General features: G+C 42.3%; 1 pseudogene; it reads left to right on the plus strand.

Moving 5' to 3' along the window:
* The first annotated feature begins 31,840 nt into the window (after positions 1–31,840).
* Positions 31,841–55,357, plus strand: LOC134349212 (uncharacterized; annotated as a pseudogene).
* The last annotated feature ends 5,591 nt before the right edge of the window (positions 55,358–60,948 follow it).

Consider the following 60,948-nt stretch of genomic DNA (forward strand, 5'->3'; position numbering starts at 1 on the left):
GTTGAAATTGTACAAGGCATTGGTAAGGCCAAATTTGGAGTATTGTGTACAGTTCTGTTCACCGAATTATAGGAAAGATGTCAATAAAATTGAAAGAGTACAGAGGAGGTTTACTAAAATGTTGCCTGGGTTTCATCTCCTAAGTTACAGAGAAATGTTGAACAAGTTGGGTCTTTATTATTTGGAGTGTAGAAGGTTGAGAGGGGACTTGATAGAGCTGTTTAAAATTATGAGGGGGTTTGATAGAGTTGACGTGGATAGGCTTTTTCCATTGAGAGTGGGGGAGATTCAAACAAGAGGACATGAGTTGAGAGTTAAAAGGCAAAAGTTTAGGGGTAACATGAGGGGGAACTTCTTTACTCAGAGAGTGGTGGCTGTGTGGAACGAGCTTCCAGCAGAAGTGGTTGAGGCAGGTTCGATGTTGTTGTTTAAAGTTAATTTGGATAGATATATGGACAGGAAGGGAATGGAGGGTTATGGACCAAGTGCAGGTCAGTGGGATTAGGTGAGAGTAGGACTTCGGCATGGACTAGAAGGGCCGAGATGGCCTGTTTCCGTGCTGTAATTGTTATATGGTTATATGAAGGAAAGTTAGGATCATATTAGATCCAAAGAAGAACTATATAAAATTGCCAGCAAAGGCAACAAGCCTCAGGATTGGGAGCAATTTGGAATTAGGTAAAGAAAGACCAAAAGATTGGTTCGGGGGGGAAGATAAGGCATAAGTCTGAAAGTAAACTTGCAGGGAGCATTAAAATGTATGAACATGTGATTGAAAAAATGTTAAATGAAGATAAGTGTAGGTCTCATATAGTCAGAGGAAAAATTGTAATCAAAAAGAAATGGCAGAGTAACTAATCACGTACTTTAGTTCTGTCTTCACAAAAAATAACACAAATATTCACCCAGATGTCATGGAAACAAGGGTCTAGAGTGAGAGAAACTGAAGGGAATTTATACTAATTAAGGAATAGTGCAAGGACATTAGTGTAGTAGAGACCTTTGGGACAGAAACAGGTCTTTCAGCCCACCATGTCAGTGGCAACCATCAAAAATTAATCTAAACTGAACCTTCTTCAGAATCGGAATCAGGTTTAATATCACTGGCATATATTGTGGAATTTGTTGGCTTTGGAGCAGCAGTACACGGCAATACATAATAATAGAAAAACACAAATTACAGTAAACACACACACACACACACACACACACACACACACACACACACACACACACATATGTATATAGTAGTGAGCTTCAATGAGTTCAATGAGCATTTAGAAATCAGATGGCAGAGGGCAAGGAGCTGTTCCTGAATCATTGACTATATGCCTCAGGCTTCTGTGCCTCCTTCCTGATGGTAGCAATGAGAACAAGGCAAGACCTGGGTGATAAGGGTCTTTAATTATAGATGCCCACCTTTCTGAGGCATCGCTCCTTGAGATGTCCTTGATTCTATGAAGGCTATTGCCCATGATGGACTTGACTGAGTTTACAACTCTCTGCAGCTTATTTACATACTTACCAGCACTTGGTTCATAGCTTTCTATGCCTGGTGATTCAAGCACTCCTCCAGATACTTTATAAATGTTGTGAGAGTACTTTCCTTCACCACCTAATTAGGCATTGCATTCTAAATTGAAGCTACCCTCTGGATGAAAAAAGAATTTCCTCAGATCCCCTTTAAACATTATTCTACTACCCAGTGCCTTCTCATACATTCTTTTCAATGCAGAATTCTGATATTATCTGATCATTCTCTTCAGTACAATCACGTCCTTCTGTAGCTGCGATGACCAGAACAACACAGAATACTCCAGCTATGGCTTAAATAAAGGTTAATAAAGTTGTACCATGATCTTCTTGTTCTTATATTCTATGTTATGGCTTTTAATAAGGTCATACAATAGACAATAGACAATAGATGCAGGAGTAGGCCATTCAGCCCTTTGAGCCAGCACCACCATTCACTGTGATCATGGCTGATCATGCACAATCAGTACCCTTTTCCTGCCTTCTCCCATATCCCTTCACTCCGCTGTCTTTAAGAGCTCTATCTAACTCTTTTTTGAAAGAATCCAGAGAATTGGCCTCCACTGCCTTCTGAGGCAGAGCATTCCACAGATCCATAACCCTCTGTGTGAAAAAGTTTTTCCTCAACTCCGTTCTAAATTGTCTACCCCTTATTCTTAAACTGTGGCCTCTGGTTCTGGACTCCCCCAACATCGGGAACATGTTTCCTGCCTCTAGCATGTCCAATCCCTTAATAATCTTATATGTTTCAATCAGATCCCCTCTCATCTTTCTAAATTCCAGTGTATACAACTCCAGTCGCTTCAATCTTTCAACATATGACAGTCCCGCCATCCCGGGAATTAACCTCGTGAACCTACGCTGCACTCCCTCAATAGCTAGAATGTCCTTCCTCAAATTTGGAGACCAAAACTGTACGCAATACTCCAGGTGTGGTCTCACCAGGGCCCTGTACAACTGCAGAAGGAAGTTAGCATGCAGAATTAAAGCAAATGGGACTGGGGGTAATGAATTGAGAATAGGTTGACAGACAGAAACAGAAATTGAAAATAAAGAAGTCATTTTCTGGGTGGCAGGCAGGACAATGCAGTGCTGCTGGATTAGTGAGTCTTTAGGCCCCAGCCAGACACAATATTTATAAATGCATCGGAAGAGGGAACTTAACATCATAATTTCAAATTTGCAAACAACAACAAGCTGGAATAGGGTGGGGGATACATGCAATGAGGAGGATTCAAAGAAACTCCAGTGTGACTTAGTAAAGTTGGTTGAGTGGACAAATGCATGTGTGGAGAAATGTAATGTTGTCTGCTTTGGTTCTAAAAACAATGAGAGGTTATTTCTGAATGGTGACAGATTTGGAATTTGAAGTGAAACATGGGGCCCAAGCACCAGCATCTGTAGTCCAGCTTATCTCAGACCTCTGCTTTTTACCACACACATCAGGGAAGTTGACACATAATGAGGTATTGATGGCTGAAAGCCTGCAGTTGACCTGATAGCTGCTGGCTATCAGACAACAGAAATTATGACAAGAATCAGCAAAAGAATCAAAGGCAACATGAGAAAACCTGTTCTTAGACAGTGAGTTGTTGTGATTTGGAGTACTCTGCCTGCAGGTCTGGTGGAGTTCGATTTAATATAACTTACATAGGGGAATTGGATATGAACTTGAATGGAAAATATTTATAGAGCTGTGGGCAAAGAGTCTGAAGTGATCTACCTAAGAGGCAGCATTGACATGCGGGGTCAGATATTTCCTTTGGTGATTTGGTCGTCTAGAAATTCTATCACATGGAGCTTTGTGAACAAATTTAATCAGAACACAGTTCTAAATATAATTGGTCATTTAATACAGAATTCCAAATTTTGCAATCGCAAATGGACATCCCTCTTTCTGACTTCATATTTGAAGGAAAGATTTAATGAATCAAATTAAGCTGGTTGAATCTAAGTCACTCCCCTAAAAAATTCCTGCAGCTTTGTACTAGAGCCACAAGTATGTATTTCCTTTGAGTCTTTTATGACTCTCTTCATTCAGTCTTTTCTCTTTGATCCACATTGACTTAGGTTCAACCTTCTTTGCTCTACTGTGAATGACTGCAAGGAAACAAATCTCAGGGTAGTAAATGATGACAGATACAGTACGTACTTTGATAATAAATTTACTTTGAACTTTGGGCATCCTTAATCAAATGCTGTTTTGATATCAGGGACATCCAGTCATATACAGTAAAATGCCCAGAAGAAACTACTTACTCTCCACACTCCATAACTGAGCATGTCTTTCTGGCCCTCACCACCCACAGGCTGTCTCCGCTGCAACACCCTCCTCATAAATTTTCTTGTAACCTGCAACCTCCCTGCATTCCTCCTCCAGCTCCTTTACTGCAGTGCCACAAATGAAAGGCCTGGTGTATAGCTGAAATTTGCAGGGTACCTACACTAAGATATCCACATCTCTCAACTTTAACAGTGCCTTTGAGGAACAGAACAATTTCCAGGATCATGATTTTACTTAATCCTACATCACCTGGATTCTCAAAAAAAAATTAGTCAGCCAGGCCATTTTCACCCCAAAACACAGCACAATATGGAAAGGAGCAATAGACTGTTAGACAGAACTATGGTGACACCTCTAACAGTAAATCTGTTCAATGTGTCCTCTTGAAATCCATAATATAACCATGCATGTAGGCTAATACAATGTTTGCTGAATTGCTGTAGACTTTAAATCAGGTTATTGTTTGGAGATTCAAAATTGAGCTATGTTATTAAATCCCTGTACATTATAGAATGTAGCCGACCAGGGTGTTGTAGCATCAGCACTGATCTTCGAGGCGATTAGTCCCGGATTTGAATCCAGCTGGCCCCTTGCACGCTTTCCATCCGTGCTGCTTTGAGCATTGAGCTAGCAACTCGGCCACATTAAAACAGACGAATGCTAAGGAAACACCAAAAGTGCTGCCTAATGTGCCACAAGCCGTGAAAAGGAACAGCAAAAGCAAATATTATAGAATGAGCTCAAATACATCAGAAAATGCAGTTAACAGAGATCATTCATATTTCTGTCTCTACAGTTTATATCAATCGACAGTTTTTGAGGAGACCGATTTAGAAGATGGAGACATTTATCACTTCAGTCTTTGTTGAAGATATAGTGGCCAATCTTGATGTGATGGCATGCTGCTGCTTGCAGTCCTCCATTAACTTGTCATATTATTTTGCACTAATTTCCAGAAATGGATACGGTGATGGATGTGACCTTTAAATGGTTAGATTGAAATTGCAGGAAAATGACTTGTATAATGGTATAAAAGAACCAGTTCTAACCAGACTTACTTTTGAGTAAACTAGACAGGGTTGGCAATGTTTTGGCAATAATTACATTCTTCTAATCTGACAGGACCTTGTTTCTTAACCAAGTACCTTAAATTTATTTTTAATCTTTTGTGTTACATAAAAAGACCTAAATTCAGTTGACTGCATTTACAACAGAGCAAACTGAATAGATTAAACATGTTCTTTACTCTATATATGAGTAGCATGAGCTAATGAAGAATGAAATACTTTGGTTACGCTCTCTGGCTTGAGTCCCAGTGGTGTTAAATAACTCTGCAATAAATCTGTCTTTGCCCTTACACTGACTATCAAGTTTCTAACATCTGCTCTTCTTAGGAGAAATCTGTCCAAACATTTCTAAGCTGCCCATGACCCACATGTGACCCATCTTCTTTCCCACTGGGGTTAGCTTACTTTTGTAAGCATTGCTGAAAATCTACAAATGATTTCTCTAGTGATCCAGCTGGTCAAGTTTGTGTTTAACTTTCTAAGTGGCAGCATGTCCCAACATCTTTGAGTTAGAAAGTAGTTCATTCATGTTTTCTTATATTCCTTGGTCAGCTCCAACTTGGGTACCAGTCTCCATAGTATCCAAGACATCTCCAAGGAGTTGTGCCTTAGAAAGGCGGCGTCCAGCATTAAAGATTCCCACCACCCAGGTCATGCCCTCTTCTCTTTGTTACCATCAAGAAGGAGGTATAGAAGCCTGAAAGTACACACTCAATGATTCAGGAACAGCTTCTTTCCCTCTGCCATCCAATTTCTAAATGGACATTGAACGCATGAACACTACCTCACTACTTTTTATTTGTTTTTTTTGTACTACTCATTTTAACTTAACTATTTAATAGACATGCTGTAATTCAGTTTATTTCTCTATATTTATTTATCGTAGATTTCATTGTACTGTTGCCATTAAGTTAACGATTCCACAACAAATGCCAGTTATATTAAACCTATTTCTGATTCTGAATCCTTCCCACATTCCTTCCTTTCTCTTTGTCTTAACTTTTTATTATCCTTCTCCTCTTTCTCACTCCATTCTCTTTTTCTTCCCCTCTCTCTATGCAATAGACTAAAGGCAACCAATAGATTAGCCAAAACTTTAGAAATGATCATGACACCTTTGCACCAAGAAAGGGACAAGTCAATTGGAGATGCTATTTATAACTGTTAATCAACATAACTCCTGGAAAGTATCATCCACATCGTCCAGTGGGGCACGATAAGGTTCTGAAATGATGACCTCAAAACGAAAACTCTCCCAAAACATCATGCTGGACAGGCAAATGGGAGAAATTTTCATTTCTGGCACTTACGTATAGATTTTTAGATTAGATTCAACTTCATTGTCATTGTGCCAAGTACAGATGCAAAGCCAATGAAACGCAGTTAGCATCTAACCAGAAATGCAAAGAATAGTGTTATTTACAAAATAACTGCAAATAAAAAGTAAGTGCTACAGCGTACAAATATAAAAGTACTGACACAGTACAATATGGGTGCAATACTGCTTAGCGCTGTGATGTGAGGTTCAGCAGGGTCACAGCCTCAGGGAAGAAGCTCTTCCTATGCCTGCTGGTGCGGGAGCAGAGGCTCCTGTAGCGCCTACGGGACGGGAGGAGAGTAAAAAGTCCATGGTTAGGGTGAGATGCATCCTTGATAATGCTTTTCACCCTGACCTGCAGTAAAAATGACAGGAATGAGAAAAGAATGCCAGTGGAACAGAGGCTAGTTGGTTATAGGTGACACCATTTGGGGAGGGACAATTAGATGAAACTAGGTGGGGAGAAGGCAAAGGAGAGGGAGGTGGAGGATTTGGAAAGATGAACATAGAGAGGAGAACACTGGTTGGACAGGTGATTGCATGTGGGAGAAAAACCCCGAGGGCATGGGTTACCTGAAAAGTTCAATGTTCATACTATCGAGTTGTAAGCTATCCAAGTGGAATATAAGATGTTGTTCTTTCAATTTGTGTTTGGTCTCTCCATAGCAATGGAGGTAGCTGAGAACAGACAGGTCACTGTGGGAGGGGTAAAGGGTGTTAAAATGACAGACAAGTGGAATCTCAAGATGGCCATCATGGGCAGAGCACAGGTGCTCTGCAAAACAGTTACCTAGTTTACGTTTGGTTGTACCACTACAGATGGATCTACCCTGTGTGCACTGAGTGCAGTAAACCAGGCTGAAAAATGTTCAGGTGAATCTCTGCCTCACTTAAAAGGGCTGTTTATGTCCCTTGATGGTGATGAGGAAGGGTGAGGGGTTGTGCTTCCTATGGCTGCAAGTGAAATTGCCAGAGCACAGAGAGGGGAGGATGGGGAGGGGGTAGTGCCATTCTCTTTCTGGAACTGTGACCACTAGCTCTTTTCTTTACAAATAATTTGTGAAGCATCTGCACTCTGTCAACAACAGCCATGTCCATTGCTATGGAAAGGTCACATGCAGATTGGAAGAACATCTCATGTTTCTTTTGGATAGCTTACAAAAGAATGGTATGAATATTGAACTTCGCAGTTTCAGGAAACCCACTCTCCTGGTGTTTTCCTCCGACATGCACTAGCTTGCTCTATCATCTATCACCTACCAGCCTCTGTCCCATCCTTCTCTCATACTGCTATCTACTGGCAGCCTCTCTGTTGGCCATGAGCAATTTAAAATATGGAAGAAAAAAGCAAACTCAAATGAGTCAAGGGCAGTGAAAGTAGACAACCCAACTGACTTTGTTCTTGCCATGTGGTTGAAGGGATGGAAGCTACCCTTTTGTGAAGCTGCTCTGTAACCTCTATTTCACTCAGGGTCAAAGTGCATTAAAGTGGGCAGAATGATGCTCCTGATAATCTGCTGAACTAGAGATCATTATCAAATAAGAAGTTATTTGTGAGTTGTCCTTTGGTACGAAAGAACATGGAGCTTTATGAAAGGTGGAGACTGTGTCTGACCTGAGTAACTCAAGCCTAGTAGCTGGCTGATTGAGAACAAAGAAACATTAATGACAAGTTGCCACTTGCAAGAAAGGCAATAAATTGATGCTGGCTTAGATCAGAGCCAATGGGAAGCTGACGCACCAGAAAAACCAGAGCCACTGAGATTAGGACACAACATTTGAACTGATGAGGTGCATAGAAGTGAGAGGCTTCAGATGAGAAGTAGTGAGAACTCCAGAGACTAACTATCACAAGGTAGATTCCCATGATAGGGGCTGGCAGAGGAAGGATCCATTGTTTGGCCAATAGGAGATCCCCTATATAAATTGGAGAAGTCGTCTAAGTGAGTATCGGTACAGAGGGAACAGTAGAGTTCATGCAACACACATAAAAAATGCTGGTGAACGCAGCAGGCCAGGCAGCATCTCTAGGAAGAGGTACAGTCGACATTTCAGGCTGAGACCCTTCATCAGGACTAACTGAAGGAAGAGCTGGTAAGAGATTTGAAAGTGGGAGGGGGAGGGGGAGATCCAAAATGATAGGAGAAGACAGGAGGGGGAGGGATGGAGCCAAGAGCTGGACAGTTGATTGGCAAAAGGGATATGAGAGGATCATGGGATGGGAGGCCTGGGGAGAAAGAAAGGGGGAGGGGGGAAGCCCAGAGGATGGGCACTAATGGATAGGGTACGAGGGGGAGGTGGGGCATTAACGGAAGTTAGAGAAGTCAATGAAGGCCACATCGGGAGCACCGGGTGCAGTATATCATCCCAGCCGACTTCCAGGTGAAGAGTCATGTTTTAAGCTGTTGGCCTGGAATCAACATACACTCATTAAGTTAATGTTTGTGCAGAGACAATATAGTACAAGTTTTGATTAATTAAGAGTTGTGTAGTGAATTGCCTAACCTCGAACAGTTGATAATAGTCAACATCATCTATTCCCTCCCAGTTCCGATAGCAGGTCTCAACCTGAAACATTTACTTATCCTTTTTCCTCTACTGACTATACTTGACCTAATTTGAAGAAGTGGCTGCAAATGTTTTGCATTTATGGTCAAAGATGTCTAACAGTCAGTGACCTGGGTGCTACATAATAGTTAAGCAAAAATTTAATTCCAGAATAATCATTCTTAGTGATTAGTAATCTTTTAACAAATGTGCAGCTCTTGATGGAGGGCTTTCACCCTGAAACCCTAATTCCCCATTAGACTGCACAGGTATTGCCAGATTTGCAGTGTTTCCAGCAATTCCTGTTTTTATTTCATGTTTTCACAATCAACAATTATTTTGATTGTTCAGGAATCTAGTTCATTCATCTGAATTTTCACGTCAATTATTTGATGTGGTCTGTTTAATTTTTATTCAGCAAGTTTGTTAATGGGAGTTTCGTAATGATTATGTCACACCACATTTACCTTGAAAATTACAATATCAAGAAAATTATAGTTGAGAAAGTTTTTTTGTTCATTTAATTCACCCATCCAACAGGTTTTGATATCCTTCAGTAATACCCAATAACTTATTGAAAGATTTAAGATTTTTTTTATTTCAATGTGGCTGCATCAATGAATCAGTTTAAAACAAAGATGCTTTCTCTGTAATGTCAATCAAGGTGAAGACAACAGTTTATACTTTGAACAGATACCTTTAATACCACAATGCTTAAATTCCACTGGTCTTTCTTTAGAACATAGAACATAGAATAGTACAGCACAATTCAGGCCCTTCGGCCCACAATGTTGTGCCGGCCCTCAAAACCTGCCTCCCATATAAGCCCCCACCTTAAATTCCTCCATATACCTGTCTAGTAGTCTCTTAAACTTCACCAGTGTATCTGCCTCCATCACTGACTCAGGCAGTGCATTCCACGCACCAACCACTCTCTGAGTAAAAAACCTTCCTCTAATATCCCCCTTGAACTTCCCACCCCTTACCTTAAAGCCATGTCCTCTTGTATTGAGCAGTGGTGCCCTGGGGAAGAGGCACTGGCTATCCATTCTATCTATTCCTCTTATTATCTTGTACACCTCTATCATGTCTCCTCTCATCCTTCTTCTCTCCAAAGAGTAAAGCCCTAGCTCCCTTAACCTCTGATCATAATGCATACTGTCTAAACCAGGCAGCATCCTGGTAAGTCTCCTCTGTACCCTTTCCAATGCTTCCACATCCTTCCAATAGTGAGGTGACCAGAATTGGACACAGTACCCCAAGTGTGGCCTAACTAGAGTTTTATAGAGCTGCATTATTACATCGCGACTCTTAAACTCTATCCCTCGACTTATGAAAGCTAACACCTCATAAGCTTTCTTAACTACCCTATCTACCTGTGAGGCAACTTTCAGGGATCTGTGGACATGTACCCTGAGATCCCTCTGCTCCTCCACACTACCAAGTATCCTGCCATTTACTTTGTACTCTGCCTTGGAGTTTGTCCTTCCAAAGTGTACCACCTCACACTTCTCTGGGTTGAACTCCATCTGCCACTTCTCAGCCCACTTCTGCATCCTATCAATGTCTCTCTGCAATCTTCAACAATCCTCTACACTATCTACAATACCACCAACCTTTGTGTCATCTGCAAACTTGCCAACCCACCCTTCTACCCCCACATCCAGATTGTTAATAAAAATCACGAAAAGTAGAGGTCCCAGAACAGATCCTTGTGGGACACCACTAGTCACAATCCTCCGATCTGAATGTACTCCCTCCACCACGACCCTCTGCCTTCTGCAGGCAAGCCAATTCTGAATCCACCTGGCAAAACTTCCCTGGATCCCATGCCTTCTAACTTTCTGAATAAGCCTACTGTGTGGAACCTTGTCAAATGCCTTACTAAAATCCATATAGATCACATCCACTGCACTACCCTCATCTATATACCTGGTCACCTCCTCAAAGAACTCCAAGCAGAAATTACACAACAATGAAAGCATTGTCTGTCCAATCTTATATACAGTTCGACCACTGTTACTCTGAACTATATTTTACCATTCTGCCTATACATTTCAATATTGTGTTAGACTTGTTGCTTGTTGTTTCTTTCCTTTGGTTAGTTACCTTGAGTAGCAGTTCTACTTGAATCCTGTATTTTTCACTTTCAACCACAGTTATTTCAACACCATGGAGAAAGCTTTAAGTATTCCTTCTTTATGCATTACACTGTACCTGTCTGCATCAGATATTATCTACTATTTTTCTTAATGGCAAAATATCTTATACAAATCATTTAGTAATTTCAGAGTTGCTGTTCCTGTTCCATACCTCTTACATATTTTCATTTTTTTTCTGAGTTCCATCTATCTTGAGTTTACTGGCCTTTACTGTAAAATTCCCCCAAAGGCAATCATCAGGATTTATTATTTGTTCTAAGAGGTCATGGTATTTAGAATTGTTTAGGTTGCAAAATGTTCTTGAAAAAACTCTTTTCGGATATTGTGTTGTGGTTGATTTGTTGAAATTGGTTAGCTATTCTGTCAGTCTTTGCAGTTTCTCACTGGTGAAGCTATTAACATGGTTTTGTTGGTTATCTGTCTCTCTCACGGTGCTGGGGGAGTATAAGTATAGTTTCTTACAAAATTATGGGAGAGATACATAGGATAGATAGTCATATATGTGATAGATCAGGGGTTTCCAACCTTTTTAATGCCAAAGACCAAAACCATTAAGCGAAGAGCCCCTGGACCCTAGGTTGGAACCCTTGCGATAGATAGACTTTCAAGGTAGAAATGTCAAATGTGAGAGAGTATTGCTTTGTGATGAGAGGCGAAGACTTTAAAGGAGATTTACAGTGCAATATTTTTACACAGAGATGGTAAAGGTCTGTTCCACCGAGAAACACAATGGAAGCAGAAACAATAGTAATATTTAAGAATCATTTAGGGACATGGACAGGCAGGGAATAGAAGGGCCTTGTGTGCAGACAGCCGAGATGAGTTTGAATTGGCACAGACACTGTGGGCCAAAGCGCCTGTTCCTATTCTGAACAGTTTCACGTTCTGTGTTTACAAAAACCATGGAGTCACTAGGGGGAGCTTTGACTGCTTGTGGAAAAGCACTCTCTGGTCATAGGCTTAGATGGAGAGATATCACACGTTGGTCTGATTCATTAGTGAAACTCCACTATTTTTGCTTTCTTTTCCAACATTTACTGCCTCCATTATTCATGGCAAACAACTTCATTGACAACCACATTAAAGGTTCTTGACAGAAAAGTAGGAAGAAAATAAACTGCTGAGAGGAATTTTAACAGACCCTTTCTTGTCAGTGGAGTTCAAAAACAGTTTTGTCTAATGGCTTCAGTCAAAACAATATTTGAGATACTTTTGTATTCAGTCTAACTTTTGTATTCATCTGCTTCTTGATTAAACAAAATATGAAGGTATCACACTCTTTGTCCTACTTTGGTTTTATACATCATTTTTATGTTATTTGAATTGATTAGCACCTAACATGTAAACATGTTCTCTGCCATCAGTCTTTCTTTGAGGATTTTTTGAACAGGTGCTACTCTTTTATCTGATTAATGAATTCTTGATCTAGACAAACAACATGTCATAGGTTTACCAAAGAAAGCAAGACAAGTAAGGCTCTTAGCATCAGCAAATCAATTTATTTTTTAGCTAATCGGTCATTTTTTGTAGATATTTGTACTATTACTAAAAATACATAACAACATAATAATTACCCTGCAAATATACAGCTCCTGAACTGGCAAAGATAACTTCAATCACCACTACTCTGAACTGATTCTATGACCTCCAGGCTCACTTTCTTGGATTCTTTACAACTCATGTTCTCAGTATTACTTTTTATTTGCACAGTATGTCTTTTTTTGTGCATTCATTTTTGTCAAACTTTGTCTGTTTATGTATAATTTTTTTTGTTTTTCTGTAAATGCCCACAAGAAAATGTATCTCAAGGTAATAAATGGTAACATATATGAGGGCTGATTGATAAGTTCGTGGCCTAAGGTAGAAGGAGATGAGTTATACAGCTCTCGTTACATGCACGTGTCGTTCAACTCTATGAGTGATTATGCAGAAAGTTTGAAGTTAATAACTTTTGCGGCATTTCTGTTTCAGATAATTGAAAATTGCAAGTCAGCACTGTCTGAGAAAATGGACAACATTGGCCATGGTGCAGTCATCCGCTACCTTGGTCTCAAGGGCTTATCACCCAAGGAGATCCACGAGGACATGGTAGCAACACTAGGGGATGGTGAAAAATAAACGTGCTAGGTTTTCTAAAATTGACTCCTTCTACCTTTGGCCATGAACTTATCAATCACCCCTCATATGTACTTTGATAATAAATTTACTTTGAACTTTGAACCTCTTTATATCCCAAACTATTTCTCTACAGCCAGTTACAGTGCTTAGTAAAAGATCTTGACTATCTCAGGAACAGTAACTATTCTGCTGTACCCAACTCAAGAGAACATCTGTAGATGCTGGAAATCAAAGAGTAACATGCTGTAAGGTTTCACTGCTAATGTAATGGTTTCTCTGTAGCAGCAATGTTTAGGTTATGACTAGAGATAACGGGGTTTTGGAATGCGAGGACTACCCAATGAGAGAAATGTTGTTCTTTCTTGTGAGTCTGGAAGAGAGATCTTCACGGTCTTTTGCCAGGGAGAGATGAGGAGAGAAGACACGAACGGAGAGAGTTGGTAGACCGCCGGACGGAGTGGACTTGAAGCGAGAGTCCAAAGGTCAGTGACGATCGGAGGAGGTCAATGGTGGACGACTGGCTTATCAGTGAGCTCCAACATTGTGCAATAGACTGTTTCATAAGAATGGGCCCTTTCTCTTTTTTTTGTTTTCTTTTCTAACTATATAGTCAAGGTAAGAATTATAAAGCTCAATCATTTAATCACATATTGTGTACTGTTTGTTATTTCGGGGTACTGATTTATAATACGGGACACATCACGCAACATCCACCCAAACGAGATTTCTTAAGTTTGTCCAGGCCGGGGGCTATCGCCTCCTATTTTAAGCCGCTAGCCAAAGCCAGAGTTACAAAAGTAATGCATACAAAATGCTGGAGGAACTCAGAAGTCTTTTAATCTCTTTTTTTCCAGTCCTAAAGAAGAGTCTTGCCCTGAAACATCCACTGTTTACTCTTTTCCATTGATGCTGTCTGGCCTGCCAAGTTCCTCCAACATCTGTATGTATCGCTCTACTCAACCGTTGACTAACTCTGTCCATACATACCCTTCTAATCTGAAATAGGAACACAGCCTAAACCTTTTTGAAGGAGTTAAATTGCATAATATTACCAGGCTCTGAATATCTACCTGTCACAGTCTGGTCCATGGACTCCACATTCCAGTTCACAGTCCGGTCCGTGGATTCCACATTCCGGTTGTTTCTGTTTTCCTGTGTTCCGTTGGGTGCCTTGATTGAGGCACCTGATTCTTGTTTTGGGCTTTCAACATAAATAGCTCCGGGGTTTAGCTATTCCTTCGTTGGACCGTCCCGTCAAAAACCTGTCAGAAACTCTCTCCAAGAAGCTCAGCATCAGAAACTCACACCAAGAAGCCCAGCTTTGTGTCCAAGAAGGAGTCCAGCTCTGTGCCCAAGTCAAGTCCAAGTTCCAAGTCAAGTCAAGCCAAGTTTGAGTCCCAGGTCATGCCTAGTCCAAGTTCTAAGTCAAGAGCCAAGTCAAGACCCAGGTACCGAGCCCCTGCCAAGACCTAAGTTCCAAGTCATGACCCGAGTTCCCAGTCAAGTCGAAGTCCCAAGTTCTAGTCCTGGTTTTCCGGTTTGTTATTCTACATTTACGTCCATGATGCCATTTTATCCTCGCTCCTTGGCCCCCCAGTAATTCTTAATAAACATAGTCCTGTTTATACTACTTCAGTGTCTGTGTCCTGCATTTGGGTCCACTCCCCAAGACCTCCTTGCAACACTATTAGTTACTATTCAGTTACTATTCTGTGGACAAAACATTGCTCACATTTAAATCTAGATATCATCCTGTAATCTCTGTCGTCTGTTTGTTTCTACATCAGCCATTTTAGTAACCATTCAAAGATCTACTTGCTTACAAATTTAAAAGAAATTAAATTCAGTGAGTTTCGCTTTGTAACTGAAATATTTAAATCCCAACTGTATGACATATTGAATTCCAACAATAGCTTTTAAAGGTAAAGTTTCCAAAATTCTACCCAATGTAATCTCACTCAAAGCATCACCGAGTTAAAAATGTAGACAAGATTATATTAAATTCAGATGAAGTTCCTTATGTAATTCACAGTCTGTTCGTGGTCATTATCAATATATACAGTGAAAAGAATGCTTATTGCAATAGCAGATAAAGGGAACTTAGTTTAATGGACTAACTCATCAATTACTGAATTTTTACCCCAAGCTTTTCTCTGTGATTTCGGCAAACTGAGACATGAATTAAAATGGACAGAAATGCCAAATGGATCCAATGTTAAATCCCTTGCTGGATCAGGAAGTTTATCCAGTGAGTAACTAAACTCTATAAATAAAAACATTTTTGATGCAATCATTTATCTGTGCTGTATAAATTAAGCTCCCCTGGAATAGTTATTGGAAGACAATTTATGCTAGTCCATGTTGTGAGGAGGAGAATAGGCTTGCATTCCTTCATTTAAATACTATCAGTGGCAGTCAATAGAAATTCATTCATATGAGTCATCTTGGCAAGATACCATTTTTAGCAGTAAGCGTCGATAAATTATCATACTCAAAGATTGATGAAAATATATTTTTTTCATTAATAACAGAAAGTCTTTAATAAATGGACAAGCTTTTTAAAACGAGCAGATGTATCAAATATGTTATATTTGTGTTTTTTTTTCCTGATACAATGTAAAATAACTGCCAAATGAACAGGATGATTTAAAGAAGGTGAGATTTATATTATTGGTTTGACAATATTTTAGTTTTATATTTTTTCAATTAATTCCTAATAGTCAACTGTCAGTAATAAATTGTCTGCCCCACAGTCCTAATATTCAGCAGTCTTTGAAAATTTAGTAGACAAAATTTATTAAAAAGTCATTTTCCAAGCCCACATATGAGTAAGGACAAGTTTCGGTTCAGCAGTGATGTCTTAAAACAACATGTCTACATCTAGTCAGAAGATACTGTACTTGACTGAGGTAATGGAGACTGACTACTGCACATGGAACAACAGCCCTAGCAAAACTACAATGTTGTTGGGAAAGGTAAAGAATGATGAAGTTTATGAACAATGAAGTAGATTTGAAATAGTCTGAATTACATAACTATTCAAAGATTCGAAGTATATTTGTTATCAAAGAATGTCTAAATTATACAGCCAGGAGATTTGTTGGCTTACAGGTAGCCACTAAACAAGAAACCCAAAAGAACCCAATTAAAGAAAAAAAATAAGAGACTAACACCCAATGCGCAAGAGAAAGAGGGATAAAGCACAAATCATAAATTAAAAGCGAACAACAGCATTCCGAATCAAAATTGAGTCCTCAGATTCAAACCTCGGAGCAGCGCAGAGTAGGCCCAAAGCCTCGCTTATCAGTTCATCATATTCGTGGGCAATCAGCTGGGGCAGTCTTCTTAGCCTCAGTGTCATGGAAAGGGGAGTGACTATCACCGAGAGCGAGCAAAATTGGCTCTTGCCTCCAATCTGGGCTGGCTTCTAAATTGTCTAAACAGCGGATCGTGCCTTGTACTAGGACCCAGCTGCTGTGAAGGGCTTGGGGCCTTGACCATGTTGCCCAGTGTCTCACTCCTGTCCCAGATTTTGCCACCCAGGCTGAAGCAGCTCTCATGCTCTTCAGATCAACTCAGTGCCCAGAGCAATCCAACCTCGCACCAGGGCCAGTTGAATGGGCATCCAACTCCACTGCCCCATCTTCTCTTCTCCAAATGGCTCATTCCATCTGCATCGATTCTGCAACACACTATCCTGGCTCATCCCCTGAACTCGCCTTGCCATCGCTCGACCCCTCACTGTTTGCAGTGATAAGTTAACACAACTTACCTCAGAAAAAAAAAGTGTTTTTAGTGACATTTCTATTTTAGTCAAATTTCCTGCCTTTTGAACTACCAGTGAGCTGTCACACACATTCACTAGTGCCATCTCAACCAGAAGTATTCAAAAATATATATCAACATTAATCTCAATTACCTCCTTGTGTATGCACTTAATCAGGAGTTTACATTTTGTTTATTGTATGAGACGAAACAAGGAAAACAACTAAATACTTTGTTAATCACTTTCTTTCTGACAAATGACCATCACAGGTAATAGTTCGTAACTTCCCTTTGGACTTGAAAGCAATTCGATGAGGCATAACTGAGGCAAGGCGAGGCAACAGGCCCATCACTGAGAGCAAGGAAGGACCGAGGTTCTGAAGATTTAAGCTTCAAGCCAAATTGGAAAGGTTGGTTGCAGGCCGAATCGAGGAGGTGAGGTTCAGGCACCAGAGCGGATTGGAGTGACTGAACTCAATGGTTGGATGGAGGCTTAAGTGCAGGGCCGAATCGGAAAGGACGGGTACAGGCCGAGTTGAGGCGGTGGGGTCCTGGCCCTACAGCGTATGGACATGATTGAACCCAATGTTTGGACGTTGATTTAGGCACTGAGCCAAATTGATAAGTTCAGTTCCAGGGCCAGAGGCAAGGGATGGGCTGGTTCAGATCACTGCTTCACAACAGCTCTGCACTGAACTGTAGGACACATTTTGTGGACTTCAGCTCAGAGTGCTATTTGCTTGCAGCTACTGTTTTCAAGATGTCTTTTTTTTTCGAACATTGGGTGTTCAACAGTCTTTTTTTATGAGTTCTTTTATTAGCTTATGGGTTCTTTTTTCATAGGCATGATGCGTTTTTATTCTCTGCACATTGGGCATTCAACAATCTTTTTTTATATGAGTTCTTTTGGGTTTCTTTGTTTTGTGGCTGCCTGTAAGGACATGAATTGCAAGGTTGTATAATGTATACATATTTTGATAATAAATGTACATTGAACTTTGAACAGAAGTTTTGCATTCAAATAGGACTGAGACTATAATCATAAACCAGGTAAGAAATCTAACAATTATGCCTTAGTTTCTTTCATCATTTGTTTGGTAATCATGCTCTTAACACAACTGGGTGTGTGAATTTTAAACAAAAACAGCAAGAACTCTTAACAACAGTAATTAAATATCTGTGCAATTTAATTATAGTTATAATTTCAGTTTTATACATGATCCCCAATTCAATGGTTTTCATCATTGTGCCCTATAATGGCAAAATTATTTCATATTTCTCAAATGAGACAATTCCCTTTTTTCTTCAATCTCTAATTCTTCAGATCACAAAGTTGATCATATCCCCCTATTTTCTAGACAGTTTGCTTGCATTTCCTAAGCTCAAAATGTACAATCTTATAAACTCTTCTTTATTCTTGGATCCTCATTCTGTCGAACATAAAACTCCATTGAATAATGAATACATTCTTTCTCTCTTCTAGTGCTTTCACTTTATGTACATCCTTTCTTCCTCTTTCTTTCTTATTACCAAGCTGGTATAAACTGGTCATTATCTATGAACATCTTTCCCTTTTCCACCCATACTTCCACCATTAATATAAGACCATAAGACCATAAGACCATAAAGCATAGGAGCAGAATTAGGCCATTTGGCCCATCAAGTCTGCTCCACCACTCAATCACGGCTGATCCTTTTTTACCCTCCTCAGCCCTACTCCCTGGTCTTCTCCCTGTAATCTTTGATGCCATATCCAATCAAGAATCTATCTAGTTCTGCCTTAAATACACCCAACGACCCGTGATAATAAATTCCACAAATTCACCACTCTCTAGCTAAAGAAATTTCTCTGCATTTCTGTTTTAAATGGACACCTCTCTATCCTGAGGCTGTGTCCTCTTGTCCTAGACTCCCCTACCATGGGAAACGTCGTATGCACATCTGCTCTGTCTAGGCCTTTCAACATTTGAAAGAGTTCAATGAGATTCCCCCCTCATACTTCTAATTTCCATCAAGTTCAGACCCAGAGCTAGCAAATATTCCTCGTATGATAACCCTTACAATCCTGGAATCATCCTTGTGAACCTACTCTGGACCCTCTCCAATGCCAGCACATCTTTTCTTAGATGAGGAGCCCAAAACTGTTCACAACACTCAAGGTGAGGCCTCACCGGTGCCTTATAAAGCCTCAGCATCACATCCCTACTCTTGTATTCTAGATCTCTTGAAATGAATGCTAACATTACATTTGCCTTCCTCACCACCAACTCAACCTGAAAATTAACCTTTAGGGTGTTCTGCACAAGGACTCCCAAGTCCCTTTGCATCTCAGATTTTTGGATTTTCTCCCCATTTAGAAAATAGTTTGCACATTTATTTCTACTATGAAAGTGCATGACCATGCATTTTCCAATATTGTATTTCATTTGCCACTTTCTTGCCCATTCTTCTAATCTGTCTCAGTCATTCTGCATCCTACCTGTTTCCTCAACACTACCTGCTCCTTCACAAATCATCATATTATCTGCAAACCTGGCAACAAAGCCATCTATTCCATCATCTAAATCATTGATATACAGCATAAAAAGAAGTGGTCCCAACACCGACCCCTGCGGAACACCACTAGTCACTGGCAGCCAACCAGAAAAGGATCCTTTTATTCTCTCCTGCTGCCTCATACCAATCAGCCAATGCTCTTACCATGTTAGTATCTTCTTGTAATACCATGGATAAGCAGCCTCATGTGTGGCACCTTGTCAAAGGCCTTCCAAATACACAACATCCACTATATCCCCTTTATCTATCCTACTTCTAATCTCCTCAAAGAATTCCAACAGGTCATCGGGCAGGATTTTCCCTTAAGGAAACCATACTGACTTTGTCCTATCTTGTCCTGTGTCATCCTTAACAATTGACTCTAACATCTTCCTAACCACTGAGGTCAGGCTAACTGGTCTATAATTTCCTTTCTGCTGCCTTCCTCCTTTTGTAAAGAGTGGAGTGACATTTGCAATTTTCCAGTCCTCTGGCACCATGCCCAAGTCCGATGACTTTTAAAAGATCATTACTAATGTCTCCACAATCTCTATCGCTACCTCTTTCAGAACCCTAGGGTGTAGTTCATCTGGTCCGGCTGACTTATGTATGTTTAGGTTTTTCAACTTTTTGAGTAACTTCTCCCTTGTAATAGTAACTGCACTCACTTCTCTCTCCTCACACCCTTCTACATCTGGCACACTGCTAGTGTGTTCCACAGTGAAGTAAATCTTGTCAGTATTCAGTCGGTCGGCCATCATTGACCCCAGTCACTTGGAATCAGTTGAAATTCTATGGCTACAAGAACAAGTTATCCTGTGGTGAAGGACTCATCTTTTGACATCTACAAGGAACAAGGCAGGGCTGTGATGAAATCATCTTCCCTTACCTGGATGAGTTCAGCCAAAACAGCACTCAGGAAGCTCAAAACTATTTAGAACAAAGCAACTTGGTTGATGGGCACCCCATGAAGCACTCAAAATATTCATTCCCTCCACTTACAAATTCCTGTAGCTGCAGATTATACAGTAATATCTGCAGAAGTCCTATGGTTACTCTCCTTGGCCTCTCTAAGAGCGCTTCTCAAATCAGTGACCTCTTTCATCATGGAAAGGACAAGAGCATCAGAAGCATGAGAACATCATGTGTACTGAACGTTGTGCTTCACACTGTCCTGACTTGCCATGTGTGGGCACGTGGCCAAGTGGTTAAGGCATTGGACTAGCAACCTGAAGGTCGTGAGTTCAAGCCCCAGCCGAGGCAGCGTGTTGTGTCCTTGAGCAAGGCATTTAAACACATATTGCTCTGCAACGACACTGGTGCCAAGCTGTATGGGTCCTAATGCCCTTCCCTTGGACAACATTGGTGTCGTGGAGAGGGGAGACTTGCAGCATGGGCAACTGCTGGTCTTCTATACAACCTTGCTCAGGCCTACGCCCTGGAGAGTGAAGACTTTCCAGGTGCAGATCCATGGTCTCACAAGACTAACGGATGCCTTTTATTTTATCTTTACCATCTTGGAATCTAAATTCTGGAACTCCCAACCATTGGCATTGTGGGAGTAGCTTTATGGGAAGGACTATAGATTCAAGAAGGTGACCTATCAGCACTTTCTCAGGAGCCATGAAGAATAGACAATAAGTATTGGCCCGCAGTGACACTGTGAGAAATATTCTCAGCCCAAGCCATCCAACCATACTGTAAGTATTACCAGCAGTTCTCAACATTTACTCTAATGTGGGTTAGATTTAAGTGCCTTTTTCAATGGACTTCTGAATCATGAAACTTGCTCTCAGGTACGACTGTATTTCTGACTGTGTGTAGGCAAGACCCTAATCCAAATCACTGCCGAGACAACTTCAAGACCTGGAACAGTTTGGAGAGGAACATTGCCAACTATAAAAGCTGTAGTTAATTTAACTATTTCACAAGTATCTTACATTCAGAGACATTTAAAAACAAATCAATGGTTAAATTAGAAAATAAAATGACATAAAATAATTATTTTTAAAAAATGAAGTATTAAAGTAGAAAAGTATACTTTTAAGAGGTAACAGCTTCTCCTTTGCCTTCTAAATCATTCTCAGCTATGTGGAGTCCAATGATGGAGCAAATTAATTGACTTGGCCTTCTACATCTGTTAATAACTTCCAGACTTCATGTCAGTCCCTGCATGCACATAAGCCCATGACTGCAGTTTCAACAGCTCAACAACAGCATGAGCAAGCAAGATCCAGCCCATAATATTCTTAATATGGCACCGAATGGAGTCCAGTATTCTGCAGATAACAACATCTTCAGAGATTCACTAAGTTTGCCCAAGCATACCTCATTCCGGATTGAGTGGAAACTTTCATCCCATCTATCTGGGTGTACAAATAACAGAAAGCTGATTAAGTCATTTTCTTTATATTTGTTTTCTGATTTGTTGATTCATTTAAGTATCTTATTTCTTTCAACAGTTTTTGCAGCTAACAGCTGATATTTGCCTCAGTTTACAAATCATCTTTCATTTGAATTATCCATTTCACAAATATATATTTAACATAATTGCTTTTTTCTTGTAAACAGAAAGAAATACATTTTCTGGAATTATCATATCAGGAATCAAGATGTCATTATGCTTTTAATACCAAAATGTAAATTAGGAAGCATAAGTTATGGAATCCATTAACCACCCAGAGAATGAGGCCCAGCAGGCATTATTCAATAAGCATTTGGAAATGTGATCTATTTTCCATCCATTGGTCTAAAGAATAAAGCACAATATTGTTAAAGTGAGTTTGCATTTAATCTCACTTGATGATTATAAATATTATTTCCAATACTTCCTCGACATTCAGAGTTTATCAGTCTTATGCATCTACGTTAAACAAAAGCACAGCAGCCAATTCTCATTTCTTAACTCCTCTACTCCTTACTCAAATTGTCAGTGTTGAAACTCTTTTTTTTCTGATTATTCCCACTTTCACTCAGTATCAGTAGCAGGGCGGGTACAGTATGAGGTAGGTGGAGGCACAAAGCTCTCTTAACATAAACTCAGCAAAGTATTAGTGTTTGGAGAAATAGATAGAAATGATCTTCTATGATATAACCCTCTGAGAGAGAGAGAGAGAGAGAGAGAGAGTACAACACAGAAACAGGCCCTTCACCCTACCTAGTCCTTGCTGAAACCATTTAACAATTTAATCTGCCTACTCCCATTGGCCTGCACTGGGACCATATTCCTCCATGCCCCTGCTATCCATATACCTGTCTGAACTTCTCTTAAACGTTGAAATCGAGCCTGCATGCACCAGTTGTGCTCTCACAACTCCCTGAGTGAAGAAGTTTCCCCTCATGTTCCCCTTAAACTTTTCCCCTTTCACCCTTAACCCATGACCTCTGGCTGTAGTTCCATGTTGTTCTTGTCCAGGATGTATTGTGGAAAATTATCTCTGCTTCCCCACAGGGCAAAGGGAAATTTAGGACAGAAAGAAGATCCTGAAGAGAGCACTGAAAGAGATATCAAATCATCATGTATACAATCATTTACAACTAATCCTAGGAAAAACACCTGGATCTTATTTGAGGAAACTAGAATATCAAACTCAGAAATCCTCTGTGTATTTATGGTAACATTGACTAAATACTACAATTTGAAAATACCATATACCAAAACCAAGATCATTATGCAAAATACCATTTTGAAAATCCATTCTCCCCATGCATTACTGTCTTCATATTTCGCTCTCTTCGGCTGAACATGACTATTCATTCCCAGGACACTCAGGACACAATAAACATGCTGCAAATACACATGCTCAGAAAGTCGTGTCTGACTAAAAGCTACCCCAATTCTCAGAGGCGCATTTTCTAGGAACAGAATGAAAGTAGAAGATATCAAAGTCTGGTATATTCACGACTAATATCCATTGAACACACATTAGACAGGACAATGTCATCTCTTTTTGCCCTCTGTTCAGCACTAATAGAATCAGGCTGCACTGATATCTCTCAGTACCAGTGGGCAAAGTTGTTACACAGGGCCTACCAGACATTACCCTCGTGAGGAGAGAGTATCTGACTATAATGTCTTTAGAAAAGCTTTAAGGTATACTATTGTAACCAGGTGACTGTCGGATCTTATTCAGTATCGTTAAAAGTGTACTTAGGCAGCCATCCGGGTAATGCTAGAATAGTTGTCTCTGCCTTTAAGGGAGACGGTGATGTCATTACGCACGCGCGGGATAGTGGGGAGACCATTTTGCTTTCGGCTGAAGACGTGGTAAGGTGTTGAAATTGGGCCTCTCCCAGAGTGTGCTGGGCATGGTGAGGAAAGGTGAGCATTAATTGACGCTATCCATGTGAATTCATTTATGCTTGTTGGCGGATCAAGAATATCGGTAATTTGACATGTTTTACATGTGGATGCTTTAGATTTTCTGGAGTAAGCGATTCAACGCTGGGTTGTGTGATTTGGGCAGAGTTCCTCACCAGCCAAGTAGGTCAGTCTTCCTGTAATTTAACTACCAGGCAATACCTTGTAAAAGTCGTGCCAAAGTGTACCTTTTGTCTAACTTTATTGTATCAGGACTGATTGTGCATGTAACCGCGTAGCGTGAATGTTTAGTCTCTGTTCGGAAGTTCAGCACGTGTACGTCTTGGATGAGATGTATTCACTTACGTTTTTCGCTGTTATGTATAAGATGCAGGGTGGGTGGTATTGTTTGTATTGTGTTCCTTCAGGATTGCCACTACCGTATTTGTTCCATATTTGTACAGTGTTTGTACTGTATTAGTTCTGGTATTTTTATACTGCATACGCAATTCTGTCCATACACAAGGGTGTGAATCGGAAGTTAAACTGAGATTGTAACGGCAAGAACTGGTTGTAAATTAGTTTGTTTTGTTTCGTGACCCTCTACTGGCACTTAAACATCGAAAACCGATAAAGGAATTAAAACCCGAAAAAGTCTTTGTTGTCCTGAGTGTGTACTTTTCCCCAGGCTACTCTATTTATGAGGCAGTAATTTATTTATAAAACAGAGCATTTTATATGTACTGTCCTCAGTCTCCTGATACACTAACATTATTGCATTATTACAGTACGTACATGTCACAAGTCAAAAGGAAGCAGTATGTCCACACACATAGACATACAAACTACAAAATATACATGCATTCTGAAGCACAGCAACGCCAATTGGCAATGATTAATATGGTGAAGCCTGAATAGATTGCAAGTGGGATTCAGCAGATGCAACTTTCTCGATGAAGTCACATAGCCTCTACACAATCAACTACAGGAGCTCCCTGGGTTATAAATGACTTCACTTACGGAAATCCGACTTTGCACTAATTCTCCTATACATTTTAAAGCACTTTTCAAGATAGTGATAATAATTATAGTAGTGGTAGTAATAATTAAATGTTTTGTAAGGTATTCAGTAATCTCTGGATGCAATATATGTTCCGTTACTTTAATCAATGTTAGGGTGATTATTCAATGAAATGAATGTATGTGTAGAGTGATGCAATATGGGTTACTATAAATACTGGACAATTCTGACCTATGGAAAAAATGGTTTGTGGGCATTTACCAGGAATAGAACCCTTATGCGACCCGGCAACTGCCTGTAGTGTGTATGCCAGCGGAATCAAACAATCAGTCCTCCCTAGAGATGCATTGCGGTACTATGATATACTCTGAAAGATTCAGTTTCTCCGGTATTAGTTCTATTAATATTGGGTGAGGGTCCAATCAAATCAGGATGAAAAGGATGTAAATGTCTTAAACATAATTTAAAGGAGAAATTGCAAACTCGACTGCTTTCACTTTAAGACCTGGGTGTGACCTCCTAAACAGGAGTGAATAATTTGATGCGTTAGCAGTAAATAACAAGAAATTTTTACAATGGCTTCATCCACCCATCCACACTCTGGTGAAGATTAATAAGATTAATTTCAAGGTCACTATAAAGAATTTGTTCTCTACAGGAGCTCTTAGATTTGACTCCAAATAAACTTACCGAAGAAAACGGAGTACAAGGAACTTACGGATCTATTACTTTGTACCTCTTATTCACAATTTATTTCTATATTTTCTTATATCATCTTTCTTACCAAATCATAGTATTCACATTTTCCCCAATACACCTCCCTTGTCTCATCCCAAACAGTGTGCCGTTTATTAGCTTTTCACCATGAAAATAAATAAGATAGCTTTGCCAGTAGCATTCCCTGACCTTTGTTGTAACCACAGGGACAGCAAAATGATAAAGAAGGAGAAACCGTCATAGCAGATAAAGTTAAAGGTAGCCAAATTACACTGGCCATGTAAAGAGAATGTTTGAGGAGGAGAGTTTGGTTCTAGTGGAGTGTACATATTGATAAGTTGGAAAAGAAATAAATTGCCGTCGCACAAGGGGGACAGAGAGATACTGTAGATGTTGATTCTTCAGAATGAACAGGACGAGCATTCTCAGAAAAGGTATGTATTACATTCATACAATGAGACATTAAGCAGTGGAAGACATCTGGGCTGGCTCAATGTGCCGTGGCAGATTCACTTTGACAAGAAACTTGCAGTCAGGACTTGCAGTATAGTTATTGGCATTACTTTGCTATTTGGCAAAGAGAAGTTGTAACTTATTGCAGAGGCTCAATAAATGTCAGTGTTGCAGCAGCTGAACTTTACTCTTCAAATGTAGGGCCATAAAAATAATGGAAACTAGACAAACAGATGCAGCTGAACAATATTAGTTACTGAAATCAGCAAATAAACTGGGGACAGTAGGGCAGTATTTGAATCTTGTACAAAGATTAATGCCAACACTAACAAAGCAAACTGCTATTTTGGAGTCATCTGGTTACTCACTTCTATGGCCTAAATATTCAAATCAGGAAGGTACTGGCTCATTTACCCTGCTCTAATATAACAGCGACATCTTTCCAATAATCAGCACCGAGATCCATGCACTTCTCATATTCACCCATTAGTTAGCCACTGAACATGTCAGAAAATTAAGCTGGTGCATCAGGTCAAAATGAATATTTAACAAAGTCATATAATATTTCCTGCCTTCTTTGCATGGAAAATTGGAGAATATGTGATAGGAAGGCTGTCAGAGTTTGCAGCGGGAATTGGACCAACTTCAAGAACAGTCTGAAAAATGGCAGATTGAATTTAAAGCAGACAAATGTGAAGTGATGTCCTTTGGAAGGACAACCCAGGGAGGACTTACACAGTGAACAGCAGGACACAGAAGAATGCAGTAAACAGAGGAATCTGAGAACTCAGATCCATAATTCATTGAAAGAGGCAACACAGAGAGATAGGGTTGTAAAGAGAGCTTTTGCCACATTAGTCTTAATAAATCAACGTACTAAGTGCAGGAATTGAAATATTATGTTGAAGTTGTACAAGGTGTAATGCCGAGGCTTATAAGGCATTGGTCGGACTGCATTTGCAGTATTGTGAGTGGTTTTCAGCCCCTTGTCTAACAAAGAATGTGCTGGCACTGGAGAGGGTCCAGAAAATGCTCACGAGAATGATCCTGGGAATGAAAGAGTTAAAATATGATAGAATTTGATGGCTCTGGGTCTATACTCACTGGAACTCAGAAAAATGAGGGTTGTTCTCATACAAAACCTATCGAATATTGAAAGGCCTAGATAGAGTGGACATCGAGAGGATGTTTCCTATAGTGGGGGAATCTAGGATCTGAGGGCACAGACTCAGATCAGAACGGCAGACCTTTAGAAGAGAGATGAGGAGGAATTTTGTTAGTAGAGTGGTGAATATGTGGAATTCATTGTCATAGATGGCTATGGAGGTCAAGATATTAGGCATATTTAAAGCAGAAGTTGATAGCTTCTAGGGTAGTAAGGTTATCAAAGGTTACGGGGAGAAGGCAGGAGAATGGGGTTGAGAGGACTTGATAGCCCAAATGGCCTAGTTATGCTGTGAGTCTTATGGTCTACGATGTTGGTAAGGCCAAATTTAGAGTATTATGTACAGTTTTGGTCACCTACATGTAGGAAGGATATCAATATCAAAAAGATTGAAAGAGATTTACCAAAATTATGAGCAGTATAGATAAGGTTAATGCAGCAGGTTTTTTTCCTCTGAGGTTCTGTGAGACTAGAACAAGAGATCATAGGTTAAGGGTGAAAGGTGAAATACTGTAAGGGAACCTGAGGGGAACTTCTTCACTCAGAGGGTGGCGTGAGTGCGGAACGAGCTGTCAGCGGAGGCGCTGGATATGAGTTCGATAGCAGCATTCAAGAGAAGTTTGGATAGGCACTTAGATGGGAGAAGTATGGAGAGCTAAGGTCCAGATGGGAGTCGATGGGACTAAGCAACAGGGACGTGATGGGCCAAAAGGCCTGCTTCTGTGCTATAGTGCTTTATGACTCTATGACTGTAATGGAAATCCATCACTCATGTCACACCTCCCCAGGTCCCACAGACTTAGTCAATGGGAATAGGCAGAAATATAGTTCGGCATGGGCCTGTTTCTAGGCTGTACCACTCTATGACCCCATAATGTAATAATTCTTATTCTTTCAGAATATATTAATTGTTAGAGTCCTGGAATTAATTAAATATTCTGATTTATACTTCATGGTATTGACTCTGAGGGGTAGAAGTTCCTCCACAGTTGAATGCCCTAAATGTACTATATGACAACGGGCTGTTTATTCAGTTTCATTTCCTTGAAGACAATAGGTGGCTGGAAAGGCAGGGTGCATTCCTACACCACCTGCGATAAAATGCAAGGTCATCTGAAACCTCAGAAGAAAAAATGTGCAGAGGAATCAATGGGCAACAGAGTATAGGTGGCAGCAAAGAGTATTTAGAGACACAGAGCTGAACGGGCCTTTCTGGACCAATGAGTCATGCCACCCAACAACCCGCCTATTTAACACTAGCTTAATCACAGGACAATTTACGTACTAACCGGTACATTTTTGTACCAAGGGAGGAAACTGGAACACCCGGATGAAACTCATGTGATCAAGGGGAAAATGTACAAATTCCTTACAGACAGCACCAAAATTGAATACCAAACTCCAACACCCCAAGCTGTAGTAGTCTAGTGTTGCCCTAACCACTACACTACCATGGCACCCTGGGAGAGGACATTTATTTTAAAATAAAACTGAATACAAATATTATTCAATATCTTTGGTCAAAAATACAGCTGGAGTGAAAGGATAGAAGACCATTAAGTTTCTTGAGTTCAGTTGATCGTGGATCTGTTTTCATGTATGACAGAGTCACAAATGCTGTATATATTTGGAATGCTCCAGACAACATGTCAAATCTTAAAGATAGAGTTTATAGAAACTACTCTATACCTCTGTGTGGACATATTCACCCATTCTAGTTCTGAAAAGCAAGTCATCTTTTAACCCTGCTTTACTAAAGGTGTCAAAGCCTGTCAACCTTTCCTAGCCGATGGAACGTGGTAGAATTCTAGTCTTCAGCTCCTAAGGGAGCCATAGATAGACCCTCATGAAGATAGATAATCTTTGTCTAGGAACTTCCTGGGGCCTTGCCAAATTTCAACCTTCATATGAAAAGATTTTCAGTGAAGGTTTACAGGAAATATTATGGATAGTCCTGGACCTCACTCAGATAATCCATCCACACTGAGAGAACAGAAGACTGTATTCATCCATCTTTCTCTGTTAAAGTTAGAAGAAATAGGATCTGAAGCAGGTTGGACTTGTGTTTCAAAACATTTCCATTTTATCACCAAGACTGTCAACCTGGTAATTCAAATGTAACTCTAAGATTGTGTGGGGGTGTTTATTGTTATTGGCTAAGGTTTGTCTTGACTGGCCAGGAAGGAATGTTCTCAGCATCTCCTAACACACTCTGCCAACATACCCAAATATCAACTTATCTTGGAGGTTGTAGTTGCAAAATTCCAGTTGTTGTATTTCTCAACTGATCCTAGGGTTATGACTACTCATGAAGTTGATTCCATTCAGGGCCACCAGCTCAGTTCTCAATCTGGAAAATTAGAAAGGAAAAACGTGTCTCATCAAATTCAGATCAAAACAATCAAGCTCCTACATAAATACCAAGTGTGTTGTGCAGTATCGGATTGTTAGCAGTGCTGCTCCCCCTTCTAGGTCACTATCTTTCTCCTATCACCCTTCCTCACCTATTCCCCTTCTCCTGTCTTTCCTTATTGTCTCCCTCTCTTCCCGCTTTTCCTCCTCTCTCGCAGGGAATGATACGGCTTCATATGGATATAGCCCAAGGGCAACGTTTGCTGTGGGCAGTAATTTTGTGGGCTGGGCTTTCATGTGCAGAGTTTATCATGTGTATATTTTTGGTGGAAGTGTTTTTAGTTGGTAAGGTTGTTGGAGCAAGGTTCATTGTGTGCAATGATTACTGTGCTTAAGGCTTCTCATCGCCAAGGCTTGTAGTAGGCAGCTCTTTTGTGGATGAGGCATTGTCGTGGGCCAAAGCTCACGGGCATGGATTAATATAAGCAGAGCTTTCTTGGAAATGAATTGTTTTGGGAAAGGGCTTACTGCGGACAAGATCCTGTGGCAAGGATCTCTATGGGAAAATGAAAACCAAAAGACTGCAGACATTGGAAATCTAAAACAAAAACACCCAACAAATCAGGCACCACATGTGAAAAAGAAGTAGATATGTCACTGATCTGATGAAGGGCATTCAACCTGGGATGTTAAATGCTACTCTTTCCACAGATGCTTTTTGATGTTTAAAGTGTTTTTAACACTTTATGTTTTTGTTCCCTATGACAAAGATTGTTATGGCAAGGATTGTTGTGAGCAGGGAATATTTTGTCTTGCTGAGCAGTTCCCCTCCAACAGTTCCCCCTGGTTTATGGTTAGCTATAAGCAGATTTTGATCTCTGACTGGAAAATCCCAGGCCAAAGACTCCTTCCAGGCTTGGGGTTTGACCTTGTGTGCCAAGATGAGGAAAATCATAATTGAAATACAGAACTACAGAAGGGAAGCAGGTCCTTTCGCCTAGCGAGCTTGTACTGATCAACAACAAACTACGGTATTTACATCCACCCTACATTAATCCCCATTTGTTATTCACACATTCTCATTGTCTCCACAGTATTCTACCCCCACAGCAATATGTTACTGGGGCTGATTAACCTGCCAAGCTGCATGTCTTTGTGATGTGGGTGGAAATTGAAACACCAGGCAAAAATCCACACAGTCACAGCACGTGCAGACTCTACACAGACAGCACCCAAAGCTAGTGTTGAACCCAGATCTCCTGGGCTTCAAGGCAACAGTGCCACTGTGCTATTTAATTAAGGGATACCCATTCCAGATCAGACTGTTCCTAATCATACACATTGTCCACCCAGTTTGGGGAGTTAAGACACAAGTCTACAGTTTTGCTCTGCATTCCACTATCTGACCTTATGTATAACTCCAGGTTTTCTGCTTTTTTTCCCCCAGATTTCTATTATCTACGATGTTTGCTTTTGACTTTATGATTTATTCTGTAGTTTGCTTTTCCCATCACTTTTTAAATAAATTTTTGAATATTTTTATTTTCCCCTGTGTAGAACTCTCTCACTTTCTCAGTGTAGATTTTAATAACCTAATTTTGATCTTTATTTCAATTCCAATTAAATTGATAAAATATTTTTGTTTTGTATGCATTTAATGATTCCATTTATATCTTCATTCTGAATGAAAAACATTATGCTTTTAAGTATGCTGCTTTGGAAATGTTCAGAGAACAAATTTCTTCTGGATAAAGAGGGCGGCAGATCTGTGGGTTGCTGCTAGGGCACAGGCCAGGGTCTGATCAACCCCGGTCAGGTCGCCCGGGCGAGGGTGTATGACGTTGAAAGACCCGAAACACCTGACAACCCCAGGTAATATCACTGATGATGTGCCCTGGCTTAGCATCATGCAGATGTTTCTGTATGAACTACCTCTTGGGACACCAGTGACTACCAGGAAGAGTCTGGTTGACAGCCTGGAGAGACAGCAAACCGGGGCGGGGTGGGTTAGCAGCCCTAACCACAGCTTCTGTAAAGGAGTACCTAAGAAGGCTACGGATCAAAGAATGGAAAGGTACCCCCAGGGAAGCCTGGTGGGGGGCGGGGGGCAGAAGAGCTTCCCAGCCGGACTGATGCAAGGCTACCGACCCAGTGCAATGGACAAACAACAACGAGTATACAGTGCATCTATGGCAAAATTTGTAAGAACCAGAGAGGCTTGAAAATCCACCGGTCAAGGATGAAGTGTAAAGAGCAACAGAGAGCACCACAATGCACAGATTGCCAATCTGGCGAGGCAGAGGAGGAGCAGGGTCAGGAAGCATCCCACAGTACCCAGAGCCTCTGCGTGGTGCAAGCTGTGCATCCCAACATCACATCTCAGACTGTACAGATCAGATGGCCCAAAGCCTGCCAGACAGCAGAGTGGCATAGATTTGATGAGGGCGTAGACCTAGTGCTGGAAATAGTGGCCAAAGGTGGTGTGGAGAGGAGATTGCAGATAATGACAACAGTGATCATAACTGTGGCAGCAGAAAGATTTGGTGCTGAGGAAGAGAAGCGGGCCATATGTTAAAAACAACAGAGCCACCAAAATCCACAACATCCGGAAAGAACTCAAGGTGCTCAAGCAACAACATAAATTGGCAAACCATGAGGAAAGGGCACCACTGGAAGAACTGCGTGTGATGCTGAGGAAAAGGCTCACAACTCTGAGAAGAGCGGAGCAACATCGGAGGCGCAGGAGAGAAAGAGCACAGAAAAGATCTGCATTTACCGGTAACCCATTTCAGTTCACCAAACAGCTGCTGGGTCAGAAGAGAAGCAGAAAGCTGTCCTGCACAAAGGAACAGATGGACCATTCAGTAACCCGGACAGAGAAGTTGAACTGGGAGACTGTGAGGCCCTCACCGCCCCTGCAGATCCAACAGAGGCTTTCGACCTTCAAGAGCCTCTCTTCAAGGAGGTTCAGCAAGTAGTCCACAGGGGACTGTCTTGTCTCCCTTTCTCTTCACCATTTACACCTTGGACTTCAACTCCTGCACAGAGTCTTGTCATCTTCAGAAGTTTTCAGATGACTCTGCCATAGTTGGATGCATCAGCAAGGGAGATGAGGCTGAGCACAGGGTTACGGTAGGAAACTTTGTCACATGGTGTGAGCAGAATTATCTGCAGCTTAATGTGAAAAAGACTAAGGAGCTGGTGGTAGACCTGAGGAGAGCTAAGGTACTGGTGACCCCTGTTTCCATCCAGGGGGTCAGTGTGGACATAGTGGAGGATTACGAATACCTGGGGATCTGAATTGACAATAAACTGGACTGGTCAAAGAACACTGAGGCTGTCTACAAGAAGGATCAGAGCCGTCTCTATTTCCTGAGGAGACTGAGGTCCGATAACATCTGCCAGACGATGCTGAGGATGTTCTACGAGTCTGTGGTGGCCAGTGCTATCATGTTTGCTGTTGTGTGCTGGGGCAGCAGGCTGAGGGTAGCAGACACCAACAGAATCAACAAACTCATTCGTAAGGCCAGTGATGTTGTGGGGATGGAACTGGACTCTCTCACGGTGGTGTCTGAAAAGAGGATGCTGTCCAAGTTGCATGCCATCTTGGACAATGTCTCCCATCCACTACATAATGTACTGGTTGGGCACAGGAGTACATTCAGCTAGAGACTCATTCCACCGAGATGCAACACAGAGCATCATAGGAAGTCATTCCTGCCTGTGGCCATCAAACTTTACAACTCCTCCCTTGAAGGGTCAGACACCCTGAGCCGATAGGCTGGTCCTGGACTTATTTCATAATTTACTGGCATAATTTACATATTACTAGTTAACTATTTATGGTTCTATTACTATTTATTATTTATGGAGCAACTGTAACGAAAACCAATTTCTCCTGGGATTAATAAAGTATGACTATGACTAGTCAAGAAAGCCAGAGCTGGCTCAGCTCCTGGTCTGAGTGGCTCCACCTACAACATCTACAAACGCTGCCCCGGCCTCTCTGGCGGCTGTGGAGAATCCTCAAGGTCGTCTGGGAGAGAGGCAAAGTGCCCAAGCAATGGAAGTATGCAAACAGAGTGTGGGTTCCAAAAGAAGAGAACTCCGAGAATATCAGCCAGTTTAGGATAATATCCTTGCTGAGTGTTGAAAGGAAGATCTTCATCGTGGTGGCAAAGCGCCTAACAGAGTACTTCCTGAGGGACAATTACATCCACACCTCCATCCAGAAGGGTGGTGTTCCAAGGGTACCCGCTGCTTGGAGCACACTGGAGTCATCACACAGCTCCTGAGAGAGGCCAGAGAGAATAAGGGTAACTTAGTGGTTTCGTGGTTGGATTTGTCCAATGCCTATGGGTCAATCCCCCACAAGGTTGTTGAAGATGCTCTGGAGAGGCACCATGTTCCTGAAGGATTCAGAGGCCTCCTGATGGACTACTACAATGAGTTCCACCTGAGAGTCTCAACAGGGCCAATAACATCAGACTGGTGCAGGCTGAAGATTGGCATCATCACAGGCTGCACCATCTCAGTCATCCTTTTCACCCTGGCAATGAACATGCTGGTAAAATCTGCAGAGCCAGAGTGTCGAGGCCCAAAATCAAGATCTGGGACCCGCCAACCACCAATACGAGCCTTCATGGATGATCTGACTATCACTACGGAGTCAGTGCCTGGTGCTAATTGGATTCTTAAGGGGCTGGGAGTTTGATGAGGTGGACAAAGATGTCCTTTAAGCCTGCAAAATCAAGATCTATAGTGCTGAAGAAGGGGAGAGTACAGGGGAAATTTTGTTTCTCTGTTGAGGACATTCCAATTCCTACCATCACAGAGAACTCTGTTAAAAGTCTTGGAAAGATGTTCGATGCAACACTCAGAGATAAGGCAGCAATAAGATACACCTGTGGTTTGAACAATGGTTGGGAGAGGTTGACAGGACTGGCCTTCCAGGGCGGTTTAAGGCATGGATTTACCAGCACTGTACACTACCCAGAATCCTCTGACCACTGCTTCTCCATGAGTTTCCAATTTCCACTGTTGCTGAATTGGAGAGAGTAGTCAGCCGGTTCCTGCGAAGATGGCTGGGTTTACCAAGGAACATCAGTGGCATCGCTCTGTACAGGAATAACTGCAAATTGAGGCTCCCCTTGAAATCCATCGAGGAGGAGTCCAAGGTTTTGCGAGCAAGAGAGGACCTGCAGTTCTGGGAATCTTCAGATCCAAAGGTTGCCGGAGCAAGAGTGGCAGTGAGAACTGGAAGAAAGCGGAGAGCAGAAGCTGCAGTGGAAGAAGCTGAGGCGCGACTGCGCCACAAAGTGCTGGTGGGGGCAGTCGTCAAGGGAAGAGTTGGACTTGGAAGCCTTGAAGTCCCCCATTTTGACAAAGTACAAGGGAAAGAGCGACGAGAACTGGTCCAGAATGAAGTAAGGGCAGCTGTGCAGGAGGAGAGGACCAGCAGAGCAGTGGCAATGAAACAGCAAGAATCCTGGACCAAATGGGAGCAGGTGATCGAGCGAAAGATCACGTGGAACGATCTCTGGAAGGTGGATCCACACCGCATCAAGTTCCTTATCCAGGCTGTTTATGACGTCCTTCCTAGTCCATCCAACCTGCACTGCTGGGGCCTTGCAGAACGACCAGCTTGCCCCCTCTCTGAGAAGACTGGTACGCTAGAGCATATTCTGAGCTGCTGCCCGAGAGCTCTTGCCGATGGCCGTTATCAATGGCGGCATGACCAGGTCCTCCGGACAATTGCCGAGACAATCTGCAGCACCCTTAACATCTGCCGGAAAACAAGTCCGGTCAAGAATACCATCTGCTTTGTCAAAGAGGGGGAAAGACCAACAGAACACCAGAAAGCAACTGGGTTGCTCTTCACTGCGCAGGACTGGAAGCTAAAAGCAGACCTGGGAAAACAGCTGCAGTTTCCTCCCCACATCACAGAGACTACATTGCGGCCCGGCATTGTGTTGTGGTCCAACTCATCGAAGCATGTTCTTACGCTTGAGCTTACCGTGCCATGGAAAGAACGCGTGGAGGAGGTCTACGAACGGAAAAGAGCCAAGTATGAAGATCTGAAGAACAACTGCCAAAGATGAGGCTGGAGAGCAAAGTGTTGGCCCATGGAGGTCAGGTGTCGTGGCTTTGCAGGCCAGTCGCTCTGCAGAGTATACACTGCACTTGGAATCACGGGAGAGAGAAGAAGGAGAGTCATTTCTACCACCACAGATGCAGCAGAGAAAGTGTCAAGATGGCTGGATAAAGAGGGCAGATCGGTGGGTTGCTGCTAGGGCACAGGCCGGGGTCTGATCAACCCCAGTCGGGTCGCCTGGGCAAGGGTGTATAATGTTGAAAGACCCGAAACACCTGACGACCCCAGGTAACATCACTGATGATGTGTCCTGGCTTAGCATCATGCAGATGTTTCTGTAAGAATTCTAAATGCTTAAATTTGTTTCCTTATTTCATTGTACTTAACCTTTGAAATGACATACTGTATTCTGCCCCTGGTCTTTGAGATTAAGAGCCCTAGCTCATAAAATTATATCATTTATCGCAAAGTCAAATGGTAATGATGACCCTGCATAAAATTTTAATGAAGTTTGAGTTCTGTATAGCACTAGGCTCCATAAAATTGAGGCTTGAGAGAAGGTATACTGTGAATTCATATAACTTTCCAAGATTTTAAAAGATCTAATCTACCCACTTCCACAGGCAAGAATATTGAATTCTACGATATCTTGCATATGGCTTTTGTGGGTCTGTCTGCAGTGGTCATTTATCATGGTTAACTCATTTTTTAGTACCTTCATTGATGATCGCCAAGACATTGCACTCTAGACATCTGTACTTATGGAGTGTGGCGCAGAACTGTAAAACATTCGAGCCAAATGCAGGTACACCCGACTCATCATTGATTTCCAGGTTTGTGCCCTCAACTGGAAAATCTAACACTGCTCTTAAAAAAGATTAGCAAAAGTAAGTGATTGTTTTTCCTCTGCTTTCTTTCATGTGATTTTATTATTTTGACTAACTTACATAAATTAATTGTAGTTTAGGATAACTTACTTTGTTTTCAGTTCTGATTTAATAGATTTTAATTTCTTAAATTATTTCATTTTTTTCCTAAATGTTTCTGATTATTGAAAAGATAAAGGAACTGCATTAGCTTTCAGAAGGCCAACTAGGGCAACCTAATCCCTAGTCAATGCTAGTGGACAGCTACAATTCACAGGCAGTCGCAGTGGTGTCACCTTGAATTCACTGGCCACCCCGCACAATGGTTGATGCAGATGTGGAGCTAGCCCGGGGTATGGGGGTGACTGCAAGGCAAATTCTGGGACCCAGCTGTGACCTGGCCCAGTGGAGTAGAGATCCACCATGAAGTTGTCCGTGAGTTTACAGCCAGAAACGTTGTCAGTGTACGGATTGAGCTTTCATTAACGTTCAGACGGTGAAAGCAAATGGAAAACAATACCAAGGAGTAACTCCTAACAGTCAAAACGGATCTAGTGTTTGCCCAGCATATATGATGAATAAACTCTTCTCTGGCTTCTAGCTGGGTACAGGTATGGACTTTAACTGACATTAGAGTTTGTCATCAAAACATTGGTTAAAATTGATACCTGTACCCAGCTGGAAGCCCAAGAAGAGCTTATTCATCCTAACAGATAATTCAATACCGGATATTCTTTCTTCTCACCTCACAAATCAGGCAGAAAGCAACAAATTTCTCAAAATACTGTATATCAGTGACATTAGACCAGATTATGATCCTGATAAGAAATACAAAAGCATGAAAGCACGTACAGTACCTCCAGTCTCAGGACAGCTTCTATCCTGTTGTTATCAGACTCTTGAATGGACCTAATTCAATGGAGATGGGGAAGAATTTCTTTCGCCAGAGTGATGAATCTGTGGAATTCAGCTGTGGAGTTCAAGTCAATGATTATATTTAAGGTGAGGTTAATAAGTTCTTGATTGGTCAGGGCATGAATTTACGAAGGGGAAATCATGCTTGACTAATCTTCTGGAATTCTTTAGGAATGTAACTATGAAAATGGGCATGGGAAAGCCGGTGGATGTAGTGTACCTGGACTTTCAGAAAGCCTTTGATAAGGTCCCACATAGGAGGTTAGTGTGCAAAATTAGAGCACATGGTATTGGGGTAGGGTACTGACATGGATAGAAAATTGGTTGGCAGACAGGAAACAAAGAGTAGGGATTAATGGGTCCTTTCAGAATGGCAGGCAGTGACTAGTGGGGTACCGCAAGGCTTGGTGCAGGGACTGCAGCTACTTATAATAGACATTAATGATTTAGATGAAGGGATTAAAAGTAACATTAGCAAATTTGCAGATGATACAAAGCTGGGTGGCAGTGTGAAATGTGAGGAGGATGTTATGAGAATGCAGGGTGACTTGGACAGGCTGGGTGAGTGGGCAGATGCATGACAGATGCAGTTTAATGTGGATAAATGTGAGGTTATCCACTTTGGTGGTAAGAACAGGAAGGCAGATTATTATCTAAATGGAGTCAAGTTAGGAAAAGGGGAAGCACAATGAGATCTAGGTGTTCTTGTACATCAGTCCCTGAAAGTAAGCATGCAGGTACAGCAGGCAGTGAAGAAAACTAATGGCATGCTGGCCTTCTTAACAAGGGGAGTTGAGTATAGGAGCAAAGAGGTCCTTCTGCGGTTTTACAGGGCCCTGGTGAGACCACACCTGGAGTATTGCGTACAGTTTTGGTCTCCAAATTTGAGGAAGGACATTCTAGCTATTGAGGGAGTGCAGTGTAGGTTTACGAGGTTAATTCCTGAGATGGGGGGACTGTCATATGTTGAAAGGTTGGAGCGACTGGGGTTGTATACACTGGAATTAAGAAGGATAAGAGGGGATCTGATTGAAACATATAAGATTATTAAGGGATTGGACATGCTAGAGGCAGGAAACATGTTCCTGATGTTGGGGCAGTCCAGAACCAGAGGCCACAGTTTAAGAATAAGGGGTAGACAATTTAGAACGGAGTTGAGGAAAAACTTTTTCACACAGAGGGTTGTGGTTCTGTGGAATGCTCTGCCTCAGAAGGCAGTGGAGGCCAATTCTCTTGATACTTTCAAAAAAGAGTTAGATAGAGCTCTTAAAGATAGTGGAGTGACGGGGTATGGGGGCGAAGGCAGGAAAAGGGTACTGATTGTGGATGATCAGCCATGATCACAGTGAATGGCGGTGCTGGCTCGAAGGGCTGAATGGCCTACTCCTGCACCTATTGTCTACTGTCTATTGAAGGGATATGGTGAGAAGGCAGGAGATTGGGGACAAGAGTGAAAGTGGATAGGCCATGATGAAATGGAGGAGCAGATTCAATGGTCCAAATGGCATAATTCTGCTCCTATATCTTATGGTCTTATGATATAATGTATGATGATGTGGACCTGACCTCACCATCCACCTTGTTATGACCTTCCACTTCATTATTTACCTGCACTGCACTTTTTCTGTAGCTTTTACACTTTATTCTGTATTGGTATTGTTTTACCTCTTTTTACCTCTTTCTACCTCAATGCACTGTGTCTGGATTTGATGTGGATGAACAGTATGCAAGACAAGCATTTCACTGTGTCTTGGTACATGAGATAATAACAAACCAATACCAATACCATACACCTTCCAGGCCTGGATAAAGAAGACCTAGGTGTAGTCGAGTAGTAACTGTTCTTGGAAGTGAGAACCCAATGAAGAAAGAGTCTTGGATGTCTGTGATCCCCAGAAATGCACTCTTGCTGTGTGGAGATCAAAGTGTGTGTTTAAATCATTCTTCAGCTCAATTCCTCAGCTCTCTATCATGATGAAGGAAGTTCAAAGTAAAATTATTACCAAAGTATGTATTGTATATGTCACTATATACAACCCTGAGATTTACTTTCCTGTGGGATACTGAATAAATCCAATAACCATAATAGAATCAATGAAAGATCACACCCAACAAGGCAGACGACAAACATACAAAAGACAACAAACTATGTAAATACAAAAGAAAAGAAAGAAATAATAATAACAAATAAATAAGCAATAAATATCAAGAACATGAGACCAGAGGTCCTTAAAAGTGTGTCCATAGGTTGTGGCAAGTTCAGTGATGGGACAAGTGAAGTTGAGTGAAGTTCTCCTCTCTGGTTCAAGAGCCTGATAGCTGAGGGGTAATAACTGTTTCTGAACCTGGTGGTGTGAGTCTTGAGCTCCTGCACTTTCTTCTTGATGGCAGCAGCGAGAAGAGAGCATGTACTGGGTGATGGGGTCCCTGATGATGGATGCTGCTTTCCTGCGACAATGCTTCTGTTGTGTCTGTGCACAACAACATATCAATTAAATAAGAGCACACACATGGGAGACAGCTCTAAAGGTAAAAAGTGGCATCAAATCAGTAGAAAGATGTGACATAGGATCAGAAGATAATGAATCTTTGTGGGTTGAGTTAAGAAACAGCAAGGGTAAAAGGATCCCGATGGCAGTTATATAAAGGTCCCCAAACAGTACCTGGGATATGGACCACAGATTACAATGGAAAATAGAAAAAGGCGTGTAAAAAAGGCAATGTTATGATAGACATGGTAGATTTTAATATGCAGGGCGATTGGGAAAATCAAGTTGGTAATGGATCTCAAGAGAGAAAGTTTGTTGAATGCCTATGAGATGGCTTGTTAGAGCAGTTTGTTGTTGAGCCTACAAGGGGATCAGCTATATTGGATTGGGTGTTATGTAATGAACCAGAGGCAATTAAGGAGCTTAAGGTAAAAGAACCCTTAGGAGACACTGATCACAATATGTTTGAGTTCAGCTTGAAACTTGATAGGAAGAAAGAAAAGTCTGATGTAGCAATATTTCAGTGGAGCAAACAAATTTCAAATGAAAAGAGGGGATCTCACTGAAACCTTTCAAATGTTGAAAGGCCTAGGCAGTGGATGTGGAAAGCGTGTTTCCCATGGTGAGGGAGTCTAGGACAAGAGGGTCTAGCCTCAGAATAGAGGGGCATCCATTCAAAACAGAGGTGCGGAGAAATTTCTTTAGCCAGAAGGGGTGACCGACAGCAGTGGAGACCAGGTCATTGGGTGTATTTAAGGCAGAGATTGAAAGATTCTTGATTGGACATGGTGTCAAAGGTTACGGGGAGAAAGCCGGGGAGAGGAGCTGAGGACGGGATAAAGGATCAGCCATGACTGGATGGTGGAGCAAACTCGATGGGCCAAATGGCCTAATTCAGCTTCTTTGTCTTATGATCTATGGTCTTTAACTGGTGTATTCATATTGCAACAAGGGAAAGAGAGAGCAATGCATATACATAGACAACAGATCAATATGCAGGCACAGACAACAGATCAATACTTAGTGCTAAGGGGGGCGGCGTACAAAACATTTAATTTCCCTTTCATCACCCATATTCCAAATAAATATGCTTACGCAATAACAGTCTACACTAACTTCACAGTTCTAAACATTCAGACTTTTGGCTGGCGCTCTGTTTCTTTCAGGATAGCGCATCTGGACCAGTGGAGCGGCATCAGGTTTGGGAAGTTTCTTGTCAACAATCATATTCTCGTCATGCCTCTGGACCTGTTGAGTGCCATCAGCTTTGGTAGGTGTCTTGTCTATGACAACATTCTCTGTTTCTGCTGTCATGTTGCTGGAAGTGACATCATCACTGGGAGGTAAGTCCAGTGATTATAATGTGTCCGGCTCGTTGGATGCAATCGACTCGGGTGTGTTCTTTGGTTGAGCATTCTGTCTCTGGTCCACATGACGTCTCCATGTCTGATCTCAACATCCACTGCGTACATCAGTGGTCTGATTCTTGTAGCTATCCTACCTGGTGTCTTCTCAGTAATCACATGCTAGAACTTCTTGTCCAGTCTCAAAACTCTCTGCTGCATCACTTGGCAACTGGATGAACTGTTTATTCTGCACTTACCTCCATAGGTCTGGTTTCAGGACGTCTATGCAAGATCTCAGATTCCTGTTCATGAACAGCATTGCAGGTGTTTGATATGTCATTGCGTGAACAGAGTTCCAATAGACAAAAAGGAAGTTGTCCACCTTGTGCTGTAGAGAAATATCTTTCTTGTCCATCACTTTAATGGACTTCTTGAAGGTTTGAATGAACCTTTCAGCGAACCCATTCATTGCTGGGTGGTAAGGAGCTGACTTGAGATGTCTGACGCCATTTTTCTTCATGAACGGTCGGAATTCTTCTGACATGTATTGTGGTCCGTTGTCACTCACAATTTGTTTTGGTAAGCCGCTTCTGGCGAAGATAGTCCTCAGAGCGGATACAGTCTTTGTTGAGGTGTTTGACTTCAGTGGTAGAACATCCGGCCACTTTGAACGAGCATCCACAGCAATCAGAAACCTGGAGTCCAAGGGAGGCCCAGCAAAGTCAATATCTACTCCTTGCCATGGTGATAGCGGCCACTCCCACAGATGTAACAGTACATGTGGGGGTGCATTTTGATCTTTTTGGCAACCCAAACAGCTTTTGGCTAAGCTTTCAATTGGTTGATCTATTCCTGGCCACCACATGTTGCCCTGGGCAAGGCTCTTCATCCTGACTGTACCCAGCTTCATGCAGATTCTCTAAAACTCTGGTGGGCAGTTTAGAGAGAACCACAATACGAGATCCACGCATCAGCATTCTTAGACATACTAACAGTTGGTCTTATCTCACTAAGAACTCTGAAAACATAGGGTTACCATGAGCTGGCTATCATTGCATGGTGATTTCACAGACTTTTGACAATGTCGGGTCATTCCTGGTTTCCCTCTGTATTTCGGAATTTGTTACCAACAACTGGTCCACCAATGCAGTGTGGAACACTTCTGCTGGGTCTGAGTATGAAGACTTTCCTTCATCAGTTGTCAACAGTGAAATATATGACAAGCCATCAGTGTTGCTGTGTTGTTTGGTACCCTTGAATTCTATGTCATAAGAGTGCGATCCTAGGAACTGGCTAGCAGTCGTCACTGGGATTCCCTTCCTGGGATTGAAAATGGACACAATGGGCTGGTGACCTGTCACTAGTGTAAACTTTTGTCCATAGAGGTAGTGGTGGAACTTCTTTATTCAACATACTAGACTAAAGGCCTCTCAGTCAATCAGTTGAGTGTTGATTGTGAGGGACTTCCTGCTTGACTCCGCAATCTCCATTTACAGATAGGCTTATGACAAGTCAATCTTTGAAAACTTCTCCCCACCTACCAAAGATGAAAAAAAAACTGTCTTCTATTCATGGCAGGGGATACCGCGCAGTATGTAGCATTGGGTTGATGCTCACTTTGAAATCCCCACATATGTGAACAGCTCTGACCTTGTCTTTCTTGATCACCAGGACAATGGGCGTGGCCCAATCTCTCCACTCAAACTTGGAAAGAATTCCAGATGCCTCCAATCCCCAAAGTTCAGCATCCACTTTAGGACGTAGTGCATAAGGCATTGGATGCGCTTTATTTAATCTTGGTGTTGCTGCTTTACTCAATTCTATTCTGGCCTTCATGTCTTTGAGTTTACCAGTCCCCTCTCAAACACATTCTTCGGCAGGACTCAGGAAGGGTTTTGGCCCAAAATGTCAACTGTACTCTTTTCCATAGATGCTGCCAGGCCTGCTGAGTTCCTCCAGCATTTTGTGCGTGTTGCTTGGATTTCCAGCACCTGCAGATTTTCTCTTGTTTGTGATTGGATTACTACACTGCAAAGTCTCTTCCAGGGATGCCTACCCTGAAGATGGTTGTATCTTCCAGTCCTGCCGAAGGGTTTCGGCCTGAAATGTCAACTGTATGTTTTTCCATAGATGCTGCCTGGCCTGCAGAGTTCCTCCAGCATTTTGTGAGTGTTGCTTGGATTTCCAGCAACAGCAGATTTTCTCTTGTTTGTATATGCTACTTGCCCTTCTTTTTAATTTATTTTAATGGAAGTTACTATCTCAATCAGGAGAAAATCCTTTGAGAATCAGAATATCAACTGGAAGAGGCTGAGAATAGAGTAATAAACTACTCTGCCATATACTCAGATCCCTGGGGGAAAAAGCCTCAAAATCTCTTTCACAAGGTACAAATTTCCCAATAGTGTGTCCTTTCCTTCATTGCAATAATCATTCTCAATAAGCAATTTGTTTCATTTTTGTTCTGGTCTGATGTTTCAGCAACCAGGAATGTACGTTGGGAATACAAGAATTGTGCAGGCCAAGCATCTTAGTGCAGGAATATTAAGAGTCTAGAAATTGTAGGACCCATTGGGCTCCAGCTGAGTTCCTTCATGCTCACCAACAGAATCACTTATTTGTAAATTTTGGCTTTGTGTGCTTTTTTTGTTAATGAAATGTCAGAATATGCTCTCCACTCCAATAAAATCATTGCAGAACATTTTGTTTTTGATTCAGCTTTTAGATTAAATACAAATCCAATGTATTAACTTTATTTTTAAGTGGTTTAATTTGATGTTCCCACCAACTGATCCAAGTTTTTTTGTCCAGTTTGTACTCGAATGTATTTCTTTATTTTCCTGTAAATCCCTGCATAAAAATGAAGCTCAAGGTAGTATATGGTAATATATAACTTTGATAATAAATTTGTCTTTGACTTTGAAATGTACTTCAGAAAATCTGAAGATTTGTCACAATATGCATGTCATATTGTACTGTTCATTGGGGTTTTTTTGGAATGAATCTATTGCACTGGTATTATTGGCTTTAACTGAGAAGGAAAGAAAATTGCTGTGTCAAAATGAAGACTAGTTAATTACGCAGCAAATTAGTCACTAGTGAACATTAGGGCTGCAGCTTCTGTCAGTCAAGGGAGTATGCTGTTCAATTACTTAATAAGAAAAAACAAATCAAGAGAGGATGATGACCAATGACCCGAGCAGAGTCAGTGACTCTACCTAATGTATGGAAAAAAGAAACATTTTGTAATAAGTAATGATTCCTTATTTTGTAACTTTGCTGCTGCTGTTCAATATGAAATTTGAAGGAGACAACCAACCCAATGACTGACATTTTGACATAAAATTTTCTCAAAGATTTTAGTACTTGAACAGTTCTTGTTCAGTTATCTCTCTGTGTTGTTTATCCCAACTCTTCAAGTCCACCTAGATTCCAACAGAGTCTCAAGCGCTCACTTTGGCTGACTACTTGGAGGCAAAAGGCAGCAAAGAAAACACTTGAAAACAGTAAAAGCTGTAAGCTCACAGGTGAGGGAACATGGGGTGGAGAAAGAAAGAGTTATCAATTCAGATCAATGAAATGACCTGAAACAAGTCATTAACATAAAACATTAACCCATTTTCTCTCTGCACACAAGTGCCCAACCTGAACATTTCCAGCATTTACTGACTTCTAGCCTCTGCAGCTTTTAGAAACAAAACATTCTGGTCTGGTTGTCAGATGGCTCAAAAGGTATTGTAAATTCTCAGTAGGAGAGTGGTAGGTTGAAGCTGCATTTCAATGAATAGAGTACATGAACTACATTGACATTTCAGCAGATACTACACTGACTTTTAAAACATGAACGAAGTCTTCATATCAGGCAAGGTCAGATTTGTACCACACAGACATTTTGAAGAATATCTGGACCATAAAGCTTGGCACCGTGCAGTTCAGTTGTTCTTTGCCCACAAAGGAGTTTTCACATGATATAGTCAGGGCATTGCAATTTAAGAATATAGGGACAGCAGTTGGCCATTCAGCATCTCAAATTTATTCTACCATTCTACTGCAATATTGCTAATTTGTACCTCACCTACATTAGCCTACGTTCAATCATATCTCATCAATATTTTCAACTAATCATAATTTAATCACTCGAGGAGGATGCTAAGAGGATGCAGGGTGACTTGGATAGGTTAGGTGAGTGGGAAAATTCATGTCAGATGCAATTTAATGTGGATAAATGTGAAGTTATCCACTTTGGTGGCAAAAACAGGAAAACAGATTATTATCTGAATGGTGGCCGATTAGGAAAAGGGGAGGTGCAACGAGACCTGGGTGTCATTATACACCAGTCATTGAAAGTGGGCATGCAGGTACAGCAGGCGGTGAAAAAGGCGAAGGGTATGCTGGCATTTATAGCGAGAGGATTCGCGTACAGGAGCAGGGAGGTACTACTGCAGTTGAACAAGGCCTTGGTGAGACCACACCTGGAGTATTGTGTGCAGTTTTGGTCTCCTAATCTGAGGAAAGACATCCTTGCCATAGAGGGAGTACAAAGAAGGTTCACCAGATTGATTCCTGGGATGGCAGGACTTTCATATGATGAAAGACTGGATGAACTAGGCTTATACTCGTTGGAATTTAGAAGATTGAGGGGGGATCTTATTGAAACGTATAAAATCCTAAAGGGATTGGACAGGCTAGATGCAGGAAGATTGTTCCCGATGTTGGGGAAGTCCAGAACAAGGGGTCACAGTTTGAGGATAAAGGGGAAGCCTTTTAGGATCGAGATGAGGAAAAACTTCTTCACACAGAGAGTGGTGAATCTGTGGAATTCTCTGCCACAGGAAACAGTTGAGGCCAGTTCATTGGCTATATTTAAGAGGGAGTTAGATATGGCCCTTGGGGCTAAAGGGATCAGGGGGTATGGAGAGAAGGCAGGTACAGGGTTCTGAGTTGGATGATCAGCCATGATCATACTGAATGGCGGTGCAGGCTCGAAGGGCCGAATGGCCTACTCCTGCACCTATTTTCTATGTTTCTATGACACTTTTCAAAATATGACTTGCATTTCCTTGTGTACAGAAACTAGATAAATCACCTTATTTAAGATAGCTAATAAGATAATAGTATATACACAGCAAATATAAACTAATACTCGATGGATGTATTAAGAACATGAATGTATCATCTTAAAATTAGTTCAGAGTTCAAAATAAATCTATTGTCAAAGTAAGTATATGTCACCATTTATTACCTTGAGATTAATTTCATTGTAGGCATTTACAGAAAAATAAAGTAATACAATAGATTTCATGAAAAACTATACAGGTTTTCAGCATTTAGGATATGGACTTGGATTATGGACTTCTTTTTCATTCTAAAAGTTTTTTTATATTCTCTGTTTTTTTTTTCATTTGATTTTTCTCTTTTTGTGTGTGGGGGAGAGGGATTTGGGGATCAGTGTGCCTGCTCCATTTTTGTTTATTTTTTGTGTGGGGAGGGGGATTTTGGGGTTGATGATCATGCTGCCATTCTTTTCTTCCTTAGTTCTGTGCCATCTGAAGAAGAAGAATTTCAGATCTGTATACTTTGACAATAAATTAATCTTTGAACCTTTGAACAAAGACTGACAACCAGTTTGCAAAAGAAGCCAAATTGTGTAAGTAAGTAAGTAAGTAAATAGATAGATAAATTCGTACATAAATTAGAACCATACCATTAAGGAAAACAGCAGAAGTTGTGAAGCAGTTCAGCTGGAACTCACCATCACTTTCTTAAAGGCATTTAGGGATAGGCAATAACTGCTCAGATTCCCATGTTACTGAAAATGATGTTTAGAAAAAAACCCTCCCATTTTTATAATCAGACTAATTAACCTTTGTTGCAATTCCTTTATCACTACCATATTCTTTCTTACCTGTAAACAATGCAGATTCATTGGGCCCCTTTATTACTGGAGCATGACATCTCCAATCTCACTGAAACCTCTGTGCATCCCTTGACAGTCCATACTGCCAACCCACTTGGTATCATCAGCAAAGTTGGATAGTTTTCACTTAAGTCCTGATACAAATCATTGATGTGGGTTGTGTATAACTGCGCCCTGCACTGATCTTTGCAGTACCGCATTTGCCATAACCCCCCAAACCATTTACTTTCTGCTTCTTAACAAAATTCGAAATCCATGGCAGTATAGGGTCTCGGCCTGAAATGTTGACTGTACCTCTTCCTAGAGATGCTGCCTGGCCTGCTGCGTTCACCAGCAACTTTGATGTGTGTTGCAGTATAATACTCCCTAACTCTGTGCACTTTAATTTTGTTTAATGAAAAAAATAAATTGAACATTTTACCTACTAATCTTCAGCCTACTAGTCTGTGTTTCTCTGTTTTCACATCCAGGAAGACTGGAGCTGTATTTGCTAGCTTCCGATTTTTGGAAACTTTCTAGCATTAATGGAATTTTGGAATGACAGTCACTGGATGTATTTTTTCTGTGACGTCCTTTAAAACGTAGGATGTAGGTCTTGGGAATTCACTGTATATCATTCCCAGTGATTTCAGAGTGTCTGTTTTGTTTTCACTAACATGCATTTCTTTGAGCTTATTAATTGCTTAATCTGTAGTTTTTCATTTCCTCTAGGGTAATTTTTGATACTCTTCTGCCTATCGTCAGCCTTTCTCATCCACCTGGATCTGTCTATCGCTTATCAGCTCTTACTCTCCACACTTTATCACTGACTATCTCTCCTCTATTAGTACGGACGAAGGCTTTCGACATGAAGTGCTAACAATTTATTTCTCGCTTTGAACGCTGTCTGACTCCCTGAGCTCCTCCAGCTTTTTGTGTGCTGCTCCAGATTCCAGCAACCTCCTGTGACTGCATGTACTTCCCTTAAATGCTCCAGTTTCCCACATCCCAGAGATGTCCAAGTTGATAGATTAATTGATTGTTGTAAAGTGCCCCCCAATATGTAAATGTGTGGTACAAATCTGGAGGAAGATTTTGAAAATGTGGTGGGAATAAAACGAGACTCATGTAAGTAATTGCCGAGATTTAGTGGGCTGAAAGGCCTGTTTAGAGATCCATGACTATACTACTCAGTATAATCTAAACATCTCTTCTTTAAATTTGTGTTCTAGATGTCTTGAAATAAAGACCAACATATCATGAACATCTGTTTTCGATTTTGAAAATGTGAGCCAATGAAATTGGCAGAGTCACAACTAGCTTATAAGTAAGGCCTTCACTCCCTTTCCATTTTCACAAAGTCTTTAAAATTTGCCACTCTTGCTAAGAATTCTGTAGTATATCAATCAAGGTAGTTGTATCTTAGACTCAAATGAACAAAGAACAATGCCAGTTTTATAAAGAGTTTTCATTTTCTTTGCTTGAGAAAGAACTTGGATCAGCATGTGTTAGATTAACAGTGCCAAAATGAATCACCAATACTCAACTACATCATTCCAAAGCATGGTTATTTTGCTGTTAAGAATTAGTGCAAACTGTGTCAAATATAGCAGGAAAAATAAGGAATTCAGCTTCAGTTGGTATTCAGCAAACACAGCATTGATGAAACTGTTCAGAGCAAGATATAAGACTGTGATGTTGCTGATGTGAGTTTCAATGAGTCAATAGTCTGAAGAATCGATTAACCACACGGGGAACACAAGCAATACTGACAACATGGATAGAATACAAAGCAATGAATCAGGTAGCATAAAATGAGATATATAGTGGATTCCGGTTAACTGGACCATCGTTTTCTTGGGGCAGCCACTTATTTGAGACAATTCTTAAAGAACAAAAACAAATCGAGAAAATAGCCAGGATTCTCCTCTTTATGATATGCTATGGGATGCTATGCTGCTTAAATGGGGCAGGAGGCAGTCAGTCAAGTGCACTTCGACACTAATTAGACACTACACCGTGCTTAGAGAAGAATGGCATTATGCAAAGGACATCAAGGAACATCCCAAAAAATGAAAACGTGAAGGTAAGGATCCAGGTGTTGAAGAAGCCCTCAAACAATGGTTTTCTATTGTAACTGCACAAGGTGTGCATGTCAGTGGACCAATGTTAAAAAAAAATGTTGGAGGAGCTAGCTAAGAAGCAGGGTCATGAAGATTTTATAGCAACAGATAGTTGGTTGTCTCAATGGAAGTGCAGGCACCACATTAAGAAAGCACATGACAAGAAGGGTAGTGCAGATGCATATGTGCAGAAACGTGGAAATCAGTTAAATAGTATATCAATCATAAACAAGAGAAAATCTGCAGATGCCGGAAATCCAAGCAACACACACAAAATACTGGAGGAACGCAGCAAGCCAGGCAACCTCTATGGAAAACAGTACAGTCAACGTTTCAGGCCGTCATCCGTACTCTTTTCCATAGATGCTGCCTGGCCTGCTGAGTTCTTTCGGCATTTTGTGTGTGTGTGTGTGTGTGTGTGTGTGTGTGTGTTAAATGGTATACCAAGCAGTAGTAAATCAAGGCAATTGGACTTACTGCGTTGCCACTCACCTGAGAGGCTTCTTCAGATCTAATCCATGGTGGGTAGTTTTCCAGTTTACAAACTCTGTGAGTTGTTTAAAGGTATAGCAATCACATGAGGGTCATTAAGAGACATAGAGGTAATGAGAGGGTCAATAGTCTTATCTTTGCATGAATGGAGGTTTGAAATGTTCTGGAGACACCAGGACATAGATGTTAGGACTGTATTGTAAGTAGTTTTAAGTGATGTCATACCCCACCCCGCAGTTCAGGGATGGGTTTTCTAGTTTGAAAAAAATGGCTTCTTTAACCCCTCTTTCAAACCACCTGTCCTCCCTGTCCAAAATGTGCCCATTGTTATCATCAAAGGAGTGTCCCTTGTCCTTTAGGTGTAGATGTACAACTGAGTCTTGACCTGAGGCATTAGCCCTCCTATATTGGGCCATCCGTTTCTGAAGTGGTTGTTTTGTCTCACCAATATACGGACCTGGCAGTTCTCATTGCATTGGGAGCGAAGCGATGATGGCACTTAACGGCAACTGCTTTGCTTGCATCTCCGGAAACAGCTCTATTTCTATCTCTTTTTTTCTTTTTCAAGGTTCCTTTAAAGACCCTGATCTTGAGTTACACTCTGACTTCGGTTTTTTGTGGGAATGGGACTCACTCTCAAGGCCTCACTCCGGCCACTTTTTTTATATCCCAAGGACACGGCCTGGAAGACCAGTGTGCCTTCAGGGTGCTGGATTTTCGTGGCTCTGGAGATGGGCTGATTCAAGGCCGGTGCACCTGACTGAGGCATCACGGGAGAATATGGGATATCGGGAGCAGCGGGTTAGATGCCGTGGGCTGTGTGTCAAGAGACCTGAGCTCTCTGGGCATAGAGCTTGAAAAAGGCAACGCAATGGACTTTTAACATCATAAATCAGTGACTTGTTTGTTCTCTCTTGCTGTGAAATGGGAACACCTCTATTTCCCTTATTAAGGAGAGAGAGAGAGAGAGAGAGAGATCCTGTGGTATGTCAAATTACTGGATGAATGAGTAGACTTTGGGGTACTGCAAGTCAGTGTGTTTATTGATGCTTTGCTGCATGCTTGAGTGCTCGGTGGGGGACAAGTGTCGTTGCCTTGCTCCTGCTTGTGTGTGAGGGAGGAGACCGGGGGGAAGGGCTGCACTTTGGGGTTCTAACATTTACCTGTCACTCATTCTTTGGGGCAGTCCTCTGCTTTCGTAGATGTTTGTGATGAAGAAGAATTTCAGGATGTATATTGTATACATTTCTCTGACATTAAATGTACCTATTGAAATCTATTGAAACCTATTGTACAATATTCCTCTGTTTATGTTTGGGTGTAAGATCCTTGAGATGGACCAGTTTCTGTCGGAGTGTGTTTGTAGGTATATTGTTTGATATACAATGCTATGGATGACTGAGAACCTTCAGAGACATACAGTTAAATTGTAGTTTGTCTTCTTTAATACCTTTTTAACTATTTCCATGAAACTTTGGATAATTGAGGCAGCCACTTAATTGGGTCAAAACACGTTGGTCCCGATGTGTCCCAATTAACCAGATTCCACTGTATTTACATACTTGTTAATTTTCCGTTACTGTTTCTGAGACAACAGGGAGAGAATGTAGTATATAAACATTGGCTATAAACAATATTTAATTGCATTAAAGTTATTATTTCTTGTCCTCTCTGGAATACAGAAGTATCTTATAGAAAGTTGCGGAAAGACATTCTGTGAGAAGCCTATGGATAAAGATGACAGATCATGTTTTGAGATTCTTGTGCCTCGTGAATCAACTGAAGCCATGTGAAGATGGACTTCATTGGGTGTGAGAAATGGACAAGAAGACACATGTTGTGTGATCACCAAGCTGCATGACTGGAGAAATCATCCAATCGTCTGCACTACAGCTCGCTGTTAATGTGGTCACATGCAGTTATATGGCAAATATGCCTTATTCTTATATAGTTGTTGCCTGCCATCTAGTGTTTAAGTAATCTCAGAAATTGTATGTAATCCTGTTACTCTTGATATTCATATACGTTTCAAAACTGTAAGCTTTTTGATTTACAGTAAGACTTGGATGCAAAGCCATCATTTCCAATTAACACAAGACTTAAGGAGACTTGATCCATTGCAAGTTGCCTGGAGCTGAAATAGGTCAGTAGTGGACACAATCTCCATGGACAAGCTCATCTCTGGAGCATCTGGACAGTGAATACACCTACATTAGTCTATTGTAGAATCATTACATCTCTGCTTTCACTAATACCATAATTTCAAGCAAACGCATCATCAAATTCAACAACTCACTCTGCAAATGCACTCTTGACTTCCTGGCCAACAGACCACAATCAGAAGGATAGAAAGCAACACCTCTCCTTCCTGTACTCTAACTCATCATCATTTGAGATCCAAGCCTGGTATCATCTGCAGACTTGTATGTAGATGGAATTAGAGTAGAATCTGGCCACGCAGTCATGAGTGCACTGTGCTGAGTATATTCCCCATACTACACATGCATGACTGCCTAACCAGATTCTGCTCTAACAAGGAAATGGAGAGCTTAGTCATGACAACAACCTTTTCATCAATATCGGCAAAACAAAAGAATTGGTCACTGACTTCAGGAAATGGGGTGGTGCACACATTCCTGTCTACGTTAACAGAGCTTGTTGTGTTTGATATTGAGGGATAGTGCAGAGCCCTCACCAGCAGGCCAGCCTTGCAGGATACTCAACTGCCAGACGAGGTGGTAAATGCGGGTTCTTTTTTAACATTTAAGAATAAATTGGACAGATACATGGATGGGAGGTGTATGGAGGGATATGGTCTATGTGCAGGTCAGTGGGACTAGGCAGAAAATGGTTCAGCACAGCCAAGAAGGGCCAAAGGGCCTGTTTCTGTGCTGTAGTTTTTCTATGGTTTCTATGGTTTTTCAATGAACTTCATTGATAACGCTGCGTGTACAATATGTGAACTCTTCTCACGTGGGAGTGGCTAACCGAGTGGCCTAGGAATAACACAAATAATTACCATTACCATTACCAAGAAAGACTGGATTAACTGGGCTTGTACTCGTTGGAATTTAGAAGATTGAGGGGGGATCTGATTGAAACGTATAAAATCCTAAAGGGATTGGACAGGCTAGATGCAGGAAGATTGTTCCAGATGTTGGGGAAGTCCAGAACGAGGGGTCACAGTTTGAGGATAAGGGGGAAGCCTTTTAGGACCGAGATTAGGAAAAACTTCTTCACACAGAGAGTGGTGAATCTGTGGAATTCTCTGCTACAGGAAACAGTTGAGGCCAGTTCATTGGCTATACTTAAGAGGGAGTTAGATATGGCCCTTGTGGCTACGGGGATCGGGGGTATGGAGGGAAGGCTGGTGCAGGGTTCTGAGTTGGATGATCAGCCATGATCATACTGAATGGCAGTACAGGCTCGAAGGGCCGAATGGCCTACTTCTGCACCTATTTTCTATGTTTCTATGTTTCTATCTCCCATTCTTGAAAAAAGAGGAATGCACTTCTTGTCTATAGAACTGCATTGAAATTATAGTCACTGAAATTGAGTGATTCTGTTCACTTTGCCCACAGCACATGACTTATAAAATAGAATTGCCAGGATTATCTCTCTCCCTCTCTCCCTCACTCTCTCTCTCCCTCTCTCTTTCTCCCTCTCTCTCTCTCTCTTCCCCTTCTCTCCCTCTTTCCCTCTGTCCCTCTCTCTCCCTCCTTTTTTTGCCAATTCCTTTTTTTAAGAACAGTCTCATTTTGTGAAATGTTTTCAACATTAGAACTCTTTTTTTATAAGACACTAAATATAACAGAGGTTAGGATAGATGACCTGAACACCCAGGAAAAGTGAGATAATTATTCTGCCTTTTTAGTCACCTACCCTAAGCTATTAGGGTATGAAGTATATCTCTGTAATGGGACAAGTAAAAAGCCCAACCTACTATAGGTTCCTGGAAGTGTTGGAGGGGTGGAGATTCCTGAACAGGTGTGTCCACCTCAGGTAGGTGGTCCTGGTCATAAGGAGCAGGCCACTCTATTTCTTTCCCTATCTTTTGTTGCACCTGATTTCACCTTGTGGTGCTCTGATCACAAATGATTGTGGTGCATGCTGCTGGACTATTGTTCCCTTGGTAGATTGGTCTGAAACCCAAACAGCTTTACCACTCCTGAGCAGCAACAAAGGTTTTGCTCCATAAATGAGATCACGTATGCTCTTCATTTTCTCACGCTGTGTTGTCTCAAAACTTCTCACTTTGTCTGAGTCCGCTAAGTGAGGTTGGAGAAGGGAAGGAATAACAGGCAGGCTTGTTCTCTGTCTCTGACCCATTGACAGCTCTGATGGACTGTAGACATTTACAAGAGGCATGGAGCGATAAGCTGGCAGTGTTTTGTAGGGGTCCTTTGCCTTCAGTAGGAGACTCTTAACAGTTTGCTCTGCTCTTTCTGTTGCTCCATTTGCCTGTGGGTACTGTGGACTGCTTGTCTGGTGTTTGAACTCATAGTCCCTAGCAAAGGCTTTGAATCCTGAGCAGCTGAATTGTGGACCATTGTCTGACAAGTGTCCCTGGTATTCCATGGTGAACGAATGCAGCTTTCAGGCGCTGTATAACTGCTCTGAGGGTGTAGAGGACAGCCTGGACACCTCAACATTGCCTGAGTAGTAATCCACAGTCAGGAGATATTTGTCTTTTTTCACTTAGAAAATGTCTGTGCCTGCAATTTGCCATGGAACGTCTGGGAATTCTGTGGGAGAGAGAGGTTCAGCATGATTTTTGTGTAGTTTTATGCATGTTTCACATTATTTTACATAACCTCCCAGCTTTGTGCTCAGACCAGACCACCACATGGATTGCTGATCTTTTAGGTGACATTTTTGATGTCTTTATGTCCTTGCTGGATTTGACAAATGATTTTGGTGTGCATTGAAGCAGGAATGAAGTGTGTGGAGTCCTTTAGCAGCAAACCATCAATGGTGAGTGTCACAAACAAGAGAAAATCTGCAGATGCTGGGAATCCAAGCAACACACACAAAATCCAGGAGGAACTCAGCATCTATGGAAAGAAGAACAGTCGACGTTTTGGGCTGAATCCCTCTGTCATTGTCCCGTCTGGCAATACCCCATCTTGCTATTACCTCCTTGATGAGGTCTTAATCCCCTCGTCTGATTTCCAATTGTTCCCAGTTTTCATTAATTACAGCACACCTGCTTTCCATCAGCGAACTGGGAATAAGAACCCTGGCGTCACTGTCATGTTTCACCAGTTCGTTGGTCTATTCTAGTGTGTGTAAACCTTGTTTCCTGACTCCTTAGGACTGTCAGTTCTAAGCTCCGCACCATTCCCAGGATAATCTATGTAAACCTTGTCTCCGTGTAAAGATTCTCCTGAATACCTGTTCCATGTTCGCGGCTGCGCTAACGCCTCACAACCCTGTCTCCGTGCCTGTGTCCTGCCCTTGGGTTCGTCCCCAGCCACATCCTTGCAACAGAACGAACTGGCCAGAATGAACCCAGTGAACACGGACCCCGTGCAATAGGCCCTCGCCAGCCAGGGCTACCGACTGGGCGCCCATGACCAACTGCTCAGAGAGGTCACGGAAAACCTTCGTGCGCTGTTCATGAATGTAAGGAAGGTCAGTGAGCAGGTTGACCGGGTATCCTCTTCCCTTACTCCGTCCCTTCCAGGAACCCCGTCTGACCAAACCGCACAGCCTGGGATGGCTACGCCCCTTGGGTCAGCAACACATCCTCTTGAGCGCTGTATGTACCTGAACCGGAGCCCTACGCTGGGGACCTAGGGAAGTGCCGGGCCTTCTTATTACAATGCTCCTTGGTCTTTGAGCAACAGCCATGTACGTACACCTCGGACAGATCAAAAATTGCGTACATCACGGGGCTGTTACGAGGGGATGCCTTGGCATGGGCCACCACGATCTGAGACAACCAAACAAAGGTCTGTTCCTCCTTCTCCTCCTTCGTTTCCGTAATGAGGAGGTCTTTGAACAGCCCATTCGCGGTAAGGACACCGCTAAGCGTTTGCTAACTCTCTATCAGGGTTCGCGAAGCGTAGCAAAATACTCCATCGAGTTCCGAACATTAGCATCTGACTCTGGGTGGAATGACGAGGCACTACGGGAAGTGTTTGGACAGGGCCTCTCAGATAAGAGAAAAGATGAACTGGCAGCGAAGGATGATACGGACAGCCTGGACTCTCTGACCTCTCTAGCCACCAGGCTCGATAATCAACCTCAAGAGCGTCTGAGAGAAAAGGCCAGTCGCCCCGCTCCTCAGGTCAGCCCACGTCCCACCTTACCACCTTCAGCCGGTCTCCCTTCCCCGGCCGCTCCAAGTATAGCTCCTGCTCTGACTGTCCCCACTACCCTGGGGAGGAACCGAAGTAGCTGGGATGGAACTGTCTCTCCCCGGCCGAGCAACTTCGGAGGTGGAGAGCTGGGGATTGTTACTATTGTGGCCAGCCAAGTCATACTTTATACTTTATACTTTATTGTCGCCAAACAATTGATACTAGAACGTACAATCATCACAGCAATGTTTGATTCTGTGCTTCCCACTCCCTGGATTACAAATATTAAATATTAAAAATAGTGAAAATTAGTAAATATTAAAAATTTTAATTATAACTCATAAATAGAAAATAGAAAAATGGGAAGTAAGGTGGTGCAAAAAAACCAAGAGGCTGGTCCGGATATTTGGAGGGTATGGCCCCGATCTAGGCCAGGATCTGTTCAGCAGTCTTATCACAGTTGGAAAGAAGTTGTTCCCAAATCTGGCCGTACGAGTCTTCAAGCTCCTGAACCTTCTCCTGGAGGGAAGAGGGACGAAAAGTCTGTTGGCTGGGTGGGTCGTGTCCTTGATTATCCTGGCAGCACTGCTCCAACAGTGTGTGGTGTAAAGTGAGTCCACGGACAGAAAATTGGTTTGTGGGATGTGCTATGCCGTGTTCACGATCTTCTGCAGCTTCTTTCGGTCTTGGACAGGACAACTTCCATACCAGGTTGTGATGCACCCTAGAAGAATGCTTTCTACGGTGCATCTATAAAAATTAATGAGGGTTTTAGGGGACAGGCCAAATTTCTTTAGTTTTCTCAGGAAGTGAAGGCACAGGTGGGCCTTCTTGGCAATGAACTCTGCTTGGTTGGACCAAGTCAGGTCATTTGTGATATTGACCGGGATACCTGTCCCCTGCGGCCAAAAGGGAGGGCTCACCAGTAGAAAGGGGGACCCTGGTGAGCCAGACGACACTCCCTTCAGTTCCCCCAGACCCAGATGCAGATTCCGGCTACCGTGAACTATCAACAACAGTCCCTGTCCCTATCCACCTTGGTGGATTCCAGTGTCGAGGGAAATCTGCTGGACGAGGACATAGCTTCCCGGGCCGGAATACCTTGGGAGCTGTTAAGTAGCCCTCTGGAGGCCCAGGCGCTGGACGGAAAACTGCTGGCTCGGGTTACCCACTGTACGCCACCTCTGACCTTGATTCTGTCTGGAAACCATTGAAAGGAGGTACAATTTAATCTCATTCATTCTCCTCAAACTCCTGTAGTTCTAGGATATCCCTGGCTGAACCACCACAACCCCTACATTGACTGGTCTACCAGGAGGAGAGCCAGTTGGAGCCCATTTTGCCAAGCCACCTGTCTGCGTTCGGCTCCATCCCCTCTGGAGGCTCCCGCGACCTCGCCTGTCTTGGAACCCCTTGACCTGTCCAGAGTCCCTGCAGAATACCATGACCTGGGACAGGTATTCAGCAAACAACGGGCTCTTTCCCTGCCTCCACACCGCCCATATGATTGCGCTATCGACCTTCTCCCCGGGGCCTCGTTACCCACTAGTTGTCTTTATAACTTATCCTGACCGGAGAGCGAGGCCATGGAGAAATACATTAATGTGTCCCTCGCGGTGGGCATTATTCGACCCTCATCCTCCCCGGTGGGCGTCGGTTTCTTTGGTCACTTCGTCCCTGTATTGATTACCGAGGCCTAAACAATATAACAGCTAAAAATAAGTACCCATTGCCCCTCATTAACTCAGCATTTGAACCACTTCACGGAGCCACCATCTTCTCGAAGTTGGACCTTCGTAGCGCCTACCATCTAGTCAGGATGAGGGAGGGAGACGAGTGGAAGACGGCCTTTAATACACCATTGGGCCACTTCAAATACTTGGTCATGCCGTTTGGCCTCACCAATGCCCCCGCCATTTTTCAAGCACTAATCAATGATGTGCTGAGGGACTTCACTGACCGCTTCGTGTTCGTCTACCTAGATGACATCTTAATATTTCCTAGCAGCCTCCAGAAACACATTCACCATGTCTGTCTAGTCCTCCAGAGACTGTGGGAGAACAAGTTATTTGTGAAGGCGGAGAAGTGTGAGTTCCACGTTCCCTCGGTCAGCTTCCTGGGCTACATCATCGAGAGCAGACAAATGAGGGCAGATCCCAAGAAGATCCGGGCGGTGGAAGAATGGCCCAGACCCACGACCGGCAAACAACTTCAGCGGTTTTTGGGTTTTGCAAACTTTTACCGCCGATTTATCAGGGATTACAGTCGGGTGGTGGCACCCCTCACCCAACTTACTTTGCCCACAACACCTTTTCTTTGAGACTCCGAGGCCAATTCAGCTGTCACGGAACTAAAGAGACGTTTCATGACCGCACCCATCCTGGTCCCTCCCGCCAATTCATTGTAGAGCTTGACGCCTCTGACTCCGGGGTGGGAGCAGTCCTGTCCCAACGATCAAGTCCGGACGAGAAGCTTCATCCCTGTGCCTTCTTTCCTCGCCGGCTGTCCCTCGCCGAGCAGAATACGACATGGGGAATCGGGAACTACTGGTAGTCAAGCTAGCTTTGGAGGAGTGGAGGCAATGGTTGGAGGGGGTGGATTGTTTATTGTTTGGACTGATCATAAGAACCTGGGATATATTCAGACCGCCAAACGTTTGAACTCCCACCAGGCCCGTTAGGCATTATTTTTTGGACAATTCAAGTTTTCTCTCACATACCGTCCAGGGTCCAAGAACGGGAAACTTGACGTGCTCTTCCGCCAATACAATTCCAAGGTGGACACTTCCAGCCCAGAGACTATCCTCCCACCATCCTGTGTGGTGGTAACCCTCACTTGGGAGATTGAGTCCATAGTGTTACGTACCCCGTAACTGGGTTGCCAAACCAGCAGAAATGGATCACTCAGTTGGAGTCTGGAGTACTAGAACTAAGAAAGTTTTATTAAAGAAACAAGCAACACAGTAATCGAAAGGATAATAAATGCAACAATTCAACAATGATAACCACACATGTGCACAGAATTAAGATAACAGCATCAATCAAGCTCTATCGTTGTCTAGGGGTAAATGACCAATTTCAAAATGACTCAAAGTTCAGTCCAGTTTGTAGTTCAGTTCGCAGTAATCGTTGCCATGGCGATGGACAAGGTGGGGGAAGAGAGACAGAATAGGAACAACTGATCATTCAGAACACTGCTTCACTCACAGACCAGCGGGATGGCTCACAGACCAGCGAGATGGCTCACAAACAGCTTTTGGGCAGGTCCTTGGTGATGTCACCTGAGGTCACCGACTGTGACCCCTCCTCCAGATGCGGTCGATCCTCTGCAGTGAACCCGGCACCCAGGCAAGGGCGGACACACACCAGGTTCCCGCTGATCGTACCTGTCCACCCTTGTCGTTGTCCGATACTTCTCACCCACTCGTGAGAAGCGCACCGCTTCCAGGGTCTCGTTACCTCGGGTGGCGTGTGTGTGTCTTAGCGAACCTGTCCCTTTTTATCCCCCTGCTGGGGTATCGCCTGTCCATCACTTCAAACAGTTCAGGGTTCAAAGGGGGGAGCCGCTCCAGACAGCTCTTCCTCCCACATCCCTTCATTACACATCTCCAGACGCTGCTCCATTGTTCCTTATCTCTCCTTCCCCTGAGGGCAGGTGGCAGACCAACTGCTGATGCCACTGATGCTAGCCCAGGCCAGCAAACATCTTAATTTTATGTGTATTCTCGTAACACTTCCCCCCTTTAAGGATTTTTACCGGGAGGTAAAAATTACAAACATGACTACATTATCTGATACATACACAATATACATCTTTAACAGTTATTTAGCTAATACAGAGTATTTGAAGCTGTCAACACCTTGACAGACAGTCATCACATTTTCTGTTCCTTTTACACGTGTTATTAATAATCCCTTAGACCAGGCTCCAACTCAGCAAACTTCATAGTGGCCAAAAACACTGATGAATTGCGACCAATGTAACCTCTCATTTGGTTTTGTCCCGGACCACAATAACAAGGGTCGTCCCATTCCGACTCAGTTTTCTCTCGCAAGGGCTTAGTAGGAGGGGGACGGGTATTGACCGCAGAGTTATTGCAAAACTTCCTGCAGTACCCCACCATCTCCAAGAGCCTTCTGAGGGCCCTCTTGTCTGTCGGGGTTGGGAGGTCAGCGATAGCCTGCACTGCAGCTTGCATCGCTGCCAGCTGCCCCTGTGTCACCACAATTCCCAGGTAGGTGACCCTCGTGTGGCCGAATTCATTTTTTTCAAGGTTCACTATCAGACTGGCTTCAGACAGCCGTATTAAATTGCCAATACACACCCTGTGGTCATCAGCCCTTTAGTCACTGAATTACTCGAAAAATATGGGTGTTGTTTACTTGGCTGCCCTATTGTAACAGACATAACCCAACGTCCCAGTTCTTTGCATTTCCTCGGGACAATCAAACACATAGGTGCGAGTCGTTTAATTACTCCTTCGGGGATTAAGGGAGAGACCTTATCAGTAGACCTGGCCAAAACAATAGCCTTCTCCCATCTGACCGATCCCATCCCAATCTTTTCAAAATGGTTTTTTTCTCTTAGCAGGGGGCCCCTAGCTTCATTGATTTCCACGCTAACACCGACTAGGTTTGTTAGCGTATCAAAAGCCGGTGACCGTCTCAGTTCGCGTCGGTCATGATCAATAACATTCTTCCCCCTGGGCAGCCGGTAAATCTCTTTCATGATTCCACCAACTGTTTCCTCCAGCACCGCAAAATGTCCACCGGGGGGTACCTCGTGGGCCATGTTAAAAACCTCATCCCCATAACTCTTTTGCACCACCCCCCATTCCTCATCTGCGGGTACTGTACTTGATTTTCCTTTCTTCCTTAGCACTTCCTCATCCGCACAATAGCCTACTAGTTCCCTTGTCAAGGCTGTGTCAGAGAGAGCTGTCTCGGCAAAAACCATCAGCCCCTCGTCTCGCTCCTGCGTCTGCACAACTTCTTTCCTGGCTACTGCTACGTCCGTCCCAGCTCCCTCACTACCTCTTATCTCACTACACCCTGTCTCATACAAGGTTGGCAGAAACGTTTCAGC

Source organism: Mobula hypostoma, chromosome 1, assembly GCF_963921235.1.
Source record: "Mobula hypostoma chromosome 1, sMobHyp1.1, whole genome shotgun sequence".
Lineage (NCBI taxonomy): Eukaryota > Metazoa > Chordata > Chondrichthyes > Myliobatiformes > Myliobatidae > Mobula > Mobula hypostoma.